Consider the following 72,089-nt stretch of genomic DNA (forward strand, 5'->3'; position numbering starts at 1 on the left):
AAATAGTACATCGATGACGTCGAGGATTTTTAACTTATTTGCACCGAATTGGTGGAGACACATTGATATACATCTTTCAATTGTATAATTAATAATTAACTGTTTTTAAATGATAATAACAAATTAAAAAATATTGCAAGTAGTTTGCTTGATAAATGTGAAGATTCATATAGTACAGATGGAAAAGGAAGAAAATCTTTTTAAAAATGCAGAGAAGAATAATTTAAAGACAACCTAAGTAACTTCTGGCCCACGTTTTTAATCATGTTCTGCTGTTAGAGATCATTGTTATTGAGGTCAACATAGCCAGCCCTAATTTCATTTCATGTTACGAGAAGCCACGATGAAGATACCACCTATGAACGATTCGCCAACAGATAAAATAAAAACACTGACATTACAGTTTTGCCCTTTTCTACAGATAAATTATTAATTTTCTGACTAATTCACCATAGAAGAAGCTGCAACGATTCTTCTCTTTCACATGCCAATACACATGTTTCACGAATTTTATTGATTATAAATGCATGAACATCTAAGTATTGCCAGTGCAAGTTTCTTCTTCTTCTGAGCTTCTGAGAACTAAAGGAAACTTTGTGAAGATGGAAGCAGATTATTTGATAGCTTACCCTGAGAGATGCTGTTTGAGGAAGTTGATTCTGAGTGTAATCTTGCCTCGTGGATTGAAATCTTACTTCACTCAATGTCCAGAGGCAACTAGATTAGAGCTGAAAGAGAACTGGAAAATGAAGGTCTCCCTTATTATGATAAAGATTGTTGGGTATGTTGCAGGACCCTTGAGAGCATTGGGGGCCTTTATAGAATTTCTTCTGAACCTGTTTTCGAATAATGGAGGGCTCTTTAAACTTCCATTCAAGATATTAAATGGTAAATCCTTTTTTCTTTCAGTTGCCTGAATCCCTTTTACTTGTTGAGGCAGATTCAACACCTTGGATGATCAACATAGTTGTACACTTTAACCAAAAATGTTTAGCCACAACCTCTAATTTTATATCTATCTACTTTACTTTCCTTGCTCATTGTCGCGGCCTTGAATAGGCCTTGATTATCTATTATAAGTTGTATTTACGGTTCACACTGAATTATTTTCTTTAATGTTTTTCTAAATATTGGAATGTGAAGTCTAAATTGGATTCTTAGCTAGCAGTGGTTGAGTCATCATGGCTATGGTAAATATGACTCACACAACTGCAGTGGTTGCGTCATCATGGATTGCAAAAATTTTTTAGACTTACTATAAATAGAAAGTTTTGTTAATAAACTTTCTATAAATAGTAATTTCAACATGCGTTTTATGTGCAGTCTATATTTAGTAATTCTGTAATTCCTAGAATCAATATGAAAGACAAAATTTGCCCGTGGTTTTTTACTGGTATATTTTTACCAGGTTTTTCCACGTAAATCTGTGTTATGTGCTATTGTTCTTCTTTGAAAATTTTCTGCACTTGTTATTTTTCTCACACTAAGCAATATCTTGTTTGGTTTGGTTTTACCTTTTTATTGATGTTTTAGATAACATTTGCGATCTATCTTCAAGATGAAGAAATAAGGGAAGAGAATAATTTTTCTTGACTTCATTTATAAAATAGATTAAATATAAGATTTTTCCTTCTTGGACATTGTAGATCACATTTTATAATCCACTAGATAAGATGATCAGACAAGGAAAGGGAAATGACTTATGAAATGCCATTTTTTTTCAATGCAGGAAGCATATTCGAAACAAGATCAGAGACATTTTTAAGTTTTATTGGCCATGTAGTTGGGCGTTCAGATCTATATAAAGGTGGCCCTCCAGACGATATAAGAGCCATGAATCCTGGAGACAGATATTTTGCAGATATTTCAGTTATGGCTTCAACCATAGCCTATGAAAATGAGTTGCTTATAAGGAAGAGGGTCGACCAAAACTGGAAGGTATGGCACTGAGTTATTTATTTTTAAATCTTATTTTACAATCACAACAGTGAGGAATTTATTCATGTTCAAATTAATCTTCGACTTAAAAAATTTTATGAGAAATTTTGCAGATGCATTTTGTGGAGTTCTTCGACTGTTGGAACGGTATGGAAACTAAGAGTATATGTAGTCCAATAAAAAGAAACTGTATATTTTAAGTGGGTAATGGTTTTCTATCTAGTTGCATTTTTCCTTAATACTGATGTTGATATGAATAATTAACCAGATCACATGCAGAAGAATTCTACACAGGCATTTATATTGTGTGATAAGGAGAAAGATGCCGAATTAATAGTGATAGCCTTCAGAGGAACACAGCCATTTGAGAGTGATGATTACGTAACAGATTTAGATTTTTCATGGTATGAATCCTCTCAAATGGGAAAAGTTCATTTTGGATTTCTAGAGGCTTTGGGTCTGGCAAACCGTTCAAATGATAAAAAATTCTCATACCATTTGAGAAAACAAGATCCTGAAAAACATATGGCCTACCATGTGCTACTTAAAAAGCTTAAAGAGCTTCTAGAAGCCCACAAAAATGCAAAATTCATTGTGACAGGTCACAGTCTAGGAGGAGCCTTGTCTGTATTGTTTACAGCAATGTTGTTTGTCAATGAGGAAAAGTTGTTGGAAAAACTGCTGGCTATTTACACATTTGGACAGCCCAGAGTTGGTGATAAAACATTTGCAGATTTCATGAACAGGAAACTGAATCAGAATCAGGATGTAACTAGGTATTTCAGAATCGTGTATTCCAATGACCTTATTCCCAGAGTACCTTTTGAGGATAATCTATTCATGTACAAGCACTTTGGATCATGTCTTTACTTCAACTGTTTCTACTCTCTCAAGGTATTATTTACTATTTACACTAGTGATGTTCTTCAATTTTCTCTAAACCATTTCCATGGATTTGATATATCGTTTTATGTTGTGACAGAATCTTGCAGAGATCCCCAACAGAAATTTCTCACTTGTGTTCTTCGTACCCCTGAGAATAACAGCCCTTTGGGAATTGTTGCAGTGTTTAGTTCTACATTACAGAGAGGGAAAGGACTTCAAAGAAACTAAACTTTCTATTGTTTGCAGAATACTTGGAATTTTGGTTCCGGGGCTTTCAGCTCACAGCCCAGTAAATTATATAAATGCACTAAGGCTGGGTCCTGCATTACTCAACCCTAATTCGGGCATGCTAGAAGATTAATTCACTCGAAGGGCAAAGTACTATTCAGCAAAAATGCATCACTATCTAGTAAAATTGTACAAATGTGTGTTACGAATTTTGAATATTGTTTGTAACTAGTTATAGGAGTTGATGGGCAATTATGGAAAATATTATGCTTAATATATTGTGAGGGATTTGGTTTCATTATGTCTTTTATTTGGAAGAATAATATAATCTTTACTTTTGGGTTTCAATAAATTTTTCTTTGTTATAAAGGTGACGTGATTGTGTTCAACAATGTCATTACAAGATGACTTTATTTTTAAACATAATGTAACTTTGCATAAAATTTAGCTATTTCATTGTAAATTAGATATAAATTTGTGAAATATTTTGTATTAAAATTGCTAGTGATCTGAATTATAGGTCTTAAATCTCTAAGATTAGATAATCTTTAAGACTGTCAAACATAAGAAAAAAAATCACCATTCAAAACTATAACATATCACTTCCAATAGAAATACAACTTACAAAGGACAATATATCAATCATTTAGTTATCAATTAAGCAAACCTGCAGCTTGCTATTTTCAACTAAATAAATTATCATTCAGAAAATAAAATAATAATTAATTAATATTTTAAGGTAGAAGAAATTAATTTTAACATTAAACCACGTGATCATTAAAGAAAAACAATAGCTACATCGTGCTCAACATAGAGATTCCTGACTCTTCGAAGGAGCCTACAAAATTTTATTAGTGACATTAAACACATGGCCGGCATCATCCTCATTTTCTGTTGAAAAAAATGTGTGTATATATATATATATATTTTGATGAATATTTATTTCCAAGCAGAAAAAACTTGATTTGGAAGTTTGCTGCATCATATAAGATTATTAATGGCGTATTAAGGTATCTAGGGAAGTAGATGGTAGAGTATAGATGTAGTCATGACATGCAAAACATTCTTGTGTGCCCTTTCCTATATTTAGAAGCTCACATACACTTGCCCATTCTCTTTTTTTCTCAAAGTTATGTGAACCACGTCGCACTTTTGCAAACTTGTAAGCATTGAGACATTCATAATGTTGATATACTTTACTTTCCCTTGGATTTTGAAAACCATAGCACAACTATTTTTTCCCAAGTTCACAAATTTAGTTAAAAAAAAAGAATTATCATTAAATATGTGAACCTTCAATCTCTTTTAACTTTCATTTATCATGGATGAGAGTTTTGAAGTGACACATAACAAATGTCATATAGGATGACCTTTAACTTTGACAAGAAGTATAAGGGTTCATTTATTGGGAAGTAAAGTTCAAAGGTTGACAAGGAAGAGTACCAAGGCAATGGGGATGGTCGAAAGTTTAAATTCAGAAAATATATAAATGAATTGATTGGGTTTGAGAATTGAGCATAATAGGGAACACGTATCTAGATAGAAAGATGGCCACAACTTCGATTCTAATAGGATACTTAAATTTAAAATACTTAATCATAAGACAAGAGTTGAGGATGACATGGGGATAGAGGACTCTTATTAATCTTTCAAGGAGTGAGAATTAAAGAGCCCATTGTAAAGCTTTGTGAATACTATGGAAATGGTATAAAGGAAAGCATACATTTGAAACTCTAGTGCATAAATTTTTTAAGGAATTGATTCGGGGTTTCAAGGTTCAAATGGATGGTATGCCAATATGGAAGATTATGATGGTCCAAACATGTTACTTAGAACTATTTTACAAGGAAAAGGATTGGTGATGTAGCCAATAAAAACACAAACAATATCATTAAATAAAGCATATAAAATGACACAAGTTTGGATCAATTTTCTTCAATATTATTCTTCTACAAACTACAACCATTCTACCATTACAATGAAAAAAGGGGCCTATTTTAACAACAAACTCAAATTTTCCTTTTTGGGCAGATTTTTACAAAATCTGAAATTTGGCATTTATTGAAACTTTCAAATCTATCCCAAAAATCATGAAATCTTCTAGAAATAAAAAAAAAATTATTTCGGCACAAATTGCCAACTTTCTAAACCCATAAAGATTACAAGCTCAAAAATAACTAAAAATCCAACTTTCTAAAAATGAAAAAAAGAAAAAAAGAAAAAAAAGAAAGAAGAAGCTCTTTTTGAAGCCTGAAACAAAAGAATCCAGCCCGGAAAATTTGATCGATATGAGGTCCAACTGAACAAGATTAAGTCAGGAATCCAAACAACTCACGATACACCTCCATGTTAAATTTAATCCCAAACAGACAACCGAGTCAAAAGTTATGACCCTGCGAAGCCCCTACATCAATTGGGATTTTAGGATTGGGTGGAAAGGGTTGTTGGGAGAATGAAGTATGATAACTTGATAACAAGAAAAGGAAATATGGTGATGGATTAGATGACATATTGGTATGAATTGTTAAAATATGAACCAGTAACTTAAGTGAATAAGCTTTGCAATGGTTTTGATCCTTGCCTCCTTATTCAACTAATTCTTTTCAAAAATTGACTGATGCATTTGTTCAACATTTTAAAATAATATTGGTCCACAAATTACTTTGACTTATTTGGTGGATTGCAAACAAGATGTTAAAGAAAAAGTGATTGGTTTCATCAAGGTAGATATAAACATTTGCATTCACAAATTGCTTATCTAGTGCCCAATGGTGATGTTCAAATAATTTTCAAAAAAACATTAGAGGTAAGCTTTTATTTTCTGATTATACATCTTTCACACAATTGTGCACTTCATAGTTATCAACTTCAAATGAGTCATTGTGAACCTTCTTCATCATTGACTTTGGTTCATAAAAATGAAGATTCTCGTCAAAACATTCAAAACTTAAGAAAATAAAACAATAACTTCATCAAGAACGATACCAAACAATTATTCTAATGACATTGATTGTCAAGTGGTAACCACAACCCATATTGCTGCTCTCTTTTCATCATAATTTAGACACCACAACTTCACTCCTTCTGAATCATTGCATAGCATCATTTTCAAATTGATCAATGCTAATGTGATGAACATTTCTCTTGTTCATCCTATAGATACTTCCAAGCCTTTGTCACCTTCTTTTGATAACAAAGCCTATTACCAATTTCATCATCAAGTTGGTCATCATACTTAGAAGTGATTTAGATTAAAGCATGAAATTCAAGATCTTATTGATTCTAATAATATAGTAGTGGATGGTGTGAATGATAAGGAAAATAAATTTGTTGCAACTCCTAATCAAAAACTTCAAATATTTACCAATCCTTTGTCTTCTCTCTCTACCAATGTTGTTGATCATAATGATTGAATCTCTATATCTGTTGATGATATGAATAGTGAAGACAACAAAAATGTTGTGAACTTGATTAAGCAACCTAAGCCTAAGTGTGACCTTTTCATCAACTTTGACTCAAGATATATCATTAGAGCACTCAATAGACCATTATACATTACTGAAAAGATTAAAGGAAAGCTAGATCATGTGGAGTGCTAATTGATTCAATATGTATGGGAATTTGATTATGAAAGATCATTTTTGTACACAAAAATTTCATCAAGATACATATGTTGTTGTGATTAAGGTGCACAAATGGATTTACTTGTCCCACTATAGGTTCCATTACCCTTCCAATAGGAACTGATACTAAGTGCTTACATGTTACCTTTTTATTTATCACTACCTCTGACCAATTCTATTATAATTTGGGACACCCTTGACTTGATTCCATGAAAGTTATCCCTTCTACCATTCGTAAGTGTTTGATGTTCCCTAGCAATGGGTGTGTTATAATAATCAATCATAGCCTTTATCAACCCTTAGCAAAATATGGAAACTTCACCCTTAATTTATTTTGGCCTACAAAACCTCAAAATTTGCAATTTTGTTAAGATGTGATTTTCCTATCTTGTCAAAATTAAATATCTCAAAGGATATCAACCTTAAGTAAACCTAATGATTCTTCACCTATGGATATGGATATCCTGCCCCCACATCTCAAACGTAGACTTCTTCCCACTCCTCCTATTCCTCACATATATATGTTTTTTTTCCACCTCCAGAATCTTATAAATGTCAAAGAGATAAGTGCCCAACATCTTATATCTCTCATCCTAGTGAGGTTTATTCTATTTTACTTCTACAAAGGAAGAAAAGAAACCTATGTTGAGTGATCCCCAACCTTCATCCATACAAGATTTGAGTTGTAAGAAGACAAATTTAAGTGTGAGATAATATTGACAAAGACATCATGCCAAGGCTCATGAGCTTGCTTTCCAAAGAGTTTCCTCCCCTAAGCAGCCTCAAATATTGACATGGTCCCATTTTCCCAATTTCTGCCTAATATTACGGAGGAGCTTTATCTTGATCATCCTTGCTAAAGATTAAAATTAACAATGCAAAATTCTTCATCTTCTTTGTCTCCTCCATGAATGAGTTCTTTTCTTCTGATTAATTTGGATGACGATGTTGATAATAATGTGCATACTAATAATTATTATGATATGTATGAAATTTTTGGGATTAATAATGAGTTATCTTCAAGAATTTCAAAATATTTTATTGTAGCTCCTAGTGACATACATAGTGATTCATCATTAGAGAATGGTCCTTATTTGGCACTAGCAATATCTCCATCTATCGTACTTGTTGCAGCTCATTTAGCATCTTGTCCAACATCTCTAAATAAAGTTTAAGAAATAATAGGAGATGGAGGATTTTTTATACTAGCTTCACTCGTGCAGTGGATTCTTTTATGTGTTTGCTTGCATGTAATATGTTCCCCATGATGTGATGCTTGGCATGTATTTGTGGTTTTTTAATCTCTCTTTGGATGACCCTTGTTGCTCTATTGGTGCAAGGAAATGAAAGGACCGACCTTGTTGTGAAATTCCTCTATTTCTATCTCAATTCTTTGATATGTTGTATATATATTATGTTGTAAATATCATCTTGTCATAAATGTGCTTTTAAGTTGTCTACTTAGGGATAATGAAAAGCATTGACACCTCTCTTTTAGGTCTCTTCCATGTTGACCCATAAATACTTGTGTTGTTCATCTTATGCGCTCTTCTTCAATTGTGTTTGTATTTCCACTACCTTTGGGGGATGAAGTCAATTCATTACAATCATACTTGATATGCATGATTTATCTAATGCACATACTAACCCCAGCTAATAAATACCTTATGTGGTATCTTTTGTGTTTTGTGAAGAATTGCATTTGATTTGCCTATGCTTGGGGGCATCTCACTATTGTGAAATCTTGTCTTTTGGATGCATGTATGCTACCTAAATAAATTACGCCTAGTAAGATATACACAACTACTTCAATGTGAGGGAAGACACTCATCTCTATGTTACACTTTGTACACACACCACGAGGTTTGGATTCTACACTTTGATCACACACCATGATATGCTTGATGCATGCTCTAGCACCCATTTTGTAATCGATTTTTGTTTAGATTACATTGCAATCCAAGGATATGTTTTGTAATCTTAATTCTTGGTGCATGTTGTAACACTCATTTTGCAATCATTTTTTTATTGGATTATTTAGCGAACCGGGTTTTTTATCTGTAATATCTCTTTATGCTAAAATGTGTTAGAATATTTAATCTTTACTTAGCTTAGGTTTATTTTTATTTAGTTTAGGATATTCCTTTGGAATTCCTATATGTAATTTGTCCTCTAGTACATGTGTGAGGACAAGTCATTTCTTTTATTTTCCTTTATTAAGGAATATTAGATTTCCTCCATAAGAGGATGTGGACACATGGCACACACATTTTATGAATGGTGGCATTCATAGATTTGGGAGTTACTTTGTAACTCCTCTCCTCATCTCTATTTAAGAGATGCCTCCTCTCTCATTTCTTCTTAATGACAATATTGTAAAGAGCTTCTTGCTCTCTCTCTCTCTCTCTCATTTTTAGGCATTGCCTCATTCATAATATCACAAGGGGTTTTTCTTTGCTTTTCCCCTTTCAAAAGTTCTTGTGCCTCCTTCTTCACATTTGGGTGATGCTCCAAAGTTTTTTGCTTTTCTCTTGGTAACAATTACTTCATCATAAACTTTCTTGGATTAATTTTCCTTTCCTTGCTCTTTTATTTCCTTTCATGGTATCAGAGCAGGTTTCTAATCCTTGTTTTAAGTTGACATTGACGAAGGTTACCATTCTGTGGAGTTCACCTTGTTGGAGGCATTCTTGAGAGGAGAAGAAGTTCTTTTCTAATATTTTCTATTGTGCAGGTTTTGGTTTCAGATTTTTAATTTTTTTTCAAACTTGTTAACAAGTTTGCCTGCAGGTTTAATCTCCTATTCTAGTTAGTTTTTTATTAAAAAAAAGGGCTTTGGAAGGCTTGCCGCCAAAGTTCCTCCTTTTTTAGTTTAAATTTGTATCTTTGGAAGGCTTGCCACCAAAGTTTCTATTTTTTTTAGTGTGCATAGTTTGGAAGGTTTACCGCCAAACTTAGTCTCCTTAATTTATTTGGTCGGCTTGCCACCAAAACTAATTTATCATTAAACTTCATTTCTGATTCACTTGCAGATTTTAACCTTTTTCTTGCTTACAACTATTCTGATTCAATATGTTTGAATCTGCCATTCAGTCCTAACATCTTTATTTGCAGGTGTTATTGATAAATAAAAAGGATAATCTTTATTTAAACTTAAATTTGTTGAGGATTAAACTCAAACTTAAATTTGTTCTTCTTGTATGATTGTATCTGTTTTGATTTTCAGTCATTGGACTGTGACTCTATTGTCCCTTTCAACCATACCGTGGTTATCATTTTGAGTTGTTTTAAATATTTTATCATTTATTGTTAAATAAAATAAGTTTATTATTGCTTTTACCAGTGCCGATAAAGATCTGGCAATTTAATTCTTTGTAATTGTTCTCAAACTAATGCATCTGAATACAGAAAGTACACAACATAGCACACTTGATAGCTAGAAATTGTCTTACTTCGGAGACATCTGATAAAAGTAGAACAATACATCATAATTTGTCTGAAGAGAAGAAAAGATTTCTTTTCCAATCACTACCCATACATCATTCTCAGATCAAAATCAAACATAAATAGTTTGATCCCTGGCTTAACATGCTAGAGCTCCAACCTTATACTTGGTATTCAATACTTGGTATGTAAGAGTTATTGAAATGCTCAGTGTAAAATTTACAGAGCGATAAAAAAAAACACTGTCAAGAAGCCTTTGTGCAACCCAGATACTGCGGAGAACCCCAAACACCCGAAATTCATCTTCCAGCTCTTGCTTGGTGGCCCAAGGATCCAATTTGCCAACATATACACGAGACATTGCTGTTGTGTCAAAATATATATCCTGGTTTCGTAGTATCAGAAAACCTTCAAGTAGGAAAGTTCACTGATTGTGCTGAACCACCGCCGGGTCTAATTACAGCTTTCATCACGCTGCCTGGTGCAATCTCTTTTTTCCTTCTCTCACTGGCTTTTGCCATCAGTTTCAATTCCCTCTACGGCTGCCTCAAATTCCAGTGTTGGGTGATGTTAGCTTGCTTCAATAACCAATCATCCAAAGTTCGCAGCATTCGTCTTCCCTCAACTTCCTATTTTGCTCTGCAGGCTAAACAAATACTCTTTCGTGCAGTTTTTATCTGCTTTTCCCTGCGTTTTGTATTAACTCTCAAACTTGCGTTTTGTATTCATTCTTGTCATTCAACTTCTCTGCAAAATAACGTCTCTGTACTGTAGATTCTTTGCAGTCTGTGTATCGTCGCTTCTGTTTGCAGTCTGTTCTCAGTCTGTGTCCCAATCATTCTTTGTAAAACGGTTCTCCATCATTAAATAACATTTCTGCAGGTTCCTTTATCTTATTTGCAGTCTAAGTTTATAACGTTTTTTTTTTTAATATTCATATTCTTTATTGTAATTTCTGCACTATTGTGTAACTTATTGTAATTTAATATTCATATTCATATTCTTTATTGTAATTTTCTGATAACTTATACGTTTCCTGCTCTATATAAGTTTATATTTTGTTTTAAGTGTTAATATATATATCTTTTATAAAAAGTTTTTAATATAAAATTGTTTTATTATTAATATTTAAAGTTTTTTAATATAAAGTTTTTTTAGGATTTGAAAATAATATTTTTTTGTTAAATAGTTTTTTTTTTTTTAAATTGTTATTTTAAACAAAAAACATACTTTTCGATCTATAATATTTTTAAATCAAAATTGGTTATTTTAATTAAGGAGGTTAATTTTTTTATTCAAGTGGTTATTTTTTTAATAAAAGGGGCATTTTTTTATTTCGAATCATTATTTTACTATCATGTCTACATTAATTCCAGAAATTAAATTAAATAGTTCCAATTATCATTCTTGGAAAACACATATCTCGTTTATTTTTCGTTTCAAACACCTTTTGGATGTTGCGACTGATAAAACCTTTGAACCCGCTACATCTACTCCTCAAGCTGACCTAGATAGATGGAAGGCTCAAAATGAGGAAGCACTTGGTTTAATTGGTATTTCAATGGTTCTTGATTTGTATGTTTTAATTGGAAATTGTACAAAAGCGCATGAAGCTTGGGAAATTTTAAAAACAACTTATGATAGCTCAAATGAATCCCGAAAAATTCAACTTCGAGATCAACTTGAAGATCTAAGGTATACGGATTTTAAAACTATGGATGAATTCTTATTAAAGTTTGATTTTGTTAATAGTCAATTAACTGGTTTAGGAGTTACTCTTGCTGATTTACGTTTAATTCATCTTATTCTTAAAAAATGTCTTCCTCGTCAATTTCAACAATTTATTACGAATATTCATGCTCAACTTGCTATTCCTAGCTTAGCTACTCAATTAACATATGATATTTTTCGTAATTTATTAGGTCAAGAGGAAGCTAAATTAATTCAATTTGGTACTCTTAAAAGTAGTGAACATGCTTTTATGTCTAAAAATCAAAATCATAATAATAATTTTAGATCCAATAATAATAAACATAATCATAATCATAATAATAATCATAATAATAATCACAAATCTCCTAATTATCAATCTCATTCTAAATCCTATCATAATAATTCTCATAATAATAATCATAATAATAATCACAATAATCAAAGGAATAATTCTCAAACAAGACCCCATTGCACATATTGTGGGAAAGATGGACATATTACTAATAATTGTTTTAAGAAACAACATGGTAAAAAGCCCATGAATCAAAATAATCAAAATAATCAACATAAACCTCATTATAAGAAGGGTAATAATAATGGTAATTCATCTCGTCATGCATTTACATTTACTTATAATGTTTCTCAACCACTTGAGTGGATTATTGATTCTGGTGCATCTCAACATGTTACTTCTCATAAAGAATGTTTTGAATCTTTGCATCCCGATACTTCTAATATTCCTGTTCAATTAGCTAATAATCATAGTTGTAAAGTTGAAGCTATTGGTGATGTGAATGTTCCTAATGGGAAATTACATGATGTTCTTTATGTTCTTGAATTAAAATCAAATTTGATTTCAGTTCCTAAACTTTGTCAAGATTATAAGATTAACTTTTATAGGGGCATATGTTATATCATTGATCCAAACACTAATCATGTTATTGCTACTGCTAAAATGGATAGTGATAACTTATTCAAGTTCTATGAATTTGCTCCTCCAAAGTATTCTTTGCTTACTACTATTGATTTTACTATATGGCATGAAAGACTTGGCCATCTCAATTCTGATTATATTTCATTGACTGGTAAGATGCATAGGGAACCCTTTCCTCATGGTCAATCTTGGAGGGCATATACTAAATTGCATCTAGTTCATAGTGATCTCTTGGGTCCCATGGAGAATCCCTCCATCCAAGGTTCAAGGTATGCACTTACCTTTGTTGATGATTTTTCCAGGAGAACATGGATATATTTCCTTCATAGTAAGGATCAAGTGCTTGATGTTTTTACTGAATTTCATATGTTTGTAGAAAGGCAATCTGGTTCTAAAATTAAGATTCTTTGTACTGACAATGGAAGAGAATATGTCAATAATGCATTTAATGCTTATTTGAAATCTTTTGGAATTAAACATGAGCTTACCATTCCTTATACACCACAACAAAATGGTGTGGCAGAACGGAAGCATAGGACAATTGTTGAAATGGCTAGATGTTTATTGCATGCTAAAAATATGGATTACAAGTTTTGGGCTGAAGCTATGGCTTGTGCAACATATTTAATTAATAGAACACCTACCAAAGCCTTAAAGGATAAAACTCCTGAAGAAGGTTGGTCTGGTAGAAAGCCTAATTTGCAGAATTTAAGAATTTTTGGTTCCATAGCTTATGTTTACAAACCTAAGGAGAAAAGGAAAAAATTAGATGCTAAATCTTCTCCTTTTATTTTTGTTGGTTATGATGAAAATACTAAAGGTTATAGAGTTTACAATCCTATTACTAACAAGGTAAAAGTTGCAAGAGATGTTTGTATTGCAGAAAAAGGCATTCATGATTGTTCTAAAGTGGAGGATGATGAACTTGGTTAAACCAAAGTTGTGCTTGTGGAGGACCAACCTCCTTCTCTTAACCCTACTCCTAATGCATCTCTTTCTATTCCTTCTAGTGATAGTGATGATGATAATAATAACTCTACTCCTCATGACTCTTCTTCTAGTGATGAATCCATTACTTCTAAAAGAAGACCTAAATGGTTTAACTCTTTAATTCAAGATAGTGATGAATACTTAGCTAGAATGGATAAACTTCAAGCTAGAAGAGTTAATTATTGTAATTATGTTTTAATGACTACTATTATGAATTCTAATGATCCTAAAACATTTGATCAAGCTAAAAATCAACCACATTGGCAAAAAGCAATGAAGGAAGAATATGATACTTTAACTTCTAACCAAACTTGGGATTTAGTTCCCTTGCCTCATGGTAAAAATCTTGTTTCTTGCAAGTGGCTTTATAAAACTAAATTGAATGCTAATAATCAAGTTAGTAAATTTAAAGCTAGATTAGTTGCTAGAGGTTTTTCTCAAATTGAAGGCTTAGATTATACAGAAACTTTTGCTCCTGTTGCTAAAATGCCTACAATTAAACTTGTGCTTGCTTTAGCTTCTAGAATGAATTGGCCTATTCACCAAATGGATGTTAAAAGTGCTTTTCTTAATGGTGATTTACATGAGGAAATTTTTATGTCTCAACCTCCTGGTTTTATTAAAGAAGGTAATGCACACTTAGTTTGTAAATTAAAGAAATCAATTTATGGATTAAAGCAATCTCCTAGGGAGTGGTATTCAAAGATTAATGAATTCTTTCTTTCTCAAGGCTTTATTAGAAGTAAAAATGATCCTAACTTGTATATTAAACATAGTGAAGATGATATTATAATTATTATCTTGTATGTGGATGATTTGATTCTTACTTCAAGTTCCAATACTTTGATTTCTGATATTAAGTTTCAACTTAATCAAAAATTTCAAATGACTGATTTAGGTCTTTTACATTATTTCTTAGGAATGCAAATTTGGCAAACCTCTAAAGGAATTTTCTTATCTCAAAGTAAATATGCTCAAGATCTCATAGATAAGTTTAAAATGAATGATGCTCATCATGTTTCAATTCCTATTGAATTAGGCACTAAGTTAATGCTTGATATGCAAACTCCTCTTGTTGATCCTACTTTGTATAGACAATTAGTTGGAAGTTTAAATTATTTAACTCTTACTAGGCCAGATATTGCTTATAGTGTTGGTTTGGTTTCTAGATTCATGTCTAAACCTCAACAAACACACTTTAAAGTTGCTAAAAGAATTTTAAGATATATTAAAGGAACAATTAATGTAGGTTTGTTTTATGATGCAAATTCTGATTTTACTTTAAAAGGTTTTACTAATTCTGATCTAGGTGGAGATCCCAATGATGGGAAATCTACTTGTGGTTATTGTTTTTTTGTTGGTTCAGGAGCAATTTCTTGGAATAGTAAAAAGCAACAATCTACCTCTCTTGGATCCATTGAAGCTGAGTACAAAGGATGCACTAATGCTTCCAAAGAAGTCTTGTGGCTTAGAAGACTACTTGAAGATTTGGGTCTACCTCAACACGAACCAACTCCATTGTATTGTGACAACCAAAGTGCCATTGCCTTGGCTAAAAATCCAGCTTTCCATGCAAGGGCAAAACACATTGCTCTCCAACACCACTTTATTAGAGAACAAATTGAAGACAAGCAAGTTTCACTCCTCTATTGCAAGGGGGAAGACCAAGTTGCAGATATTTTGACCAAGCCACTTTGTAAAGAAAAATTCCAATTTCATTGTAAAAATCTTGGATTGCAACCCATTGAAGGGTTTGATGTAAGCTCCCCAAGTAAAGCTTAAGGGGGGGTGTTAGAATATTTAATCTTTACTTAGCTTAGGTTTATTTTTATTTAGTTTAGGATATTCCTTTGGAATTCCTATATGTAATTTATCCTCTAGTACATGTGTGAGCACAAGTCATTTCTTTTATTTTCCTTTATTAAGGAATATTAGATTTCCTCCATAAGAGGATGTGGACACATGGCACACACATTTTATGAATGGTGGCATTCATAGATTTGGGAGTTACTTTGTAACTCCTCTCCTCATCTCTATTTAAGAGATGCCTCCTCTCTCATTTCTTCTTAATGACAATATTGTAAAGAGCTTCTTGCTCTCTCTCTCTCTCTCTCATTTTTAGGCATTGCCTCATTCATAATATCACAAGGGGTTTTTCTTTGCTTTTCCCCTTTCAAAAGTTCTTGTGCCTCCTTCTTCACATTTGGGTGATGCTCCAAAGTTTTTTGCTTTTCTCTTGGTAACAATTACTTCATCATAAACTTTCTTGGATTAATTTTCCTTTCCTTGCTCTTTTATTTCCTTTCAAAATGAATCATAGTAAGTAACTCCTTACTAGGCCTAAAAATAATATTCTCTTCTTCTTTCTTGCATTCTCCATATGTTGATCATTATTTCTCTTTTTATGTTTACTTTTAGACCTATAAGATCTCAAGTCCTTGGAGGCTTGATGTTTATTGCTTCTTTAATGTCTTGGTGAAATTCGTTCGATGCTATCCTCTACTTTACCATGAGTATGAGTGTGAGGTAATAATCGCACTAAAGTGAGGGCTAAATGTATAGTCATAAATTGTATCCTTATCAAATTTCATACTCATTTGGGTCTCACCTTAGTGTTTTTCCTTTTTTGTCCTGATTATGCCTGATTCTTCTCAAACTAGTGCCAAATTTGTGGTCTCTTCTTTCTCGCCTTTCTTTCTAACCTTTGTCTAATCCAAAAGTACTATACTAGGGCACCATTTTCGATAGTATGGGCAAAAAGAGCCTAAATTTAAACAATATGATGGTCAAAAAAATGTAAGCACATAAAGATAACCGAAGTTGGCCTTCCTTGTACTTTTAACACATTTTGCTAGATAAGGTATAAAAGAAAGTCTTATCCCCTCATTTGAAACATCTCTCATCAATATATTCACTCCACATCAAGCATTTTAATTGAGAATGAAATCAAAAATCATCAAGGCAATGAAGGAGAGGTCAAACATTTATATTTTCAAGCATTCAAGATGGCATTCATGATGAAATTTATGTGAAGCAATGCATGAGTTTTCAAAAAGAAACATCAATTTTTCATGAAGACTTTAAGACAAGGGAGATTCATGGATGAAGGTATAGCATTTCAATTCAATATTTTCTTTCAAATATATCCTTTGTCATGCAAGGGTAAGCTATATTTTCCATATTTTTATCATTGCAGGGTTAATTCCAAACTCAAGGTTTGACCTAGCCAAACCCCTGTCAACCCAACACTTTTTTTTGTCTCTTTTGTGTGTAGGTCTCAGATATAGAAGAGAAGAAATACAACTTCAAAAAGTGTAGAATGAGATAGAGAGAACTAGATTTTGAAAAAACAAAAAACCCTAGACACTGTACCTTAGCTATAGTGTCCAACACTTTTTCAATGAAATTCGAAGGAAATACTTAGAGTGAAATCCTAGTGGTGAATCTATTTAGGATATCTACATTAGACACCTTAAGGATAGTGACACCTAGGTATAGTGTCTAGCACTTTTGAGCTCAAATTATAGGCATAGGTTCCTCTCTAATTCTAATTTCACTTAGCATATACACATATTTGATTTGTAGCTTACTATTTATTTTAAGATTAATCTCAATTTTGCATCATTAGCCCTAGTTCTAACATTTCATCATTCTATCTTATCCAATTGCATCTACACAGAACAAAGAAAGCAACCAATTCACATGCCCAACTTTTTAAAGGGTTTGTAGTTGGTCCTATTGGTTGTTTTCCCAATGTGAATTAATGTAAATGGGTTTGAATCCTAGTTTGCATGTTTCGATTGGTAAACCCATTCTATCACTTTATATCTTGTCCAATCCTTTTGGACCTTTGATGATTGGCCTTTTACTTTAATCCTCACCAAAAGGTAAAAGGTAAGGTGAAAGCTCAATCCCCACCAAGTCAAAAATTGCCTAACTCCTTCGACTTTCGGCCTAAGATATTCTCCCCATATTTTTCTAGTACATCCAAGTAGATTTGTAAGATGATTTGTGACGCAAGTTAAGAAAAATGGTTCCCAATAAGTATAGGCACCATCTGTAATGTATCATTTTGTGGCTTTATGTATTTTTTATAGATCATCACATATTTTTTTATATGAAATAAAAGAATCAAGAGGGTACCATTTGAGAGGATGAAAAAATACAGAAGTGAATAATTACAAAGCCAAGAAGAACAAACATATTCTAAGGAGCCCTAGGGTTTTATTTTTCAATTCTAGGTAAAATAATTTTCAGGCTATATCGATTTGGGTTTGTGTGAAATATGTAATAGAATCCCTATAATTTTGAATAACAAGTTTAATTATTATATTTGACATTGTTTAAGTGTCTCTAAGAGTCTTCTATGTATTGTCTTTCTGAGCTTTGATTAGGTAGCCAACCAAAAGGGCATTAAATTAATTTAAAGCTTTTGTAATTTATCTTCTCAAGACTAGTAAATAAATATTTCAATTTATTGTTGCATTATTAAGTAGACTAATATAAATTTATGCAACTAGAATTATTTATTCATTTACATGTGTAGAGCCTAGTTTATTTATGCATATGAGAAAATATAGTCTTTGTTTATATCTTCATTAAGGTGTCCCATTTGGTTTATATTTTATATGTTTTGTATAAATTCAATACTTTGTGCCTATTGGATATAGGTGCCACTCCATCAAATCAACAAGTTAAAATAAACTAAATATTATATGATCATTTTTAGTTGTGTTGTTCTTCCCAACTTTTATGTATAAGTGCATAATAAAAGTAGGGGATGTTTATCCATATTTTAAAGACTTTTCTAATAGGCATTTTTCTACTATAAGGTGCATGATCTCAATTTTTAAAACTAGCACATAGATATGTTGTGACAACCCAAAATAGGGGTGCAATATGCATTGAGTATAATTTTTAGATCTATAATCTAACTTAGCACCTTAGAGAAACCCTTTTTTATCATCTACCTTAACACCTTAGAGAAATCCCATTGGGTCTTGTTGAACAAAAAGCGGAGGTCTTGCACACCTCAATAATTGGTTCTTAATTGCCTAACTCGAACATAGATATTTTGATTTTCTTCCTAAGTTTGACATCCTTGACACTTTGGAAATTATCCAATCTAATATTTAGGACCTAAAATTCAGATCACTAACAAATTTAATACAAAATAATTCACAAATTTACACAATTTATGAATTTGGTAGTGTTCTATCTTTCACAACTTATAATATGGTTACTTATAATATGGCTACTAATTGTTATGTAAGATATGAGTTTCACTAAATTAGATGTGAAAAATATTTAAGGTCCTTACTCAAGACATGAAATTTATGACATAGTGAACGTGAAAACTAAAAGCCATCTTGCAATGACATTGTGGAGCACAATCACATCATGTCTACAATGAAATCAAATAAATTTAGTGAAATCAATAAAATAAAGATTAAAGATAATCTACTCTTCCAAATAAAAAACATGTAATAAAATATCACTGAAACCAAATCCCTCACAATCTACCAAAAATAGCTATTTTAAAACAATAATTTTAGTATAAACATTGTATTTTATATAATTACAGTTCCGAACAATATTCAAAATCTGTCATAAAAAAAATTGTTGAAGTCCTACCATTACTAGTTTACCCATCTGAATTGTACGCCCAAATTAGGGTTTAAATTTATGTGTATGAAGAACACAAGTGAGAAATGTCTGTTGGGGATCTCCGCAAGTTTCTGTCACAATAAAAACAATATATCAAATCCATGGAAACAAGTTGCTGTCAAAAGAAAATCACTAATCCAAATTCAGTGATTAATACCTTCAGAGAGTAAAAACTGTTGTAGGAACAGGCATGCTTCAAAGTCTTTGTACATGAATATATCATCCTCAAAAGGTATTCTGGGAATAAGGTCATTGGAATAGATGATTCTGAAGTATCTGGGTACATCCTGATTCTGATTCAATTTTCTGTTCATGAAATCTGCAAATGTTTTATTACCAACTCTCGGCTGTCCAAATGTGTAAATAGCCAGCAGATTTTCCAACTTTTCCTCATTCACAAACAACATTGATGTAAACAATACAGCCAAGGCTCCTCCTAGACTGTGACCTGACACAATGAATTTTGCATTTTTGTGGGCTTCTAAAAGCTCTTTCACCTTTTTACCTAGCACATGGTAAGCTCCTCCTAGACTGTAACCTTGTTTGTCAGGGTCCAAATGGCATGAGAATTTTTTATCATTTGAACGATTTGCCAGGCCCAAAGCCTCTAGAAATCCAAAGTGGACTCATACCATGAAAAATCTACATCTGTTATGTAATCATCACTCTCATATGGCTGTGTTCCTCTGAAAGCTATCACTATTAATTTGGCATCTTTTTCCTTATCACACAATATAAATGCCCCTGTAGATTTCTTCTTCAAGTAGTCTTGTAAGATATTCATATCAACGGATCAGCATTCAGAAAAATGCAACTAGATAGAAACTTTATTACCCAATAGACAGATAAATTTGAATAAATTCCTTACAGTGTCGTGATTGTAAAACAGAGATTTTAAAAGAAATAAATCGGTGCCCTACCTTCCAGTGCTGGTTGACTCTCTCCCTTATAACCAACGAATTTTCATAGACTATTGTTGAAGCCAGAACTGAAATATCTGCAAAGAATCTGTCACCAGGGTTCATGATTTTTTATCCCTTCATGCTATACAGGTCTGAGCGCCCCACCACATGACCAATAAAACTTAAAAATGCCTCTGATTTTCTTCTGGGTATATTACATTTCATTAGTTTTGTTGGTCATAGATCATAGAGTATGATCTAAAACGTTTATAAAGAAAAATGTTTATATAATTTAATTTAAAAGTATTCAATCTAAACAGTTTATTCATCTTGATGATGGATCATAGAATATGATTCAAAATATGAATAGTCCAAAAAAAGGTTTATATGATCTAATTCAAAAATATTCAGGCTAAACAAAAAGTTAAAAACATATATGAACTTTTTCTGGTATATATATGTCTATGATCTAAATTGTTTATGAAGGGAAAAATTTACATAATTGAATCCAAAAATATTTAAGCTATATAAAAATATTGCTCTCTTCTCTTGTTTATCTTGATGATAGATCAAAAATAAAATTTCAAACATCAATGAAAAAAAATCTTAAATTTAAAAAAAAAAAAAAAAAAAATTCAAACTAAACAATTGTTTAATCCTATATTAAAAAATTGCAGGAGCAACAAATAATATAATTCAGTTTGCACCATGCAGAACCCTTGTAATAGACAAACAAGAGGATTATTCAAGGCCTCGATAATAAGCTATATAAGAAAAATAGACGAATATAAAATTGGAGATCATGCCTAAATATTTTTTATTAAAGAGTACAACTCTGTTAAACATTCAAGGAATTGAATCTGCCACAACAAAGAAAGGGATTTATTCAATTCAAAAGAAAAAATTTATCTTATTTTTTCATGGAAGAGTGTGTCAATGGATTTTTTTCTTTTCTTTATGTGTTCTTTCATTTTGATGATGGATCACGGAGTCTGATTTGAAATGTTGATGCAAAAACTATTACAGAATTGAATTCAGAAACAATTACAGTCAACAATACGATTTATAGAAATCTAAATATCATTACTTAATTTTCTATTTTCATCCCAAAGAATCTACACAGTATGATTTGAAACTTTGATGAACTGTTATACAATCTGACCTACAAACAACATTGGCAAAAATGTCTAAACCTTACTAGTAGAAACACAAGAAAAGGTATAATTCAACATATTTACCATTTAATAGCTTGAACGCTGTTCTTAGCAATCCTCCAATATAGTAAAACAGATTGAGAAGAAATTCTATGAGGTTCCCCATTGCTCTCAAGGGTCCTGCAACATACTTGACAGTTTTTATAAACATAAGGGAGAGCTTCATTTTCCAGTTCTCTTCCAGGTGTAATCCAGTTGAATCTGGACATTCAATGACGCAAGATTTGAATACACCAGGGAAGATTACAGTCAGAAACAACTTCAACAAATAGCATGTCTCAGGGCAAGCTATCAAATAATCTGCCTCCATCTTCACAAATTTTCTTTCAGTGGTCAGCCAAAAAAAAATGCACTGCCAATTTTTACATTTTCGAGCATCTATATCCAATAAAATTCATAAAACATATGTATTGGCATGTGAAAAAGAAGATTCGTTGCAGCTTCTTGTATGCTGAATTTGTCAGAATGTTTAGTGATACCTATGTACAAAACCGAAGAATCAGGCAACCTATGATGCAAATGTTTTTATTTTATCTGTTGTCGAATCATTCGTCGTCTTACATTTATTGTAGCTTCTGACAACATGAAAAGAAATTAGGGTTGCCCATGTTGACCTCCAATAACAATAATATCTTTGAACATGTCAGAATGTTTAGTTTTCATCTTCACATCACCCTACACATGGCTTGCATAGTTTTCTAGTTTATTATTATTTAAAAACATTTATTTTTTAATTTTTATTGACCACCAGCTGTCAAGACTTCACGTTATACGATAGGACAAATAAACCCCAAGGTATTCTATTATATGACGAAGGCTACTTCCAAATTTTAAAGGATGGTCAGTCATCAAGCTGGCACAAGGATTCAATTGATTCCTTTGTAATACTCGCAACGTTTCCAATTATTTTTATTTTTACTTTCCTTGTTCTATACGATTGATATTGTTCTCTTACACAAGGACAATGAAGGATGTGAATGATCAATAACATTCTTTAGCAAATCATTGAGAAATGTTATTGTATGATAGAAAAGTATGCCTATGTCTATACTCTTGTTAAGGTCTTAAATTTTCTAGGAAATGAGTCAAGATTACAACCTTTGTGTCACATATGATTGACTAAGAAATATTCATGTAATAAAAGTGTACACGATCTATGAATATGACATGGAGGCTAAAACAACAAATTAAGTTGGTTGGAGATCAAGGTCTACCCAAATTAATTGCTAATACTAATTTGGATATAGACATCATGTAAAGTTTGACCCATCTTTTTCTCCATGTCAATTGAAAGATTGTCCTTGATATACATAAATTATATTTTATTTAGAAAATCAAAGTTGTCCATAAAAAATAGATTACAAGAAAAGAGCATTGAAGCTAGAAGCTTATCCCAGGTTAGTTAATGTGGAGAAATGTTGATGGTGTTCTTTTAAAATGTTTCGATGAGGAGTGGTCAATAAAAGTTGTTCAAAAAGGCCACCAATAATTGTGTTGTGAGAATTTCATGACAAAAATATTTGATAATAAAATTATGAGATGAGATTATTGGTGGCTCAAATTATTTGGAGAGATTGTCAAATTTGTAAAATATTGTGTTCCATGCTATAGATTTTCTAATAAGTTAAAATTTGTATGTTCATTCACTCTCATTGCCATTTCTAATGGGCACATCAGCTTATAAAAGGACTCCCATAGATAGATAGGTTCCATTGAAATTTGAGCTTAACCAATATAAACGATTGGGGAGTCCTCCATTCGTCACCACTATTGCTCAAAATATGGTCAGGATTCATATACGAACATTGTTACTAGCTTTAAGTTGGCCATGTGATCCTTTGGATCATAGCTTCACTAATCATTTATCATGTCAAGGCTCAAGTTTGTTGGTTTCAATGCAAGTGATTAAATTGTTGATTTCATTATCATTGTAATTCCTTCTTTTAAAAAAGGATGGTCATAAATGGTCTTCTTCTTTATCCTAGCCCCAAACTTTAAATCAATGACATCAAGCTATTGGGCCATCTCGACGGTAAGGAATCTATCTATTAACATCTATGGAGTCTTGAATGGATCTTCCTTAAAATTATTTAATGGTTCTTGCTAATTAATTATCTTTGCAATGACTTCCATGAAATCCATTTTGTGTGTCTTTTCTCTTGAAACTATTTTTAGGCAAAAAACCACATCCAATTGGAAGTCATATACACTTGAATCATGTTCAAGCCCAAAGATAAAATCTAACATGGATAATCTTTCATGTCTTGTGCAAAACTAGAATGAACAATAGGAAATGAAGGCATTTTAGTATTTTCTTGTGTCAAGCTAGAATTCCTTATTTAGAAACCTCCATTAATCTTTTCTTGTTTGCCAAATTGTCTATAATTTCACAAAAGAACAAAAATATGCATTAGTGTCTTAAGGGATCCTCAACATCTCCCTTACCACTATAGAATCAATCACAACTTGAATGTGCCTCCTAGTGATAGTTTTGCTACCCAAATTATAACATCATGCATAAACATTTACTAACTGTAGGAATGGATGAACAATGGCACCACATACTAAGCCAAAGTGGAGCTTCAATGAATCTCAAAGATTCATAGTCAATTTTCAACACCTTGTTTAGCATATGCATGTGAGTACCTCCCATTAAATATTTAGCATTATTTGATAGTTTGGTTTCAACAAAAGACTATGCATAATCTAGAACCAAAGATTAGTCTATGTAGTGACCCTTCTTCACATTTCTCACATTCAAGACTTGTGGCTTGGGTTGTGTAAGGCCAAAGGACATGACTTGTTATCTTTGCATTTAGGAGGAAACTCTTAATGCTTTCTGGTAGGTACAATCTTTTGCTTCCTTGGATACTCACTTCCAGAGGCTGATTTTGTAGGCTCAATGATTATTCTTCACTTTAATTAAATTCCTTAACCTATGAAATTCTTAGTCTTGTTGCTAAAATCCCTTTGTGCTTGTCTATAAAATTCTCTCTACTTCTGAAACACTCTCCAATTCTCAAATACATTTGAATGACTCTTTTCATAAACCATGGGAGTATTTAAAAGGGGTGCTCTAAAGACTCCATGAGTATACCATTGAAACTCCTTCTAAAAAGAGTACCTTGCACCAAGGAATAACTCGCTTTGAGTAATCTATAAAACCTTTTCCTTTGCAAAAGGAGTTGGTTGGAAATCGGTTTGTTTCCAGGAAATGTATATGATTGGTTACACAAGAGTTTTCTTCTTCATTTTGGTTCACTAGAACCACATTTGATGTGTCTTTGACCTATGTTGGGATATTTATAACTTGTGAAAAGTACTCACAAATCCGTTTATCTCAAATCACATTGGTTGGTCTAACCTTAATTTCATAGTTTAGGATCTTAGTGATGCAATTGGCTTTTTTTCTCAATTATTTGTCCCTCCATTATGTATTCCCTCACACTAGAGCACGACCTTATTCTCGACCACCAAATGCATTAATTTATTAAGACCTTTCATAATTGCAAGGCCCTATTTTTCAACAAAGTTGTACATAGTTTTATATACTCACGGAGTCCTTGAAAACAAGGCGATTGGGTGCTCATTGTTTCTCCCTAGAATCATTGGAATCAAAGAGGTTGTCCCTGGAGTTATGAGCCCATTAGGAAGCTTTCTTTTTCTTATCTCAATTATTTGATCTTTATAAGAATACTTTATCTTGGATTGTAATTGATTTACAAATTTTATTGAATGTTATAGAGATAAGGTGATATGAGATTTTCTCTCAAAGACTTATCTACCATCTAATGGTGAATACACATCACTGCCAACAACTTCAACTGAACCATGATACCAAGTCACCCATGGCATCACGACAACCATAGAGCCTAAGTGAAGATCATGTAGGTCTACACACACAACTAAAATGAAAATAACATAAAGTGTAACCATGATCTCCAAGCCAAGAAGATACATACAATTGCCAACAAATCACCAATCTTAAATTGATCTTACACCAACATAACATCATTGTCAAAAGCTCCCATTGAAAAGTGTAGCCAATGAATGACCAAGCTATCATGACATCATGATAACACAACATGCTAAAAGTCCCAACTCCAAATATTTAGCTATAATTAATATCATCCATCCTTTAATCTCAAAATAAATATACCAATGTACTAATGACCATAGACAAGACCAACTAACAAGATATGCAACAAAAATAAATTAACCCTAGTAGATATAGATAGTCTTATGAGATTTTGCCAAGATCAAGAGGCAATGGAAAGCACAAATAAGAGAGACAAAATATATGATAGAAATAAACTGTATTCTATCAAGATGAAAATATTGATCAACTAGATCATCAATCGTTCGTTATTTATACAATGAATATGAGCCTGCTTATATAGGCAAGGCTATATGGATATGTGAGCACACAAACATGACATGTGGCTCAATAAGAAACAAGGGTAGGTAGGAAATAGGTGTGGGTAGGTAGGAGGAACAATATAATATTCCACATGAGGTGGATCACCCACTGAATGTGGAGTGTAACAACAAGATCACACCATAAAAAGTGGAAATTCTCCTACACACACTATCCCAATGTGGCACAAACACCCAAGTGTCTCATACCCAAACTACTATGAAATGTATGTACCTAAGTAAACTTAAGTAAGGTGTAATAATTTCCAAGATGGATAATTATTTACACCAACACCCCCCTTAAGTGCAACTTAGGGGAATGCACTAAAGTCTACAATGCAACTAAGCAATGCAAGATGAGTCCCAGCTACGAGGCCATGTTAGGTACCCATGTACAAATACAAATGCATGAAAACCAATGCAAGGAAATCTCTCACAAAGCGGGGAAAGAGAGAAAAACCCAATGGGAAAAAACCCTCCCCCAAAAGAGAGATGAAAACTAGATACAAAGAACTCTCATAGAAGTATGTGAAGGACAAAACCCCATGTGAGGAAAAAGTCCCCCCCATATGAGAGAAGAAGAAGAGAGACTAGGAAGCCCCCCCTTAATCTAGAATCTACACCAATGATAGAAGGTCGAAGATGAATGAAGAAACTGCTCCATGAACGTCGAACAACATTCCTCCCCTTAGGAAGAAACAAAACCAAAGGTGTATCCATGAAGTCTCCCCAACCATGAAGGGAAAATGAAGAAAAAATACTCATGATGAAACAAATCTCTGAAAACTACTCAAGTGTCCCCATGTCGATGCTGAAAGGTACCCCCTCCAAAGGTGGTAAACTGTGCCACACTACTGAAAAAGGCACTCTAAGATCTAGTGGAGATGAATGTAGAACAATATCCAAAGACACATATGTCTCCTCAAAAGATAAAGAGACCTCCTCCAAGTTTTGTACAAAAGTATCCACAATCATGTCAACCTCTAAAGATTGATCACGTAGAGAATGCACAAGAGGGTTAGAGTTATCCCTCACAACAATCGAAGAAGGATCATCTTCATCAAAGACAAGATGAATGCCATCAATGATGTCTCCCAAATCTGCAATGTAGGACTCCACAAACAAACCTGCAATGTCTGTCAAGTAGGCATCCCAATCAACTGAAGTTGGAAGACATATAATATCCTGCTGCACTGAATCATAAGAAGGCAAAATTGTCACACTAGTTGCATCATTAGGTGCAATAGGTGGTGTGATATCAATAGAAGGAGATGAAATGCAAGGCTCAAGAACGGGATCACATGTGAGAATCCCCAAGTTCAAATGCCCAAATTTCTCCTCAAAATCTGAATCATCAACATAGGAAGAACCAACCTTATCAATAGGACCAAAATCTGAAAAAGAGTACAACCGAGATGCATGATCAACCACCCTACTTGCAATGATAGCTCCACTCTCCAAGTCTCTAATGATAACTGAATTAGTTGTGAACTCCACAGTTTTCCTAGTTGCCCTGGATGTGTGATTTGATAGATGGAAAGAAGATTATTTGTCAAGTGGGGTACACACAACACATCATTGAAGGAGTTATCCCCAATGGAAATAGATCCTTTCCCAATCACATCCATGTATGTATGATTGCCCATCAAAATCTGCGAGATGTGGCAAGGCTTAAATGTAGTAAACATAAACTGTGAAGATGCCATATGATCAGAAGCCCCTGAATCTAGAAGCCATTTCCCTGAATCATGACTTGTAGTAGCACAAAGAGCTTGTCCCTTTCCTTTATCTGTCCCAAAAGAGTGATCCTTTCCTTTATCCTTGGAAGAAGAAGCCGATGTAGACATTCTAGAAGGTAGGTTGATTCTATTCTTCTCAAGAAGATTCTTCAACTCATCAATATCCTTCTTATAACAATGATGTTCATCATGTCCTGACTTCTTGCAATATCCACAAAAAAAATTGTCCTTATATGATTTCCTCTTAGGTGAGAATGGTGAATCACCTTGTTGTGGAGAGGAAGAGTGTGCTTCATCTTGTTGTGGTTTAGACTTAGGTTGCTTTTGATTCTTGCCTTTTCCTTGATTACTTTGATTCCCTTTGTTAGCCACCAAAGCTTGTGACTTTGAAGATTTGAGAATCCCCATCGTGGTCAACTTAGATTGCTCAAGTATCAACATCTCCGTGAATGAATCAAATGAGGGAGAAGTGTATGAGGAACCTTGAGGTAACCTATGCGTGTGAAAGCTAGATACAAAGGCTGCATACTCTGAAAGAAGCTTGTCCAACAAGTTATAAACCAATTGAGCATCCTTTTTGTCAATTCCACAATCCTTTAGCTTTGTTCTTAATTCAGTTGCTTTTGTGACATAATCTTGGATTGTATCAAAATCCTTGGGATCCAAAGTTGTGAGTTCATTATCAAGCTTGTAGCCCTTAATCTCATCAACTTGACCATACAATTTCTTAAAAATATCCCAAGCCTCTTTAATTGTTGTACACTTATCAATGTAAAAAATGAGGTCATCTGATACATACTTTCTAAGAGTTCCAAGTTCCATAGCATTCTTAGTAAGCCATTCAATTTGAGCATTAGGATCACCCTTAGGATCAAGTGGTGTTGTAATAGTTTTATTTACATAATGAATGAGTCCTTTTTCCATTAGTTTACTCCATGCTTTAATCTTCCATGATGCATAATTATGAGGAGTTAAAAGTAGAAATTTAGGAGAACCCATAGCACCAAAATGAAAAAAACACAAGATAGAGAGAGGCACAATCACACAAGACACCCCCCAAAAATACTCAATCAAGAAATCCCCCCAAAATGGTGATTTTGGCACTTTATACTTAGTGCGTCAAAGTGGACTTCTGATTTCAATTTACAACTTCTCAAAATGAGATCTAAGAGACTTCAACAAATACTGCTAGAGATCTAAACTGAGATCCAAGCAAAATGCAAATACCAAATATGCCAAAAATGGCCAAATATTGAAAGTACAATTTCTACTTAAAATTACTACAAACAAATGGCATATTATGAAATTAGATGAAAAAATATGTACTTTCAAAAAAAACGGCACTTGAAAAGGAGTCCATATGAGCCCAAACGAAACCTCCAAAGTTGTAAAATTAGGATTTCATGATTTCTGAAAAACCTATATCCAAAAATCAGAAAACTCCTACACCATTGTACAGATCACAAAATTCTACCCCAAAACAAAAAAAATTGCTCGAAAAAACGAGTCCAGATGAGTGAGATATCACTATTTAGAAATTGTTTGCAAAATTATAATTTCTGGAAAATTTCCGTCGCAGCGTCAAACTTCAAATGCCTCTAGATTTGGCCTCCGAAGTCTAATTTTGATGAAGCAAAAGGCAAAAATGACTTTCTTGGTCCTCCTCAATCCAATGGTAACCTCAGATTTGACCCATCAATCTTCAATAATAACCTGCAATAAAAACTCCAAAATACACGACCCCAAATAACATCAAATTTCTCTCAATTAGCAAACCAATGACACTCTAATGGCTCTGATACCATGTGATATTTTGCCAAGATCAAGAGGCAATGGAAAGCACAAATAAGAGAGACAAGATATATGATAGAAATAAACTATATTCTATCAAGATGAAAATATTGATCAACTAGATCATCAATCATTCATTATTTATACAATGAATATGAGCCTTCTTATATAGGTAAGGCTATATGGATATGTGAGAACACAAACATGACATGTGGCTCAATAAGAAACAAGGGTAGGTAGGAAATAGGTGTGGGTAGGTAGGAGGAACAATATAATATTCCACATGAGGTGGATCACCCACTGAATGTGGAGTGTAACAATAAGATCACACCATAAAAGGTGGAAATTCTCCTACACACACTATCCCAATGTGGCACAAACACCCAAGTGTCTCATACCCAAACTACTATGAAATGCATGTACCTAAGTAAACTTAAGTAAGGTGTAATAATATCCAAGATGAATAATTATTTACACCAACAAGTCCACATCCATGTCATCTCACTGCAATTAATAAATTGCACATACCTACCAATCACATAACTCATAAATTCAATCAATGAATAAGAAAACTCATCATCATATTAGTAAACTACAAAATGAGATATCAAAGAAAATCATCCTATAGACCAAATGACTGAAACACCAAATTAACATCTAATCTAATTTTTCAAACATGTCCACACTCAAGTACCATAGTTAAGGAACCAAATAAGAATCAAGGAGATAAAAAGAACCTCGTAGCATCAAACTAAACCACTAACAAATCACCACAAACATGATCATGTTATGTCAATGCATAAAGTACTTGCATAACCATGACACCATAATCACCACCAAACATTGTACATACATCCTATTATCACCCTCACAAGACTCCTAGTCTCAAATCATGTTCTCAAACCGGGAACAGCCTATGTACCTATCACCATCGAAGTTCAACTCTAAAAAACACATGTAAACCTATACAAGCAACACAAAATATGATAATCAGAAATAGAATCATAAATATTTGATCTAAAAACATGTAATCCCTTAAGGTTTCTCTTCTTGACTCTTTCAGATGCACACACAATCACCTACAAGTGAACAACAAAGTAAACACCTCTCCATACTCATCAAACTAAAAGTATAACAACACTACTATGTATCCAAATGAACATTCTCTCCAACACCTATTTGAAATTGACAATCCAATTCTATATGCAAAATTTATAACCAAAATTATTTAAAGGAGAACATTTGTCTTCCAAGCTCCAAAACTATGTCAAAATAAAAAAACTCAGGGAATTAAACCTATACCATAGTTTAGTTCTTAGAACCAACTTTCCAACGAGTATAAGAAGTCAAAAAATGGACTTCACGGATGAAAATTATGCCCATTTGAAAAAAAATATCTAATTTCTCTAGATGGGTAATAAAATTGTGGATTTAGTCGAACCCATTGAACTTAGTAAACCCAAAAGGCATTTTATATTTTGCATCACACTACAAATATTGAAAAACATTTATTAAAAAAAATACAATTTTAAAAAAAAATCATAAGCAATTTTAATTGTTTATCGCATCGCATAAAAATTTAATTGTGGCGGTTTATAAAAGTTTTAGGTAGGTTCTGTAATGTTTGGACTAGTGGAAATCCCAATTGGTGAACAAGTTGCATCCCCTGATCGATACCACTAGTGGCATTTGTGGTACCGACGGGGTATCACAACCTTTGTCAAATGAAGTAGTAGTGGGGGTGTAGTTACATCTACCCCCACTAGACATTAAATATTTTTTTTCATTTTAATTCAAAACCCCCCTCCCCAACCCAACATACCATCAATTTATTTTCATTTTTAATTTTATTATAGGTATAAAAATATGATCCGATGGGATAAATGTATTTTTTATTTTGCAAACTTTGAGTCTAATTTGATAGTTATAGGGCCACCAAACAAAAAAAACGTGCAATTTTTCCAACTGTAGGCAAAATAGGACAAAATTTATATCAAAATTCATCACTCATCCAACCTAGATCCAATGGTGAGGTTCATTTTTTACCAAGAGGTCATTTCTATAGACTCCCCCCAAAACTCTCATTTAAATGCATATCCATTTAGGAAATCCATTTGACCCAATATTTGCCAAACCTCAAATCTACAAAAAAACCATCATAACATAAAACTCAAATGCCATAGATCTGCAACAAATCAACCTAAAAATGTGTTCCATACCTTGTAATAGCTCAATCCTTTCATGCATAGCCATGGCCTTCAACTTTGCACCTCTTCCACTCAAGCAACGGTTATAACTCCAAATCAACCATGAAATCTTTTATACTGCTTGTTAGAAAATAATCATCTTGTACCTAGTTTTATTTACACCATTTCCTACATAACCCATGAAATAAAAGCATGCATACAAGTTTATAGAATCATTATTGTGAAAATATGAAATAGATAAGCCACAAGATAGCACAATCTATATACCTTGAGAAAACCCTCATAAGGGAAAACCCCAGCCTCCAAAAGCATCCATATTCTATTGCATTAATCAACCATAAAACACTACAAAGCACTTACAAAGTTACAATGAATACCCTGGAACCATTAAGCCCTCCAATGCATTTCCATGTATCCAAGCATGATTCCACAAATCCCATACCATTCTCCAAAAATTCTAATCCTCCAAAGAACACAATAGAATAACAACCTAAAACCACCAACTAGTCATAACCACTAAATTGTGTTTGATTTTATAGACAAACTCAAACAAATACAACTAGTGGTAAACTAAAACCATGTGCTAACTAACCCCTTGACTCCACATTTAATATTGAGTACTAAATTTTCTCTTTTTTAATATCTTTCCCAAATATTAAATAATTACAATATAATATTAAAATGTTACAATACAACATTAGAGTGTCCTTGAGAATATTCCAAAGTAATCTCTAGTACATGTTATATATCCATGTGCAACATTACATAATAAATAAAATATTACAATAATTATTATTATTATGCAATTTATACAATACCTATTTCTCAACAAGTGTTTGCTTATATCTTCATTAAGATATCCCATTTGGTTTTATATGTTATGTGTTCTACATAAATTCAATACTTTGTGCCTATTAGGTTTAGGCACAAGTTTATAGTTTGTTCCCTATTCTATCATCTCAATATGTTAAAATAAACTAAGTATTATATAATCTTTTAGCTATGTTTCTCTTCCCAAGTTTTATGTATAAATGCTTAATAAAAGTAGAGAATATTTATACATATTTTAAACGCTTTTCCTAGCAATCATTTTTCTACTATAAAGGTGCATAATCTCATTTTTTTTTAAACTAGCACATAGGTATATTGTGATAATCAACATAGGGGTGCAATATCCATTGAGTATGGTTTATAGATATAATCAAACTTAGCACCTTAGAGAAACCATGTGATATCATCTAACTTAACACCTTAGAGAAACCCCCTTGGCTCTTGCTAAACGAAATGTGTAGGAGGTCTCACACACCTCAATAATTGGTCCTTAATTGCCCAACTTAAACATAGATTTTTTGTTTTTCTTTTCAAATTTGACATTGTGGACACTTCAAATATTATCCAAACTTAAGTATTTAGGACCTACAATTCAGATCACCAATAAATTTAATACAAAGTAAATCACAAATTTACTCAATTTGTGAATTTGATAGTATTTTTTCTTTCATAATTTACAATGTAATGGCTAAATATTATGTAAGGTATAAGTTCCACTAAATTAGTTGTGAAAAATATTTAAAGTCCTTGTGATACTCACTCAAGTCATAAAATTTATGAAATTATAAACACATAAATTAAAAGACACCTTGTAATGAAATAATTATGGAATTCAATCATATCATCTCTATAATGAAAACAAACAAATTTATTGAAATCTAGAATATAAATAACAAAAAATCATATTACTTTTTCAAATAGAAACATGTAATAACATAACAAAGAAACCAAATTCCCTAAAATAACTATTATTAAACAATAGTTTTATAATAAACATTATATTTTATATAATTATCAAACCCCTAAAATTGAAAAGAGTTCAAACTTGGAGGCATACAGCCTAATTACGAACAATATTCAAAATCTGAAGTCCTAGCATAACTAGTAATTTGCCCTTCGAGTGAATTAATCTTCTAGTATGCCCAAATTAGGGTTGAGTATTGCAGGGCCCAGCCGTACTGCATGTATATAATTTACTGGACTGTGGGCTGCAAGCCCCGGAATCAAGATTCCCGGACTCAAAACTCCAAGTACTCTACAGAAAATAGAAACTTTAGTTTCTTTGAATTCCTTTCCCTCTCTGTAATGTAGAACTAAACACTGCAACAATTCTCAAAGAGCAATTATTTTTATGTCTATGAAGAACACAGGTGAGAAATTTCTGTTGGGGGCCTCAGCAAGATTCTGTCACAACATAAAACAATATATCAAATCTATGAAAATGATCTTGAGAAATGTGAAGAGTATCACTAACCTAAACAGTAATTAATACCTTCTCAGAGTAGAAACTGTCGTAGTAAAGGCATGTTCCAAAGTGCTTGTACATGAATCGATCATCGTCATAAGGTATTCTGGGAATAAGGTCATTGGAATAGACGATTCTGAAATATCTGGGTACAGGACTTTTACTCAGTTTCCAGTTCATGAAATCTCCAAATCTTTCATCACCAACTCTGGGCTGTCCAAATGTGTAAATAACCAGCAGTTTTTCCATCAACTTTTCCTCTTCCACAAACAACATTGCGGTAAACAATACAGCCAAGGCTCATCATAGACTGTGACCTGTCACAATGAATTTTGCATTTTTGTGGGCTTCTAAAAGCTCTTTCAGCTTCTTGTGTAGCACATGGTAGGCTCCTCCTAGACTGTGACCTTGTTGGTCAGGTTCTTTACAGCATGAGAATTGTTTACCATCTGATTGATTTGAACGGTTTTTCAGACCCAAAGCCTCTAGAAATCCAAAGTGGACCTTTCCCATTTGAGGATGCTTATACCAAGACAAATCTACGTCTGTTATGTAATCATCACTCTCAAATGGTTGTGTTCCTCTGAAAGCTATCACTATTAATTGGGCATCTTCTTCCTTATCACACAATATAAATGCCTGTGTAGATTTCGTGTTCAAGTAATCTGGTATATTATTCATATCAATATATCAGTACTCATAAAATAATGCAACTAGATAGAAAATTATTACCCACTTAAAATATACAGATTCGTTTTATTGGAGTACACAGACTCTGCTTTTCCATACCGTTCCAACAGTCGAAGAAGTTCACAAAATGCATCTGCAAAATTTGGCATTAAAATTTAAAGTCACAGATGAATTTGAATAGATTCTTCACTTTTGTGATTGTAAAACTAAGATTTATATATAAATAAATTGGTGCCCTACCTTCCAGTATTGGTTGACCCTCTCTTCTATAACCGACGGGTTTTCATAGACTAGGGTTGAAGCCAGAACTGAAATTTCTGCAAAGAGTCTGTCCCCAGGGTTCATGGGTTCTGAACCATTCATGCTTAGATTTTGATTTTGAAGGCTACTATTATACAGGCCTGAGCGCCCGACCACATGACCAATAAAACTTAAAAATGACTCCGATCTTTCGGGTATATGTATGCTTCCTGCATAAAATGTATGCTTCGTAAGTGATTTTTTTTTTCTTTAGTTTGTTTATTTTGATCATGTGTAATCTAAAAGGTTTATAAAGAAAAAAGTTTACATAATCTAATTCAGAATTATTTAACATGTTATTCTCTACCTTAATTTGTTTATCTTGATGATAAACTATGAAATATGATGCAAGACCCAGATGAAAGCAAAGCTTACATTAGTATATCTATATTTAAAAAATATATGTAAAATATGATGAGAGATATCTTATAATAGAAAAGAATCATTTGTAAAATAAATGTTATTCTAAAATACTAAACACCAAGAATACAAATCCATTAAAATTCTACATGCAAAAAGTTGTGAATCTAATTGAAAACAAGTGGGGGGTTCTATTTTATTTGGAGTAATAAATATTTCATGCATTTACCTATCATTTACATATCAAAAATTTTTGTTTACGAATGCCATTGTAGATGCCTCTCCCTATAGCTTGTTGGGTATATGAAGCCCAACAGTCACATGGCTGTTTGTCTTCCCCAGAAGACTTTTCATTTTATATTTGATATGTTTATATAAATGGCTGTGTGCAGCCCATACAAAGTGTACTGTGTAATTGGAAATTGGTTAATAACAATCCTCCCTGCGTTTCTGGTGGACGTAGCCACTTAGTGGTGAACCACGTTAATCTTGTGTCTTGAATTCTTTGTTGTGTCTATTATTATTTCTACTGTTTTCTGTTCACTATTATGTGTTTTCTCTGCTCGTTTTTAAACTAACATAGCTGAGCATAATAAACTAAATCAAAAATATTCAGACGTAAAAAATGTCTGTGATCTTCTTCGGCTATATTATGTCTATGATCTAAAATTATTATGAATCTAATCCAGAATTAATAAAAAACTTACGTAATACACAACAAAATTTCAAGCTAAAGATGTATTTGTTTAATCCTGTATTAGAAAATAATTCAGTGTGCACCGTGCAGACAACTTGTCATAGACAAACAAGAGGATTATTCAAGTCCTGGACAATGAGCTATGAAAGAAAAGTAGACAAATATAAAATTGGAGATCGTGCATAAAGATTTTTGGTTAAAGAGTACAAATCTGGTGATCATCCATGTAGATGAATCTGCCTCACGAAGAGAAAGGTATTTACCCAACTGTAAGAAAAATGTTTAATATTAATCGTAGAAACACAGGAAAAGAACAATTGAATACAGTTACCATTTAATAGCTTTAACAGGGTTCTCAGCAATCCTCCATTATGGTAAAACAGGTTCAGAAGAAATTCTATGAAGATCCCCAATGCTCTCAAGGGTCCTGCAACATACCCAACAATCTTTATCATAATAAGGGAGACCTTCATTTTCCAGTTCCCTTCCAGGTGTAATCCAATTGATTCTGGGCAATCAATGACGCAAGATTTGAATACACCAGGGAAGATTACACTCAGAAAAAACTTCCACAAACAGCATTTCTCAGGGCAAACTATCCAATAATGATCTTCCTCCATCTTCACAAATTTTCTTTCAGTGGTCAGCAAAACAATGCACTGCCAATTTTTACATGTTCAAGCATTTATATCCAATAAAACTCATGAAAGAGAAGATTCGTTGCAGCTTCTTCTATAGAGAATCAGTCAGAATATTAACTTATTAATATAGTTATAATATATTTTACTTATTAATGGATATTAAATGTTATTTACATTTAATTAAATATTATATCATAATTCATATAATAATAAATAAGTATTAATTATTATATAATTATATTACATTTACATAATTAGACAATAAAAGCTACAAAATGATGGATTAGCTTTGTCAGTCAATAATAGGCATAAGCAGCACAATAGAGTTCATGTATCATATAGAAAGACTTTATATTCGTGTCAAGCTATCAACAAAGTCATCTGTATTCTTAATGAGTTTGGTTTGAAATATAAAAAGAAACTAATAGTAGTGGTAAGAGGTGTAATTAAATGAGCAGCAAATATATTTTGGTCACGTTGAGTGAGCCTCCTAATTTTGTTGAGCAAAATTTGAACTCGTCAATATTTAATGATCTAATGGGATGTGTACATGTACTTCAAGCTCTACCAAATGTACTTTATTGAATTTGTAGCTTCACATTAACTATTAATTACTATTATATTTGATTGTGTGATTTTTTTATCTTCAGGTTTTGGATGAAACTGCATGATTCATATTGAAAAGTAGAAAGCGAGAGAAGAGAAATGATATAAAAGAAAAATTCACCCAATCAAATCTAAAAGTAATACATATTACTATTTAAAAATTCTTCTAATCATAGCACCTATCAATAGATAATTACTAAATCTAAAGTTCCCTTACATGGGACCATATTTTAGAGGTTCTATCCAAGTTTCAAGGCCTTTGATTTTTTTTATACTTGTTAAAGTTTTAAGACATTATTCCCTCCACATTTTAGATCAAACTCTATGATCCATCATACATAAAGTATGAGAAGAGAAATGATAGATCACCAAATTTGATCCCAAACCTCTAGGGAAAAACTCACTTAATTAAATCCAGAAATAATATCTAATTTTACTAAAAAATGCTTCTAATAATAGAATCTATTACTCCATAATTATTAATCTAAAGTTCCCTACATGGAATTACTTTTAAGGGAAATGCTTAAGTTTCAAGGTCTTAATTAATTTTTCTTGTTTAAAATTTTAAGGCATTTTTCCCTTCAAATTTTGGTCGAACATGATGATCCAACATTATATATAAAAAAAAGAAGAGAAATTATAGATCATGAATTTTTTTTTCCAAAAATTGAAAAAAAAAACCAAGAGTCAAACATCTCTCTCTCTCTCTCTCTCTCTCTCTCTCTCTCTCTCTCTCTCTCTCTCTCTCTCTCTCTCTCTCTCTCTCTCTCTCTCTCTCTCTCTACTTATCCCACTATATCTATCTCTCTATCTTTCCCTCTTCATTTCTCCCTCTTTCTATCTTTATCACTCCCTCATATACACACACTCCCTAAATTTCTTCGTCTTCATCTATATCTTCCTCCCTCTCTATCTCTCCCCTCTCTCTACCCAACTTCATCAAATGTTGTCTCTCTCTCTCTCTCTCTCTCTCTCTCTCTCTCTCTCTCTCTCTCTCTCTCTCTCTCTCTCTCTCTCTCTCTCTCTCTCTCTCTCTCTCACCTTATATCTCTATCTCTCTATTTCTATTCATAAGTATAACTATATCTCTATCTATCTCCCTATCCATCCTCCTATCCCTCTTTATCTCTTTATATCTCCCTCTATCTATATCACTCTTCTCCTTCTTTGTCTATTGAGCTATCTCTCCCTCCCTCTCCCTTCTCATCTCTATTTCACTCTCTACCTATCCCTCTCCCACTATCTCTTTGTATTTAAATTATCATTCACTCCATCTCTCCTAATCATATCTTTATCTCTCTATTTGCCTCTTAACCATCTCTCTATCTCCTTTTATACATATATTTGTTTAATTCTATCCTCTCCATCTCTCTATCATTCTACCTATATCTAAATCCCCCTCCCTCTTCCTCTTCCTCTCTCTATATATACAACCCTTTATATGTATTTATTCCTCCCACTCACCCTCTCTATGTGCTGACCTATATCTCCCTTCTTCTTCTTCTTCTTCTATCTCTCACACACCTATATCTATCCCTCTCTCCCCCTTTTCTCTCTCTCCCTCCTCTACCTATATTTCTCCCTTCATCTCTCTCCTCCTCTCTATCTCTCTGCATCTCTCCCTCCTCCACTCCTCCCCATCCCCTATCTATCTCTTTATCTCTTCTTATGTCTCTCTAACCCTATATATTCCCTTTTTATAAATTTATCTATACCTCTCTCAATATATCACTTTCTATCTCTCCCTCTCTCATTATCTTCTTCTCTCTCATCTATGTATTTAACTCTTCCATCTCTATCCATCCCTTTCCTCTCTTTCTTTATCTCCCCCTCCAATCTACATATCCCTTTCCTTCTCCATCTCTATATATAACTCCTATCTCTATCTCCTTCACCCCCCCTGTATCTCTCTCTTCCTATCCCTATCTTGCCCTCTCTCCATATCTCCCTATTGTAATGATGCTTTATTATCTTATTTATTTAGAAGTTTTATTTCAATTGTATTTGGATCACTTTAATTAGATGCATACTTGATTTGGAACTATCACATATCCATTGACACCTTTGTTGCACAAGCAACAACATCTTCTAAATGACCTACTAATTGGCCTTATTTACTACACAAATGTATTAAAAAAATAAACCAATTTTTCCCTAATTTACTTCCATACCTCTTTAGTGCACTTATTGCACACCAAGGTGTGATTGGTATTTACATAAAAGAAAAATGTATGTCAATATGGATGCAAAAATTTGGTTTGAATAAGTTAAATATCCTCATGCTCATCACTAAATCATTTTCAAAATTTTGAACGGCATTCACATCACTATGAATATCTGTATCTATTTTAATTTGATTTACGATTATGGTATTAATGTAGAAGCATCCATAGGTGTAGGGCAATACTAAATCATCCAAAAATATTGCTATTTTAATTCTCTATTAAGGTTAGCTAATTAAAAATAAATGAAAACATATTTAGGTCTCCATGCACCTATGAAAGTCTCCAAGAGGACATAGGGATTAAGTTATTTAATATTTGTAGCCTATGTTTAAAGGCAATTGTATATTTCAAAGAAATGACACATTTTCTTATTATTCTTAATGTAAAATCAAGAAATTCCCCATATTGACGTGGAAAAGAGGAAGAGGAAGATTCATGAATTCACTTGTCTTGGTGGGTGTAAAGAAGAATTGGAAAAGACACTTATTTTGGCGCTGCCTTTGAAGATTTTAAAATACACCTCTTTAGGCACCCTCCTAGGAAATTTGAAAGGTCGGCTATTGCCTATGTGTTGATTTTCTTGATATCCATGTGTTTTTCATCAAAAGAGAGAGTGGGATTTCTAAGGGACACAAGAATTATAAAAAAGGGAGGATTGGTCTTGTGTTTAGCCATCTAGAGTTTAGTAGATCATCCAGAGTGGAGTTGATCATTCAAAGACAATGACCATTTGAAGTTTATAAAAATTATCCTTAATTTGAGAGCCTAGTAGTAGTTGTATTGGTAAATTTCATGAGGATAAGCGTTGTAATATCTAAATATTTATGTTTCATTATATTGATACAATAGAAAATCAGTTATTTATATTCTTAAAATTCTTATGCAATTTTCTTTGTTATGCTATGCATGAATCTTGGGTGGAGTAACCATCATATAGTGTTAAAGCACGTGTATTTTCAATGTGTTAGGGGAGTCCCCATCATCATGTATGTTTTTGGTTAGGTCATTCACTGGGATCCAATTTTAAGAAGGCATGATTGGATCACGTTCAACCGCTAGATGATATTGAAAAATCCCATTCTTGTATCTATCTTGATAAGAAAAAAAACAATTTAAAATGTATATATGTACGCATTATCGACTAATTAAAAAATTAAAATACCCTCATTCATATAATTCAATTTTTTAATCAAAATAAATATAAATAAAAATTTCAAATACTCCATTTCTAAATATATCATTTAAACTCAACACACCAATCTACAACATTTGTTAAATTTTGATATCTTGAATTGATATTCTCTATATTCAAATAAATGGATTCAATGATCCTTATATAGATATCATATATGGATAGATGTATCTCTTAATAATACATGATTATGCATGACAACTATGATCAAATACAATTTATATTTTTAATGTCCTCTTATAAACCTTTATTTTATCACACTAATTGACTAGATAAGGGTGCCACTTATAACAAATAGCCTTATTAGCTACCCTTGTACAAACAAATAATATTAAATATCAATGTCTTCTTCACAGTAAGCTTATTTTTGTGTTGAATAGACTTGATTAATTTGTTTATCATAGTAAGATGATCTTCATATTTATATTAGTAAAAGAAGTGAAGCATTCCTAGCAATATTTCTAATCAAAACCTTAACATAGTTAGTAGTTATGATCTCTACAATCAATGCTTAACTTCAATAATTTTTTCAACCACATCTATAAAATTTTAGGTTTAACAATGACCTTTGCTATCAAAATTACAACTATTAAACAATTATCTTTGTGATCAAAATAAAAACTTTTTAGGTTTAACAATGATCTTTGCAATCAACATTACAACCATTTAGTAATGATCTTTGCAATCTACACTATAACTTTTTAGGTTCAATAAATATTTGTGATCAATATTATAACCATTTAGTAATGATCTCTATGATCAAAACTACAACATTTTAGTTTCAAGAATGACTTTTGTGATCAACATTATAACCATTTATAATGGTCTTTGTAATAAATGTAACATGTTTGACAATGATCTCAATTATCAACATTGTAACTTTTAGGTTCAAGAATGTTTTTTGCAAACAAGACTACAACTATTCAATAATTATATTTATGGTCAACACTAGTATGATTGTTATTTTTTCTAACATGATAATATTTATGCTTGGATAAAATTTTAAAAAAATTGTGACCTTTCTCCAATTATATACACTAATCTATTCATAATTTGAATCTATATACTATCTTTTAGAGGTTGGTTCTTCTCTTTCTAGTCCAACTCGATTTCTAAGAATATTTCTCCAATCCACAAATAGTATAAGGATGAAGATCCCAATATGTTATCATTTTATTTCCTTGCTTATGACAATGAAAACACTACATACATTACATTATTTAAGCTAATTTATTTGAATTTGTAATACCTACAACATCAATTTTATTATTTTCACCACTAACATATCCAAGGCCTTAATTCTTTGCCCTCACTCTTGGTTCAATTGGCCCTATTCCTTGTCCATACTTTTCCAAAAATTCCCCTTTATATTTCATTATTTTCATTATCTTAAAGCCAACATTTGTTGAAAATCATCCTTTGTCATTGTCCTCAAAACTAGCAAGAGATAGAAATTTAAATATATTGTTAGCTCCAACCATACACTTTTGATCAAGTGAACCTTTAGCTATGTCACACACTTCAACAATTGAATAAAATAAATTGTTCATATCATATAACACATTGTGTAGTATAGGCTTAGACTTTAGACACTTATTTTCATTTGCATATGCATCAAGCAATTGATTGAAAAAATTATTTTCTTCTCACAATTTTGACATGCCTTCTTTTTGTGAACTACTTTCCTTTTCTAATTCTTCATTTTTTTTTCAATTTTTTTCCAACTCTCCTTCCAAAATATTCTTTGTACAAATCAAGTTTTATTTTATTTCTTTTCTCTTTTACCAAGATTTCCCATTAAATAAAATATTTTTTATACAATTAAATTTTAACAACAAAATAATCACTTTTTTTATACTTGATGGTGATTAATTTTGGTGGCTTTGCCACCTTCACTCTTCTATGATTTGAGATGATCTATTATTGGCTTTATATATCTTTAAAATTAGTTTTTAACAAATACTATAAGCTTCATCAAATGTTGTAAAAATCATAATGACATTTCTTCTTTGATTAAATTTCAATAATAACTACAAATAGGATGTCATTTGTTACATGTAATTTTCTTCCAAACTTACAACTTTTTTACAAACTTCAACCTCTTCAAAAATACAATCCTTGACAACTATTTTCTTTATCCTCTTTTTTTTTAATATAAAAGGTAATAGCTTGAACTCTATTTAAATATTTGAGATAGGTATATATAATTGAAAGAAACAAAAGGTGGAAGAGATTGAGGCAAAGAGTGATATGAGGTGTCAAATCATGCAAGCTCGACATAGTTAGATTACAACCCTAAGGGAACAATTGCAGAGGAGCCTACTTATTAAGAAAAGTGTTGGGAATGTGAAGTCCAATGGTCACATGATCTTTTGGCTTCTCCCAACTCTTAATTTCATATATGCATGTGATTTTATAAATGGATGTGTACACTATATGTATTGGTGTATTGGTGTATTGGTGTATTGATGTAAGTTTATATAAGAGAGTTCCCTGCTTTCCTATAAATGTAGCCTTTAATGGCGAACCATGTAATTTGTTGTTAGAGTGTTTGTCCCTAATTTCTTTCTATTGTTTTGTGTTATTTATATGTTTTCTTTTCTCATTTAAAATTAACAATTGATATCAGATCTTGGTCAGAATAAGAAGAAATGGAAGAAGCTGAAGTTTGGGAGCTGGATAATGGTTTTATGTTTCTTGCCTCTCCATACTTCAAGTATGGTTTAATGGGTCAAAATGATTTAAAAATTTTAAATGATAAAATTGATTCAATCATTGAAGAATTTCATAGTACTAAAAAAATAGACTCAGCAGACAATGATGTTGTGCAATTGAAAGCTGAAACAAAATATCATGTACATTGATGCGATGAAGTTAAAGTGGCCCATGCAAAAGTTAATATAAAAAATGATGAGGAAGCAATAAAGAAACTAGAAGCTCCAATGGAGGAGGATGCTGGGTTTGTTTCTTTCTCCACTCTTGATGCAATTGTGGCATGTATTGGGCAAACTTTTGATGGCTGGGAAAGTGATGTTGACCCTGCGACAAAGATTGAACACCGTGATATCTCAATTGGGATTGACTTGGATGGTCCTTGTTTAGAGTTTGAAATTTCTTGGAAGAAAGATTTTGAAAAAAAAGTTGCTATTGAAAAGAAGCATCGAAAAGAGGAGGGACTCAAAAAATTGTGGGAGGAAGAGTGGGTGCCATCAGAGACCTATAGCAATGTGGTTTAAAGAGAAATTTTGTGGGTACCAAGTAGTGGAAAGGGAAATGTACTTGAAAGTGAAAATTTTAGAGGTAGTGAGTGGAGCAAACATGTTGGTGCATGCTAGTATTTAGACGTTGAAAAGAGTCATGGTGTTGAGGATTCAATACACGAAGAAGTCGTTGGATGCAGAGTTAAAGCTAGTCAAAGAGTATGGGCTCTTAATCAAGGAGCTATGGTTAGGTCTAGACTGGAGGAATTTGGTAATGAATTCAATAGTGAATTTACAATATGCATATTATAATTGTTCTCCACTATATTCAAATTGGTTGACAAAGAAATAGCTTGTGAAGAAGGATTAAATCCTTGCACATGAAATTCTACATGCAATGGCAGGGAATTATGCTTCTGATTTTCTTATGACTGGGATGTATTAAGTGAAAGTTGTGTGGTCTACTTGTCTTGATGTTGTGGCAATAGTATCTGTTTAGAGGACTGTGTAAGTTGGAGGGGATAGCTTGATGAGCTAGAGAGAGAGCAATTCTTTAGGTTCAAGAAGATTTAGGGGTATAAGAAGAGGGTTGCAAAGTGTATTGTTTCTAACTTTGAATTGATGTATAAGATTGTGTCTAAAAAGATAGTATTCGAAAATGTTTTTGACAAGAGAATTATTAATTCTAATTTGACATAGAGAAGGTTAATTCACAATGTCCTTAAAAGAATCTTTGGCAAAGTTAAAATTTTCAATGGGTCTAGTTGCAATGTGATGTTTAGAAGCAGAAATGCAAGGAATGTCACAATGTATGGCTGTGTCGGTTGGACTTCAACTGGGAGATTGTTGGGAATGTGAAGTCTAATGGTCACATGATCTTCTGGCTTCTCCCGACTCTTCATTCTGTAGCTGCATATGGTTGTACAAATGGATGTTTATAGTCCATATACTGGTGTATTGATGTAAGGTTAATATAAGAGAGTTCCCTGCTTTCATTTGAATGTAGTATTTAATAATGAACCACATAATTCATTGTGTACTGTGTTTGTCTCTAATTTCTTTCTGTTATTTTAAAATTAAAAAATAAGATTACAATTTCGACAACTTATAGAAACTTCAGCTTCAACCAGTTTTGTGACAAAATTTACATTGTGAATAGCATGGCAACTCTTCTCTTCAACAATTTACAATATCTTTTAAATAAATTCTTTTAATCTTCCAACTATTATCTTCATCATATAGCTTTGTGAAATACTTCATATTTCTAAAATCCTCAATCAAAAATTAGATTAAATTTTAAATTGATTTCACTCGTTACTTTGCGATTGATTGGGTATGAACACCATTGCCGACATTCCAATCTTCCAAACCAAGAAGAATAAACGTACGAGGCTCACGTTTTCTCTCTTTCCAACATTTCTTTTAAAATCTGAAAATACTCGCACAGAATGTTTCCCTCCTTTTACTTTACTTGATGCCATTCCAATCTTCTTTTCTTCTAACGTGCACTAGCATTAAAGATTTCTACTTCTTTTCGACCAACTTAATAAAAGCTCGATTCCTAATGTACAGGATTACTTTTAATGAATTAGAAATATGTGGCTTGTATCCAAATAAACGAATCCAATGATCTTTAAAAAGATAACATGTATGAACAGATAGTTTTCTTGTATAAAGCATGACTATACATCACAATTGTGATTAAGCAGAGTATATTTTTAACATCAATATATCACAACAAATCTAGACATCATTGCCCAATTATGATTATCACAGACTATATATAAATTTCAAATTTCTAACTTCTAAAATCCTCAATCAAAAATAAAATAAAATTTCAAATTGCCGACACTCCAAACTTCCATCAAGAAGAATAAACATTTTCTCTCTTTCAAACATTTCTGTCAATATCAGAAAATACTCATACGGAATGTTTCCCTCCTTTAACTTTACTTAATGCCATTTCAGTCACATGCCTTATCATTAAAGATTTTTAATTTTTGCTTCTTTATGACCAACTAGATAAAAGTTGAAACGAATCCTCATGTACAGGAATTACTTTTAATAATTTTGAAATTTCTGGCTTCACTTCAAAGTGTTTTTTTATATTAAAAAATAAGGGGATCACCAGTTACATTGAGATGTACAAATAACCGAGGCCTAGCTTCACAACAAGAGAATCACGAAATTCACATTTCAAGAAACCTGAGCAAAGAAACAAAAAGAACACTAAAAGACTAATGTAAGATATCATCATGGGTGTCCACCCAAGCAGTCCACCCCATAGCTCCCTCCATCCACACAATGTTTTTATTCTCCTATATCTGAGCAAGCACGAGGATTTGGTCCTTTTTGGAGTTTTTGTTTTCCTTAACCTCCTGGCTAATCATCTTGAGAGTCTTCTCGAACATCTGCAGGTTATCCATGTTCTTCCTCCATTCATAGCAATCTGTCATCTCAAAAATAGCATATCCCTCCTTCATGAACCTTTTGAGCTTTTCCTTATTAATCAGCATTGTGGTATGAAACTGCAAGAAGATTTTAAAATATGTGAGTTTTCGAAAAAACTCAGTAAGAACTCTGGGGTTGTTTTGATACCTTTCCTCATTTCTACATTTCCAGATCTGCCATAAGATGTTAGAAGAGAGAATGTTCCAAAACAGATTAGTATCTTTTTTTAGCCCCTTAATATACCCAGTAATAATTTCAAGAAAATTAATATTCATAGGATAAGAGATACCAGACATATTCCAAATTTCCTTAGCAAAAATACAGTCAAAGAGAATGTGTCTTCCAGTTTCAGGAAGCCTGCATAAATTACAGTAATCGGCTGAAGAGGTGTCTTTTCTAATTGGGAGTCTGTCAAGAAGCAGAAGCCATTTAAAGCATTTTATTTTAGGTTCAACAGAGCCTTTCCATAATATACTAAAATATTTCTTCCAAGAGAAAATGCCAAGAGAGGAGTACCAAACAGAATTGACATAGTCAATGATGGCATCATTATATCCAATCACTTTGTAAATGTTCTTAGCTTTGATTTTGGATAAAATGTTCCCATCTGGCCATTTACAGTTTAAGTATCTATGCGAATCCACATGACAGGTAGTAGGCAAGTCCTTGATAGCTTTAAGAATCATATTATAAGTTTTCTTCTAGGAGGCCGGGATATCAAAATTGCTTCTAAGATCATTCCAGCTGATTAACTTGTCATGCTCAAAGAGGTCAGTCAACTAAGAAATGCCCATACTGGACCAATATCTAGCAGAGCAGCCTTGGGAGAGGGCGAGGGGTTTGCCAGATAAGTGCAAGTTCCACCAAATGGACCTTTCACCATATAGCTGATTATCATCATGAAAATCCTTGATAGTAATATATTTCTTGATATAACTCTAGGCCATATGAACCTAAAGACAGCAGATCCTTGAACAACAATAGGAAAGTTGCCTATAATCAAATCATTAAAAGGCAGATTCTTCCAAGATTTTGCATTTTTGGGGAATCCTCTTTCTATATTGTTCCTAACAAGGATCTTCCATGGATCATTACCATCCATAGAGTGGAAAATCCATTTGGCAGCAAGGGAAATCCCTTGAAGTTTAAGATCCTTCAATCCCAAGCCCCCAAGGAGCTTATCAGAGTGGCACCAATCCCACTTAACAGCGTGCATCTTTCTATTTCCTTTACCATCAGACCATAGGAAGTTTCTGACAGCCTTTTGGATTTCCAAGATTTGGTAATTACTGAACATCCAGGCTAAGGAATAGTAGATATTGTAGGAAGAGAGAATTTTTTGGCAGACTTGAACTCTGCTCGCCAAGGATAAAGATCTGTTATGCCACTTATCTAGCTTCTTAGTGATTTTATCTTTAACCCATGACCACATATCCTTTAAGGAGGGTTCAATAGAAAATGGGATGCCCAGATATCTCACAATTTTATGAGGACCTCCCCATTGAAAATCATAATTTCTAAACCAGTCAGGGGGCTGAACATCCCATCCAAGACATATAGATTTGGAGTGGGATAAACTAGCACCAGAGATAGTGCAAAAGAAACTGAGTTTGTTCTGCAGAGCTTCAAAATTGTCAGCACCAGCTTCAAAGAAGATAGCAGTATCATCGGCAAAATGGAAATTTACAAGGTCATCATCATTAGGGAGAGATGCCCTTAACCGCAGGGCAGATAGAGTTATCCCTAAGAATGTAGTACAGAGCATCAGAGGCGATAACAAAGAGGGTAGGGGCCAAGGGGCAACCTTGCCTGATGGATCTACCAAGGGGGAAGGATTCAGAGAGAGAGCCATTAACATCAATCTGGGAAAAGGAATCATTGAGCAACATATTAACAGAGTTGCAGAAAACTCTAGGAAATCCAAAAGCCACAAGCATCATGAAGATAAATCTCCATTCCACTCTATCATAGGCCTTCTCGAAGTCCAGAAGAAACATGGCAGAATTTTGGTGGGAGTAATTGGCCCAATTCATGGCTTCCCAACTGGTAATAAGATTCTCAAGAATATATCTTCCTTTAATGAATCTAGTTTGAGTACAAAAAACAAATTTGGGTAGGATATTCTCAAGTCTAAGAGCCAGAATTTTGGCAAAAATTTTATAGGAGACATTAAGAAGAGTGATAGGTCTCCAATTTTTTATGAAAGCCTTGTCCCCATCCTTAGGAATCAATTTGATAATACCCTTGTTGATAGAGCTACCCAGGGAACCTCTAGATAAGGCTTTTGAGTAAATATCTTGAAGATCTTTACATATCCAACTAATGTTAGCTTTGTAAAACTCCACAGGTAGGCCATCAGGCCCAAGGGCTTTGTCATTATTAAGGGATTTGATGGCTTTTCCAATATCTTCCAAGGAGATATCTTTGGACAGCAGGTCAGCATCAATATTGGATATCCTATTCGAGATAAGAGATCTGCACTAATTTCTAAGGGAAGTAGCCTCCTCCGAATCCTCAGAAGTGAAAAGTTTTTGGTAAAATTCAGCAAAGGGCTCTTTGATGTTGTCAAGGTCAGTAATTTCTTGATATCAACAATAATTCTCTCTATCTTTTCATTGGATTGTTTATGCTTTATGAGGTTAAAGAAAAACTTAGAACCACGATCACCAAACTGAAGCCAGTGGGCACGGGATCTAATTTTGGCACCTCTAGTTTTAACCTGCTGGTGCTATCTAAGGGCTTCCTTAGCATTGAGCACTTGAGAGACGAGATTATAGTCCGAGGGGTTGGCTTGAATGTCATTTTCAGCTCTCTGAAGGTCAGAGGAGAGATTTCTTTTAGTGAATCTAAAGTCTTTGGCTCTTTATTGGCCAATGGTTTTTAACAAATTCTGCCAGGCGAGAATGTTCATGTTCCATCTATCAGTATGGGAGCTTGAGGGAAAGTTATACCTATTAATGAGTCTAATGATATGAATGGCAACAAGAACATCTTCATCTTTAAGAAGGCTAGTATTCAAGATAAACTTAGGATTGGAGCCTTTTCTAAGCACAGGGAAATTATAAAATCTAATACAAGAAGAGATAGGATGATGATCGAAGAGGGAAGTGGAGGTGATGAGGATAGAGTTGCCTAGGTTATTAGGCAAGACAGAGAAGAAATTTTTATTAACATAGAAACGGTCTAATTTGGAATAGATTCTAGAGGGCCCTTGTTGGAAATTACACCATGTATGCCATAAGCCTTGATTAGTGTCTTTATTTCCAGCCAAGGGGTCAAAGAGAAGTTTAGCATTTTTTACTCTATTCCAGTGGATTTTTTCTAGGTCTTTCCAAGCAAACGGAAGACCACCCACTTTGTCCTCTTGGGATTCAACCATATTGAAATCCCCACCCACAAGCCATGGGATATTAGGGAGAGCAACCAGCCAGTCCCAGAGGTATGCTCTCTCCCTAAAATCATTCGAGGCATAAATAGAGCAAATGCCAAAGGTATTGATGTTGTAGTTAATAGTAATCCACACAACTTTGTTACAAGGGGAGATCCCATTACTAGTGATATAATTCCCCCATCTTGGGTTAACCATAAGTGCAACTCCACCCCTGCCCCTAGGGTGGTTAGTGCAGAATTTGATAGCATCTTTCCAAAGGAAGTTAAGATCGGTTTCAAGCACGAAACCAATAGCTTTAATCTCCTATAACATCAAGAAGTCCATGGACTTACAAGTATCTAAATAACACTTAATAATAAATTTCTTGTCAGGGGATTCAAGCCCCCTTATGTTCCAGGAGATGGAATTCATGAGGAAACATGGGGGGGAGGAGAACATTGGTCTGTTGAACCCACAAATGGGGTCATAGCAACAAAGGGGGTGTCTTCGTGCTTTTTACTGGAGGAGTTCTTATTCTTGGAACCCAAAGGCCTCCCCCATTGTTTCGATGTGGGGAAAACACCCTTGAATTCATCATCATTAACTAAGACAACAGGGGACAAGATATCCACCTCCATGGACTTCTTGGAGTGGAGATTAGCAGAATCTGAGTAATGTTTACCAGCAAGGATGACCTCAAGCACACAGTCATTGCTTAGCTCTTTGAAAATCTTATGAGGGAAGTTCTGGGGAGGGTCTGAGTCAGTGCAAAATACAGAGGGGTCCTTGTTGAGAAAACTAGTTGGGGGGGGGAACTACTTTGGGTTTCTTGAGAGACAACTAGGACAAGGTTGTCTGCGCTTGAGGCTAGAAGAGGACTTAAGTACTGGGAGCCCACAGTGGAGGTGTTCGTCTGCTTATTGGTCCTACACCTACGTTTATTAGACTTGTTTGCCATAGTTTGGAAATCATCAATTTGATTCTCATTTTCAATAGACACGGAGTGAGTCGAGATTATGACAGGGGAAGGAGTAGCAAGGAGGGGATTAGAGTGTTCACCCGCATGAGGGGTTTTGATCACAGAGGATTCCACATTAGGGTTAGCAGTATTGGTGGGTTTTTGGAGGGGTGAGGGCTTAGCCGGCGGAGGTTTTTTTTTAGGATGGGGCAGTCCTTCCTCAAATGCCCTTCCCTTCTACATAAAAAGAAAGCGTTAAGACCTCCAAGAGCTTCAATAGGGCAAGAATAATTATCATCAGTAATGTTAATGTTGGTTTCATCTAGAATCTCTTTACTAGGATTTAATGAAATAAGTATCCTGGCATCCATATGCGGAACCAATCTCACCATGTCATCCATTCGGATGACTTTACCGAGTGGTTCAAGAAATTGCGAAAGGAAACGCCATAGAAAAGGAGGGATTTTTTTAACCAAGATCCACCGAGGGGCTAAGAGGGCAAGAACTTCCTCATGAATGGCCTCGGGGGACCAAGCCAGGGCACAAAAGGAGGTATAACCCACGGTCCAATACTATTTTTTAAGCACTTCGGCCTGGGATTCGTGATTAGCAAAGAAAATCACATATAATCCTTTTTTAATATGTCTGCAAAATGAAATATGAAAGCCAAGCTTCAAGTTCCAGTAGTTATGGAACCAATCATCTAAAAATTTTCTGGGAGGGCATTTGTCTACTTCAACAGCAAAGAAAAAAATAGCAGAATTCCTTAACCTATTTTTTCCTTCACAATTTTAACAAGCATTTCTGGATTCAGAGAAATAGAGAAAGGTAAAGCAGCATTAGCAGCCCCATTGCTCATACCGGTTTTAGAGGCTCCAAGAGCACTCACCAGATCAAATCTTGCGCTTGTGTCAATGGCATTTCCAGAGTTAGCAACTGCCTCGGAGAATGATTTGGGTCTTGCAGGCAAAGAGTTGATGGTTTTGGTGGGACTAAGCAAGTTTGATTATCAGAGGCCATTGATGCCCTAGGCGTAGCTGAGGGAGAGATATGAGGTAAGGCCTCTTCCAAATAGCAAAGGGAAGAGGGAGAGTTTTCACTCATATTAATTGAAATAAAAACATGGAACAAACACACCTGTTAGCTCGTTGTTGCCGCCATTCTCCTCTCTAAATCAATTTCCAGCCTTCAGGCCCACTGATGACGCACAGAGCAGAACCCTTCATCATTTTCACTTCAAAGTGTTTTGTTTATATATATATATATATATATATTGTTAGTGAACAGATTGTCCTCTTACTTAATTTCTCTTAACTTACTCTATGCCCAATGTTATGAAGAGAACAGAATCTTTCACTACAATTGAGAAAGTATTAGTTTCACTTTAACTTCCTCTCTGAATTTTTCTAAAGGTACAGCTCCCTTATCTGATTTACAATGAATTCAGTTTTTGTTTTTTTAACAATCACACTTTTTCCTGAAAGTGCATAAGGTTCTCTCAACTACTCCTAGGTAATGAGGTAATTACAAAATACAGATCGCAGATAGAAAAATTCACACACATATAATCAACAAAATCTATTTCAAAGAATGGATTTTCTGCTAGATTTTCCACATATATCTAAACAAGAAAAAGATGAACTTACAACTAACCAACAGCAATAAGGAGATTTTAAATTGCTGAATTATCTCCATAAAGTGATAACAATTCAACACTCAGAACGCAAAGTTTCAAAGTATAACTCAAAATCTTTCATATATGTATATCCAACTTCAATGCACAAAGTCTTTGAAAGCTAAAACATGCATACACTATCCTTCCTCACTGTTCTTCCAAAAAATCTATATATAAAAAAAAAAAAAAAAAACTCTCTTTTAACTTCCTATCCCTTACTATTCTATATGCTAAAAATCCCCTAAAACAGTTTAATGCCCCAGCATTTATAGTTACTTTTGAAATCTCGATAGGGCCTCCCGTAAAACTCAGCCCTATCGGATTAATACAAGAAACCATTATAAAACTAAAAAGCAATTAACAAAAAGATAGAACGCCAGCAGGTGACGATTCAATTTCCGCTATATTCGTCGGCTTCTTCTTCATTTCCGACGGTCTGACGTACCAGCTTCCAGCTCTGGAAAGAAGACATGAATTCTTGCGTGGCCTGTGAGTGCGGGTTCTTTAAACTCATCAGTCGGGCTCTACATGCATCCTTCTGCCACCTGTATTCCTTCATCTTTAGGCTCTGACATGGCATCAGTTTCTCATTGAGGCGCAGCATGGATTCTATACCTGCCAATGAAGTGAAATCATCGACCTTGGGCGTTTCTTTGTCCCTAATCCGCTCGACTGCTTCGGTGAAATTTTAAGTTAACACTTCAATGTCCATGTTGCCTTCATCCAATTGTAGGATGCCTGTGGGGTTGACAGTCTTCATGTCCTTAACCAGTTCCTTATGTATGTCTGTGATTTGATTCTTGATGCCCTGGACTTCTTTGATGGCTTCTTGGTAGATGGACTCCTTCCAGTTCATATTACTTTTTAGGATAAATAAGGTGCACGGGTCCACGGCCTTCATGGAGTTTTCACCTAAGAATTTGAGAACTCCAAACTTTTCAACCTCAATTACCCGGGAAACTATGGTTTGACACCGTGACAATTCTGTCTCCCATACTGGTATTAAAGTTTGAATCTCCTCGAGAAATGCTTCACCCTCGGAATAGATACTAGTAATCTCTGAAATAAACTTGCTTCCTTGCTCTAATATGTTATTTACCCAACTAACCACAGCGTCAGACAACAATTTTCCCCTCTGCGTTTGTTTCATCAATTTCTGGCTTTCGGCAGAATTTGGGTCGAATGGCTGAGGCAGCTGAATTATTGAGTTAGGCCCTAAATTAGTCAGCGAATTGATATATGTGGCCATCGTCACCACCATTGTTTTCAATTCTTTCTTCTCCTTAGAATCTTTTTCTGATTGAGTGAGCATGTGGTCAGCAGAAAACTTAAAGAAATTATTGCCAGTATTCCTGTTAAGGGTACCTAGTTCAATAGAAGTGACTTTGAATCCTTCCTCATCAATTTCCCCTGACTCCCTTTTCTGCTTATAAGTAGCCACTTCCGCTGTGATTTTCCCCGTCACCGGATCCTTAGTGAGACAAGCATCCGTTTTCATTTTCTTTGCTTTAGACCCTCTAGCCGCGTACCTAGTGACAATGTCCTTTACTGGCGAGGCCACTGGTTGTAAACTCCGTTTCTTATTGATTGAATTTGACAACCATAAAGGAACAGTGGGGGTGGTTGATACCATCTGAGTGTCTTTAGTCGGAGTCAAAAACTTGGGTTGATCTGCCTTTGGTGTTTCAATGAACTGAACTTCATCGTCAGCTTCATCTCGAAAAGGAGACTTGTCACTTGAATCCCGCTCTGGTGATGTCATTTTCTGCTTCTGGGAACTAGGCTGCTTCAAAGCTTTGTTCCTAGAATGGGATCTCGTTCTAGGAGCCGTGACTTGGGAAGGGAACTTTATTTTCTTATCTGAGGCCAATGAATCACCTGCAACATGAGAAAGTGGAATGTCAGATTGAAGCGGTTCCGAGAGAGAAATCACCTTAGTAGAGGACTCAGTGATGTTTCCAGCCTTTTTCCTCTACAGCCAATCATCCGTATAAGTTAATATGGACCTGGCTCTCCAATTAATATCATCATCTTCCTCCTTGCTCCAATCAACTGTCAAGAATTTTGTTTCATTTGATTCTTCCCATTCGGGTTCAACTAGACATGAACCATCCTCGACGATCCCTTGTGTTTTGAACTTCAAATTGAAAGAATTAATTTGCTGCAGGGTGAGTCTAGAATGGTCCTTTTTCAAGACTTCTTCTTCATTTTCACAATCTTCCCATAAATCTTCTAGCTGGGGAGCAACTGTTGAGTTGATTTCAAGGCCGAGGGTTAGAGTTGCATATCCTTTACTATCGAAGTTTCTCCTGCTGCGGTAGAAACCAAGATTGAATCCCAGCAAATTGCTTCCGATGATAGAAGCGTCATTCATGTTATTACACACCAGAGACTGCAGTTTAATAGGGAAAACCGTTTCCCATTTATCCTGAGGGAGGTTATCCTTAATAACAGCAGAAAGTTGCCTGCACAATTCAGCTAAAATGAAACAATCAAGGGCATATCGTGGCAACTTCACAGGTTCTTCCTCAAACCCTCCGACTCTCAAATATGTGAATCTGAGGAACTGAATAAAAGAACTCCCATAATGTTGAACTAGCTTCAGCGATTCAAAAGAGAGCCGTGGCATTTGAACACCTTCTAGAGCCAAATAAATGTTTTCAAAGAATATATCGTGCACTTTACGGAAATCCTCCAGGACTCTGTCTTTTTGCAACAACGGGCAATATTGGAAAATGGTTATTTCCTCATTCCATACCTCATGTGGAAGAGCGGCTAGATCACAGGTGCAGGCAATACAATAAGTCAAATATGAGGCCATACGGAAATCCTCTCTAGATTCTTTGGCGCGTTTGAGCTGGCTTCTCAGGGAAGTGGCAATAATCTCCGCCCAATCTATCCATTGTTCACCTTTTAGGATAATTTCAATGTACCTATACATCCATTCTTCGAACAAACATACATCAGCTGAACCTTTCACCCTGTGTAATAATACCACCAGGTCGTGTATGTGGGGTTTCATGTGGCTTCTAGTAATGACCTTGGGAAGTCTGGACCCACCTCCATAGTTAACCTTGGTCCATTTCCTGGCAAGAGTGTTTCGGTACACACTAGGGTTTTCCCGATACTCAGCTTCAGCTTGGATGGGTGAGAAAGCGGCAAAGGTACTTGTTGTTAATTTCAAAACAGAAGAAATTGTTTCTCTGGAGACAGAAAGTATGACATTACCATTTTTGCTTACTATGCTCTTACTTCTTACATCATAATGGTCAATGCAGAGTTGTAAGAGTTCAGGGTGTACGAAGGCAGGGGGAAACGCAGCGGCTTCAATTAACCCGCTCGTTAATATTTCCATACATCCCTTAACCTCTTCCGTATTCGCCAGAAAACTTGCTTGAAGATTTTCCACATTTACCCCTTCTAAATTGATATCACAAATCACTGGTCTTTTACATTCAAGGCTAGAAATATTACCGAGAAAATGCATAATCGACTTCATTCTTAACTTAAACAAGCAAGACCTCTTTTAGACAAACCTTTGAAAATAACAGTTTTGCAGAACAGAACAAAGGTTACCAAACTCTCACCTGTTTTCCATTGAAAAGCAAATAATCTCCTCTAGCTTCCCTAACTGCTCCTTCTCTCCGAAATCGGACCCCCTCTTCTTTATCCTTTTTCTTTGTTTTCGGATAACTTACCAGGCAACTAAATGAAAATTTATCACAGGGGAAATTTATACATGGGAAGGTCAGATAATGATAGTTTATCAGTTCACATCAGGATTGACATGCTCGAGGCGTTGATGCATAAATGCCTCGATTAATGATTTACCCTTCCGCATGAGTTAATGATAATTTATTTCGTGCGATATCCAGTCTTGCATGAAACGAAGGTCTACTCACACTCATAACAATGATGCCCTTTTCCTTGAAAAAGAAATAAAATCTTTTGATTTGACATGCCGACGGGATCATTGATTGTTCTGAGAGAAAGGCGGCGCAACGTACTCCAAAAATAAATTCCTGACGTCGGTACTTGCCAAAAACTACTTTGAATAGGTTTGAACCAAGCTTCAAAACGGTTCAAAGTATTTCAAAAGGGGCCGCCGTGATAAAGATACTTCCTGCCAAAGAAAGAGTGTTAGTATGAAAAATTTGGTCGAATCACTTTGAACTACTTCGAACCGAGGTTCGAAATGATTCAAAGTGATTCAAAGGGAGGGGAGCAAATGACCGTGGAAACTTGCGACCTTTACCGACTTATCCAAAAGACGATAGACACTTAGATGATAAAGAGGAGACCTCGAATAAGATAGGTGGGGGGACCTTTGAAATAATATGGTGACTCTAAACACAACTTACAGGGGCTCTGACTGGGGGCTATGTATGCGGAATACACAGAGAACTCAGAAACAAGAGATGGAACACAAAACAGCAGACAAGAAAGAAAACAACAAGAACGAGAAAACTAGGCACAACAAAATACTATGTACACAGCAGGGGACATCAAAACTTAGAATTTGACCGGCTTCAAATCCTGCCCGTTGTATGTAAAAGGCAGAATTGTTCCATCTGGGTACTTCAAACGGAAAGTGTTAGGACCAACCACTTCTGAAATGAAGAACGGACCTTTCCAAAGAGATTCAAATTTTCCGTGTGTTCCTTTCGGTTCTTTCCTCTTATCCCACAGGAGCACTTCATCATTCTTAAGGAAATTTCTTGGTCGAGCTTTCCTGTCAAAAATGCGCTTTACATTCATCTGGTGTTCCTTGATGTGATCGACTAATCTGTTCCTCTCATTTTCCAGCTTGTGCAGGTACATGACTCTCTTCTCCAATGAATTTTTAAAGAATTGATCCTCGATGACTGATTGCAATTTAGCTGCCGATAACTCCAGGGGTAAAGATACCTGAGCTCCAATCCCATACACTAATTCAAACGGAGCCATCCCAATAGCTCTTTTTGGTGTGATCCGATCTGCCCACAATGCTTCATAGAGCCTTTTGTGCCAATCTCGGGAATTATCAGATACCAATTTTTTCATGATGGCCACTAGATTCTTATTGCTAGACTCTGCCTGTCCATTTCCCTGTGGGAAATAATCTGATGAATGTGCTAATGATACCCCATGCTCATAACAGAAAAGTGATATTTCCTCTGATGAGAAATAAGTGGCATTATCTGAAACCACTTTCTGAGGTACACCGAATCTAACGAAAATTTGCTCCATCAGAAATTCACATACCACTTGAGAGTTAGATTTCTTCGTTGGGATCGCCTCCACCCATTTAGTGAAATAATCTGTTGCTGTTAGAATGTAGATATGTCCAGCGCTTGATGGAGGATTTATAGGCCCAATAAAGTCAATGCCCCATTGTTGACAAGGTTCATCAATTACTACAGGTCTGAGAGGTAATGCTGCTAATTGAGGACGTCCAGTAAAAAGTTGACATTTTTCACAGTTTTTCACAAACTTATAAGCATCTTTGAACATACCTGGCCAGTAAAAACAACTCCTGAGAATTTTAAAGGCAGTAACAGTGGATGAAAAGTGCCCTCCGCAAGCCTCAGAATGGTACGCCTTTAACAATTTTCCTTGTTGCTCTGTGTCCACGCACCTTAAGAATGTTCCATCAATTCCCCTCTTATATAGAACACCATCTGAAATTACATATTTGGCGGCTTTCAGCCTGAGATTCCGTCTTTCTTTATAATTCATATTCGATGGGCATTCACCGTATGAAAGAAAATATGCAATGTCAGAGAACCAAGGATCTATTAGACTGACCAGCAAAACCGTATGAGCTTCATCGGATTTACCAGGAGATACATCTCTATTCTCAGCTATCATTTTGCACAAACCACGCCCCCTTACCAGAGAAGTAGGTTTGATTGTTAAATCATATTCTTGCACTTTAGCTACCCAAGTCGCTCGTTTATTCATTCCTACTTCTTGCTGAGTCAAGATACTTTTGACTGCGGTCTCGGGCACATATACAACAGAGTGAGAGTGTAGTATGTAATACCTGAATTGTTTCAATGCCCTCACTACAGCAAAGGCATGTTTTTCTATTGGACTATAATTTAATTCATGCTTCTTTAATGGAACACTCATGAAGGCGATTGGAGCTTCTTTTCCTTCATCATTGGGTTGGGTTAAAATACTAGATAGAGAATGCTCAGAAGCGTAACAATAAATAATGAAGTCTCTCTCAAAATTAGGGCTTACCAGCATTGGAGCACTTGCAATAGCTGTTTTGATGTCTTCAAAAGCTTTCTTACCCTCCTCTTGCCATCTGAAAGGACGTTTCTCGCTCATCATGTCTAGCATGTATCTCTCTTTTTCAGAAAATTCAGGTACAAAACTTCTCAGGAAATTGATCTGACCAAAGAAAGATTTCAAATCACTTCTATTTGTAGGCAGAACCAGCTTCTGTATTGCTTTTACCCTCTCTGGATCGATTTTTACACCTTCTTTAGAGACAATATGCCCGAGCAATTTACCTTCTTCAACGAAGAAAATAGACTTCTTCGGATTCAAAGATATACCATGTTGTCTACATCTTTCCAGCACTTTCTCTAAGTCCTTCAAATGATGTTTCCTTCTTTTAGAATAGACAGTTAAATCATCAAGATATATAACAATTATCTTATCCCGCAGGTCTTTGAAAGAGGAATTCATCGCTCGCTAGAAAGTAGCTCTAGCATTAATCAGACCGAAAGGCATCTGGTTGTAAGCAAAAGTACCCCAGGGAGTGGTGAAGGCTGTTTTATGCTGGTCTTCTAGGGCGACACTAATCTGATTATATCCTGAGTAACCATCTAGCATTGACATTACTTCAGATCCAGCTACTGACTGCAAGACATGATCCATAGTAGGAAGTGCATAGTTATCTTTAAGGCTTGCTTGATTCAGATTCCTAAAGTCTACACAAATCCTTATTTCGCCGTTCTTTTTCCTCACCGAAACGATATTTGCCACCCATTTTGAATGATGTATTGGGTAAATTATACGAGCCTTCAACATCTTTTCCACCTCTCTAAAAATGGCTTCTGAGACTTTAGGGTTATAATTTCTAAGCTTTTGTCTGAAGGTGGTAGCCCCTGGTTTCAATGGTATGTGATGCACGAATTCACCATTTCTGAAATTTTTTAAGTCGCCATAACCCCATGCAAAAACATCTCGATATTGGATTAAAATCTCGGATAAGTTCTTCTTTTCCCTTGCAGAACAAGTTTTGCCTATAGAGATCAGCTTAGGATCCTCTTCGCTTCCAATGTTGATCTTCTCATGTTCCCCTTTATTTTCATTAGAACCAACATCTTTCCTTAAAATACTGTCATCTTTTCTACCAAAAAGATGTTCCAAAGAAACCAGGCCTTTGGGAATCCTATTTCCTTGAAGTTGAATCACTTCCCCTGTTTCCGTTGATTCTTCACCGATTGGCTTTCCCCCATGTTCAGATCCTTCAAAAAGGATTTCAGCGAAATCTCCCGCGCAAGCCATGAATTCTTTTAATTGTTCATCATCATTAAAGACCTGCCAATGATTAATATTATCTGGGACTCTCGGTCTATATAACACCTCAATCCTGTAAGCATTGTTTTTGAATTTGGGATGGGGCAATAATAAAGATGCAGAGACAGCTAAAGAATCAGCTTTGGCATTTTGAGCGCGAGGGATGAATTCAATAGAAAAGGCTTCAAATGACTCAATTTCATCCCAAACCAGATTTCTATAATGCCTCAGTCGATCATTTTTTACAGAGAATTGTTTTCTTACCTACTTAACAATGAGTTCAGCATCCCCCTTTGCTTTTAGCTGCCGTATTCCCTTTTCCCTTGCTTCTTGTAAACCTAGAAGTAACACTTCGTATTCTGCTGTATTATTTGTATTATGGAAATCCAGCTTGAAAGAGAAAGGGAAAATTTCTCCAGAAGGTGATATGAGTACTATACCAGCACCTGAGCCTGAGTTCGAGCAGCTTCCATCAAATTCTAAAGTCCACAAGGTTTCTTCAGCACTTACCGTGTTCTCTTCACATGACTTCTCGGGTAAGATGATATAATTCCCGAATTGACACTCCTCATATAATATCTGTGCTTTGGGATTGTCAGAAGGTACCACAGTATATTTGTTTTTCAGCTCAGGTTCTAACTTTATTTTCTTCTTTCCCATGGGAATATATGCTTCGGACCAGTCCATTTTAATTTCTCCACCTATATCCTTGCAAAAAGTTCTGCTAAGTAGCATCCCATAGCTAGCTGGAATATCAGCCACCAGAATAGTAAGCTTCACTCTCTTTTCAGGACAAGTGTAAAGGACCGCTTGTACATCTTTTACTTGGCCAACCAGGGGTACCTGCTTCCCATCCATAGCATAGCAACACCCAAAAGTTTTTGTGAGCTCCAAACCAAGGGCTTTTGCAACTGGCTGTGGCATAATATTGTCTGATGCTCCGGAATCGATAATACAATTACTAAGCCTTTGACCGTTTAACAACAAAGATATATAAAACGGATTGGGATTTTTCTCCTCCGTTTCTTTCTGAACTGAATTAGCAGTGGCTTCAATATTCTTTGAGCATCTCTCGGATACGAAAGTGAGTTTATCAGCAGTTCCTACATCCTCAAAAACATTATCCGTAGCATGTGCGCTAGTGACTGAACTTCCCTTCACGTATTGAACCAACTTATCTAACTCCTTAGGATTAAGCTTTAAATATTCAGCTGGTGAAATGGATATGGAAAAAGTTTTACAGAATTCTACAATATCAAAAGCTGAGGCACTAGCTTTCGTTTCAGCCCTGAACAAAATCTTAGGTTCCATGGTATCAGCCTGAACATGCTCCTTACCTTTAGAATTTGATACGTTTGGGGTGTTTCCAGGATAGAATTTTTGATTCCTTTGGCCTCTAGTCATGACTGTGTAGGCAAGTTCTTGAAGTGTTGTAAAAACATCACCTCCTCTCTCTAAATCAGATTCATATTCTAGGAAGTAACTACTGGACTCATCTTTTTCTATATCCTTTTTTTCAATTATCGCTTCTGCCATAAGAGCGTTCTTTGCTAGCTGAACACAATTTAGCCAGTCAGGACATTCTCGTTCATCATGATCTGAAGTCATGTGGAAAGAACACATTGTTTCTTTAGGGGCTTCTTCGATTTGTAGTCTCGGCTGAGGAGCAGTTAATAGGGGAGTTCTCCCAAAATTTTGAGACTGCTGCCATCTTTGAATGTCTTGATAAGGGGGAGGATACTGATTATGTGTTTTATTCTACTGCCTCTTCATCATTGCTATGTCATTCATCAGTTTTTGTAAGACTGGGTTTGTGGGGGTAGCAGATGAAACAGTCCCGGGAGTATGTACCTCTCTTTTCCATTTACCGGCATTAATGAATGCATCCTCCAGTTGAATGGCCAACCTCTGAGCAGCGCCTAAATCAGCACAAGCATCTTTAATAAGATGAAAACTTATATCTGCTGGAACGGCATTAATAAAAAATGATTTCTGATTTTCTTCACTAGGTCTTGACGTTGTGGGAATTCTTTGAACCAGTCTATTGAACTTGGCCACAAACTCTCTCATAGGTTCATGCATATCTTTCTTCATTTGACTGAGTTGGGCAAATAGAGAACATTCATTTTCAGGGGTTTTAAATCTATTCTCAAAGGCATTTTTCATATCATCCCAACTAGTAATAGAAAGATGGGGCAAATGATTGAACCAATCAGCAGCAGCATCAGTCAAGGTCCGTACAAACAACCTCACAGCAACTTCCTGTGTAGGGACGCTTATAACAGCACAGGCAGAATGAAAAGCACTTAAGTGGTCATCTGTTGAGACTTTGCCATCTCCACTAAACTTGGGTAAAACCTCAGTAGCTCCTTTAGGAAGTGGTGCAGGATTCACGCCTAAATTCAGTGGACCTATGTTATGTCCCCAAGGTTGATTAACAGCCATGTTGGGTGGTACAACTTGCAAGGGTGAAACTGATATACAGGCTGGAACAAGGGCACTCAATGGAAGCAAGGATTGAACCAGAGGTGAGAAGGGGGAAGGCTTTGGTGGTGAGTTTGGCCTGCTTTGGGATTTGATGTGCTTCTTTTTAGGGTTGCTAAAATCTGGCAAAAGTTTTAGGTTTTCTAACAACTCAAAGTTTTCATCAAGAATTCCCTTTTTTCTTTCCCCTCTTGTGTATCTACGAGTAGCCAGTTTCTAAACTACTGATGTGTTCAAGGTCTGGTAGGTGCCTGGGCTAGTCTATTCACAACAGCCGCCTCCTGAACTTCCAGCACTCCTCTCAAGAACTCGGCTCTTTCTTCCTCTATTTCCAGGACCACTAATATTTGCTGATAGTGTTGACCACTTCTACGTTCTCGCCAAGCAGTTGCCGCTAGGTCTGAAATTATGTCTTCTTGAGTATCTTCAAATCGAAGATTGGGTTGCAATACAGGAAAGATCTCGTTATGTTGAAGGACCATGGTTATACATTACATTAAAGATTAAGTTTCCTTCAAAGGACTCAATTTTTTCTCCAGCAGAGTCGCCAAAAATCTGTTAGTGAACAGATTGTCCTCTTACTTAATTTCTCTTAACTTACTCTATGCCCAATGTTATGAAGAGAACAGAATCTTTCACTACAGTTGAGAAAGTATTAGTTTCACTTTAACTTCCTCTCTGAATTTTTCTAAAGGTACAGCTCCCTTATCTGATTTACAATGAATTCAGTTTTTGTTTTTTTAACAACCACACTTTTTCCTGAAAGTGCATAAGGTTCTCTCAACTACTCCTAGGTAATGAGGTAATTACAAAATACAGATCGCAGATAGAAAAATTCACACACATATAATCAACAAAATCTATTTCAAAGAATGGATTTTCTGCTAGATTTTCCACATATATCTAAACAAGAAAAAGATGAACTTACAACTAACCAACAGCAATAAGGAGATTTCAAATTGCTGAATTATCTCCACAAAGTGATAACAATTCAACACTCAGAACGCAAAGTTTCAAAGTATAACTCGAAATCTTTCATATATGTATATCCAACTTCAATGCACAAAGTCTTTGAAAGCTAAAACATGCATACACTATCCTTCCTCACTGTTCTTCCGAAAAATCTATATATAAAAAAAAAAAAAAAAAACTCTCTTTTAACTTCCTATCCCTTACTATTCTATATGCTAAAAATCCCCTAAAACAGTTTAATGCCCCAGCATTTATAGTTACTTTTGAAATCTCGATAGGGCCTCCCGTAAAACTCAGCCCTATCGGATTAATACAAGAAACCGTTATAAAACTAAAAAGCAGTTAACAAAAAGATAGAACACCAGCAGGTGACGATTCAATTTCCGCTATATTCGCCGGCTTCTTCTTCATTTCCGACGGTCTGACGTACCAGCTTCCAGATCTGGAAAGAAGACATGAATTCTTGCGTGGCCTGTGAGTTCAGGTTCTTTAAACTCATCAGCCGGGCTCTACATGCATCCTTCTGCCACCTGTATTCCTTCATCTTTAGGCTCTGACATGGCATCAGTTTCTCATTGAGGCGCAGCATGGATTCTATACCTGCCAATGAAGTGAAATCATCAACCTCGGGCGTTTCTTTGTCCCTAATCCGCTCGACTGCTTCAGTGAAATTTTTAGTTAACACTTCAATGTCCATGTTGCCTTCATCCAATTGTAGGATGCCTGTGGGGTTGATAGTCTTCATGTCCTTAACCAGTTCCTTATGTATGTCTATGATTTGATTCTTGATGCCCTGGACTTCTTTGATGGCTTCTTGGTAGATGGACTCCTTCCAGTTCATATTACTTTTCAGGATAAATAAGGTGCACGGGTCCACGGCCTTCATGGAGTTTTCACCTAAGAATTTGAGAACTCCAAACTTTTCAACCTCAATTACCTGGGAAACTATGGTTTGACACCGTGACAATTCTGTCTCCCATACTGGTATTAAAGTTTGAATCTCCTCGAGCAATGCTTCACCCTCGGAATAGATACTAGTAATCTCTAAAATAAACTTGCTTCCTTTCTCTAATATGTTATTTACCCAACTAACCACAGCTTTAGATAGCAATTTTCCCCTCTGCGTTTGTTTCATCAATTTCTGGCTTTCGGCAGAATTTGGGTCGAATGGCTGAGGCAGCTGAATTATTGAGTTAGGCCCTAAATTAGTCAGCGAATTGATATATGTGGCCATCGTCACCACCATTGTTTTCAATTCTTTCTTCTCCTTAGAATCTTTTTCTGATTGAGTGAGCATGTGGTCAGCAGAAAACTTAAAGAAATTATTGCCAGTATTCCTGTTAAGGGTACCTAGTTCAATAGAAGTGACTTTGAATCCTTCCTCATCAATTTCCCCTGACTCCCTTTTCTGCTTATAAGTAGCCACTTCCGCTGTGATTTTCCCCGTCACCGGATCCTTAGTGAGACAAGCATCTGTTTTCATTTTCTTTGCTTTAGACCCTCTAGCCGCGTACCTAGTGACAATGTCCTTTACTGGCGAGGCCACTGGTTGTAAACTCCGTTTCTTATTGATTGAATTTGACAACCATAAAGGAACAGTGGGGGTGGTTGATACCATCTGAGTGTCTTTAGTCGGAGTCAAAAACTTGGGTTGATCTACCTTTGGTGTTTCAATGAACTGAACTTCATCGTCAGCTTCATCTCGAAAAGGAGACTTGTCACTTGAATCTCGCTCTGGTGATGTCATTTTCTGCTTCTAGGAACTAGGCTGCTTCAAAGCTTTGTTCCTGGAATGGGATCTCGTTCTAGGAGCCGTGATTTGGGAAGGGAACTTTATTTTCTTATCTGAGGCCAATGAATCACCTGCAACATGAGAAAGTGGAATGTCATATTGAAGTGGTTCCGAGAGAGAAATCACCTTAGTAGAGGACTCAGTGATGTTTCCAGCCTTTTTCCTCTATAGCCAATCATCCGTATAAGTTAATATGGACCTGGCTCTCCAATTAATATCATCATCTTCCTCCTTGCTCCAATCAACTGTCAAGAATTTTGTTTCATTTGATTCTTCCCATTCGGGTTCAACTAGACATGAACCATCCTCGACGATCCCTTGTGTTTTGAACTTCAAATTGAAAGAATTAATTTGCTGCAGGGTGAGTCTAGAATGGTCCTTTTTCAAGACTTCTTCTTCATTTTCACAATCTTCCCATAAATCTTCTAGCTAGGGAGCAACTGTTGAGTTGATTTCAAGGTCGAGGGTTAGAGTTGCATATCCTTTACTATCGAAGTTTCTCCTGCTGCGGTAGAAACCAAGATTGAATCCCAGCAAATTGCTTCCGATGATAGAAGCGTCATTCATGTTATTACACACCAGAGACTGCAACTTAATAGGGAAGACCGTTTCCCATTTATCCTGAGGGAGGTTATCCTTAATAACAGCAGAAAGTTGCCTGCACAATTCAGCTAAAATGAAACAATCAAGGGCATATCGTGGCAAATTCATAGGTTCTTCCTCAAACCCTCCGACTCTCAAATATGTGAATCTGGGGAACTGAATAAAAGAACTCCCATAATGTTGAACCAGCTTCAGCGATTCAGAAGAGAGCTGTGGCATTTGAACACCTTCTAGAGCCAAATAAATGTTTTCAAACAATATATCGTGCACTTTACGGAAATCCTCCAAGACTCTGTCTTTTTGCAACAACGGGCAATATTGGAAAATGGTCATTTCCTCATTCCATACCTCATGTGGAAGAGCGGCTAGATCACAGGTGCAGGCAATACAATAAGTCAAATATGAGGCCATACGGAAATCCTCTCTAGATTCTTTGGCGCGTTTGAGCTAGCTTCTCAGGGAAGTGGCAATAATCTCCGCCCAATCTATCCATTGTTCACCTTTTAGGATAATTTCAATGTACCTATACATCCATTCTTCGAACAAACATACATCAGCTGAACCTTTCACCCTGTGTAATAATACCACCAGGTCGTGTATGTGGGGTTTCATGTGGCTTCTAGTAATGACCTTGGGAAGTCTGGACCCACCTCCATAGTTAACCTTGGTCCATTTCCTGGCAAGAGTGTTTCGGTACACACTAGGGTTTTCCCGATACTCAGCTTCAGCTTGGATGGGTGAGAAAGTGGCAAAGGTACTTGTTGTTAATTTCAAAATAGAAGAAATGGTTTCTCTGGAGACAGAAAGTATGACATTACCATTTTTGCTTACTATGCTCTTACTTCTTACATCATAATGGTCAATGCAGAGTTGTAAGAGTTCAGGGTGTATGAAGGCAGGGGGAAACACAGCGGCTTCAATTAACCCGCTCGTTAATATTTCCATACATCCCTTAACCTCTTCCGTATTCGCCAGAAAACTTGCTTGAAGATTTTCCACATTTACCCCTTCTAAATTGATATCACAAATCACTGGTCTTTTACATTCAAGGCTAGAAATATTACCGAGAAAATGCATAACCGACTTCATTCTTAACTTAAACAAGCAAGACCTCTTTTAGACAAACCTTTGAAAATAACAGTTTTGCAGAACAGAACAAAGGTTACCAAACTCTCACCTGTTTTCCATTGAAAAGCAAATAATCTCCTCTAGCTTCCCTAACTGCTCCTTCTCTCCGAAATCGGACCCCCTCTTCTTTATCCTTTTTCTTTGTTTTCGGATAACTTACCAGGCAACTAAATGAAAATTTATCACAGGGGAAATTTATACATGGGAAGGTCAGATAATGATAGTTTACCAGTTCACATCAGGATTGACATGCTCGAGGCGTTGATGCATAAATGCCTCGATTAATGATTTACCCTTCCGCATGAGTTAATGATAATTTATTTCGTGCGATATCCAGTCTTGCATGAAACGAAGGTCTACTCACACTCATAACAATGATGCCCTTTTCCTTGAAAAAGAAATAAAATCTTTTGATTTGACATGCCGACGGGATCATTGATTGTTCTGAGAGAAAGGCGGCGCAACGTACTCCAAAAATAAATTCTTGACGTCGGTACTTGCCAAAAACTACTTTGAATAGGTTTGAACCAAGCTTCAAAACGGTTCAAAGTATTTCAAAAGGGGCCGCCATGATAAAGATACTTCCTGCCAAAGAAAGAGTGTTAGTATGAAAAATTTGGTCAAATCACTTTGAACTACTTCGAACCGAGGTTCGAAATGATTCAAAGCGATTCAAAGGGAGGGGAGCAAATGACCGTGGAAACTTGTAACCTTTACCGACTTATCCAAAAGACAATAGACACTTAGATGATAAAGAGGAGACCTCGAATAAGATAGGTGGGGGGACCTTTGAAATAATATGGCGACTCTAAACACAACTTACATATATATATATATAAGAATTATGTTTTTATTGAATATTATATATAAGATAGATGTTAGTGTAGAATATTCTTTTAAATAAGTTTGTTAGTTGTTAAAGGTGGGATTATGATTTCTTCAGTGTGCAATCTTGCATGGATTTTTCCAATCTTGCATAAAGCTAAAAGCCTATTTTCTAGTTGTTCCTAAATCAATCAAGCAGTTTATTCACAATTTTTACTTCTTTCCAATTTATGCAATTATGTAATTTGCAGCTCTATCAGTATTCCTGGCTTTCACAGGTTTAGCAAATAATTTTACATGGTATCAGAGCCTTGTCTGGTATGAGTGCAAATTCGTTTGTATATTGTGCAAAGGTGTGATCTTCTTTTTATTTCAATTTGTCTTTTGCAAGCTCATTCTTCTCTATATTTGCAAGCAAATTTTGTGCAGATTATCAGCACCATGGAGGCAGATGTGAACCTTTGTTTCTAGATACATGCATGTTCCTCCCCTAATTTTTTGCATGCTTCTTTCTTTCTTCCTATATCGGTTCTTTAAAAATTGTACGTGCTTTATGAGCACTGCATGATAAAGATCTGAGAAAATTAAGGGCTTTGTAAAATTGAATATGGGGGTTTCTGCTTAAAGCATCTAGTATAGGTTTCTTTTAATAAGCTTCCTCAAATAAACAAACTATGAAAGTTGCTAATCAACCATCAACCTCTACACTCTTCCTCCAATCGACAGCAAAATGTTTTCTTTTGTTCTAAATTCCCATCTACATGAGATTCCAATGTTGCAACTTTGTTTGCTCCTAGAGATTCTTTCTAGTAGGGTTCCTGACTACATGAGATTCTAGAGTCATATCCCCGAGTGCTTCTAGACTTTCTTTCTAGTGGGACAATATTGAGCATTGGATTAACAACAGCTTCATTCCAACCAAAGGAGATTTATGGAGTTTTTTAGTTTCGGGAATATTTCTATAAAATCATATCTTCATGTCTTCAAACGATCAATTTTATATATTTAGAGACAATGTACCTGTATGTCCATCCATTTGAGCAGTCCAGAATATGTACAACTGCATCTCATGCATTGGTTTCTATGATTCTGATGTAATCTTGTTGCAGTGTAGACTCATTTGTAGTTCTTCATTAGCAGTTGCAACTTTTTTTTAGTTTGAATAAATGGTTAGGAGTTTTTCTCTCTTGGGATTTCTCCATTCTTGTGTAATTGGGTTCTTGATCATGGTTCTTTTGCCAAGACCCATATATTTTTATTCATCTAGCTTCACTTAAGGGGGGTGTTAGTGTAGATTTTTTTGCATAGAATATTCCTTTAAATAAGTTTGTTGTTGTTAAAAAATGGGATTATAATTTTTTAGTTATGCAATCTTGCATGGATTTTTCCAATCTTGCGTAAAGCTAAAATCATATTTTCTAGTTGGTTGTTGTTATTCTAGATGGCTCTTCTTATGTTTTATATATTGTACACATTCCTAAATCAATCAAGCAGTTTATTCACAATTTTTACGTCTTTCCAATTTATGCAATTATGTAATTTGCAGCTCTACCAGTATTCATGGTTTTCACGAGTTTAGCAAATAATTTTACAATAGATAGATAAATAGATTGATAGATCAGAATTATGTTTTTGAATTGATTTGTTATCTAATGGAAAGGAAGGAGGGTCTGGAGGAGGAGAGTCATTTTGTGTACATGTAAGGAATATTTAGGAGGAGAAGGGATTTATTTTAGGGGAAGGTGGGGACTTCTTAAGAAATTAAGAAAATGGGAGTTTCACTCTATGTAGCCTAATCTTTCTTAAGTATTACATTTTTTATTTTTCTTCACCAAGTCTTTATCATCACCTACTTCTTGTTCTTGGTCTTTCATATTTATGATATTATTAATAGTCACTTCTAAAATTGGAACTCTAGAAGTAGAAGCCTCTTGGTTATGCATAGGGATACTTCAATCATTTTCTTTCACATTTTTGGTGGCTCATGTTTATCCTTTATTTTCCTAATAGCTCATATTTGTCCTTCATCTATTTAAATAGCTATTCTTTACTCTTCATTAGTTCTTTCATCTTTGATCTTATCCATTAGAGACCTCTATCGATAAAAATCTAAGTTGTATCCTAGTCCAAGTTAAATTCCACCATAAAACAATCAAAGGGACAAATTAATCTATTAAACATCTATTTATCTTGATAATGGGGTCTAACACTTTACCATTACTAAATAATCCATTTGTTATATAATAATTTTAAAAGATCTAATCTAAAATATCATGAGTCTATAATAGTCTCTTCTTTATACTTCATACCCATCATTAGAGTCAACCCAAAAGTATTCTAGACTTCGCATATGCGTGAATTTTATCTTGCATGTTTTTCGTTAATCTGTTTAGGATCATATGAAATTATATACTTGATGGGATGAATTTCCATAGAAACTATCTGCACCTAAATAAAAAATTTCAAGGCTAAATGTGTTGGGCACATATAACCTCCAATTAACAATGAGAATTGGTTATGTTATTTTTTCCAAATATGACTCTTTGAACTATAGATAGCTATCAATATAGATTAAATAAGACCACTTTACCATTGACATATCTTAAAATTTAGTATGGATCACTAGTCAATCTTTTCAATCTAATGTATGAGAAGGTAGTGAATTAAATAAACCAATTTACCCACATGGGAACAATTATCATTGCTTCAATCAATATACACTTCTTAATAGCATTTTCTTACATCTTAATTTTTTTATGGCTACATATGTTAAGCATGTATAATCTTCAATTATGAGAATTGGATACAATAGTGTCATAAATTGTACTCCTTAAGCCCAATTTCACACTTATCCTGGCACTTAGTTTAGTTTCAATTTCCCTAAACCTTTCTAGGACCACTTTTAGATTTGAATTTACCCCCCTAATCAAGGAGATGTTTTCTCTTTTATTTTAAATCTTAATTATTTAAAATTCATATTTAATCATCATCAAAAATCAAAATTAGGATTGGATCTAACATCACGAGCCTAAATTCTTGCACCTCCCTTTTAGAGTTTCTATTTAGGTCGGAACTAGGTGCCCAGGTCCTACTAAAATATTTTAAAATTTTGTATATTTTGAGTGTTGGACTCAACATTACAAGTCTAGTCTTAATTATTTTATGAATATTTTATGCCAAATTTTTATCAAAAATCAACCTTGTGACTCAAATAAAAAATATTAGCTTTTATCATTTTAACTAATGATGAAAATGATAGTGAAGCTCTACCAAACTGATCACACAAGTTTATAAATCTAGTGTATAATATGCAACATTAAATTTTAAACATTGTTAATTCATCATTATTGCAAGATGATTGAATATTCAAGGAAAGTTGGAGAATCTTTAGGATTAATAACTTACAATCAATAACTCTCCCTAAGGGTTTGGTGTGATCTTATGTTGTTCACACATTTATGAGTTTTAATCTTTAGATCTAATATTAATTAATTATTTGTTGGTATCTACATATTTATGCACTCTTGATTTGGTTTCTACACCACCTTTGATTTATTCATCTATGGCTCCACCCCAATACATTTTAGTAGGTTTCCTTTTATGTTTGTATGTATCATTACTTGACACAATCTTAGAGACACTTGAGGTTTAGAGAACACACTTAATTTTAGATCCAATTCGTCTATTTGTGGAGGTAGAAACACTTAAACGAGAGCTTGTCTAAGGAAAGATCCTATATGGCCACAACATTTTTCCTCTCTTTCTACTTGTGTAGGTACAAATTCAAAGTTTGAAGGTACATGGAGACTAAGTTCATGGTTTGATAAAAAAGACCTAGACATTGGCACTTAGTGTCCTAGTCATTTCTATTTTGGCTAGATTTTTTAAGGATAGATATTTTTGAATTTGTTGATCCTAGGTTTGAATAGTTTTTGTAGTCTAGACAACTCTAGAATAGTTTCTCATATAATTACTATGACATAGGAATTCTTTTCTTTCAATCATAGGTGCATCTATATATCTTTGTTCCATTTTTGTAGCTTTCAATAGTTCTATGTGACTACAATTCTTTTTTTACAAGTTTATATTATCATTTATGCATACTTTTAGGGATAATTAGACAACATCTAAATCAATCAATCCATCTTCTATAAAACAAAGGAGCATAACCCAAGTTGTTTGACTATCTTTAGAGTTAGTCAAACTAAATACCTTTAGTTCATTTAAGTTCCAATGTTTTATGGAAGAGAGGTTGGTTCTAGTTAAATCACTAGCTAGATTAGGCCATCTCTTTTCTATATCAATCATCTTGGTGAACTCGACATGTTTGACATACCTTTTGATTCTAAAAAGCATTAAATATAATTTACATTTATTGTTTATGTCTTTTATGGTGTTTGTTTAAAATTTATTAA

At 34.5% G+C, this 72,089-nt stretch overlaps 2 protein-coding genes across 2 annotated transcripts; one reads left to right on the forward strand and one right to left on the reverse strand.

The window, feature by feature from the left end:
- Window positions 1-602: 602 nt before the first annotated feature.
- LOC131070007 (triacylglycerol lipase OBL1-like) lies at window positions 603-10,892 on the forward strand. The gene is made up of 6 exons (XM_058005562.2): window positions 603-888; window positions 1,730-1,938; window positions 2,052-2,085; window positions 2,207-2,832; window positions 2,921-3,112; window positions 10,344-10,892. Exons 1-6 carry the CDS (start codon window positions 603-605, stop codon window positions 10,890-10,892), a joined length of 1,896 nt encoding a protein of 631 aa, XP_057861545.2.
- A 22,755-nt stretch (window positions 10,893-33,647) lies between these two features.
- Window positions 33,648-35,040, reverse strand: LOC131070018 (triacylglycerol lipase OBL1-like). The gene is given in 4 exon segments (XM_059221877.1): window positions 33,648-33,842; window positions 34,015-34,652; window positions 34,735-34,810; window positions 34,918-35,040. Coding segments are annotated over 4 exon segments (1,032 nt in total).
- Between the last annotated feature and the right edge of the window lie 37,049 nt (window positions 35,041-72,089).

The sequence above is a fragment of the Cryptomeria japonica genome, chromosome 6, assembly GCF_030272615.1.
Source record: "Cryptomeria japonica chromosome 6, Sugi_1.0, whole genome shotgun sequence".
NCBI classification, from domain to species: Eukaryota; Viridiplantae; Streptophyta; class Pinopsida; order Cupressales; family Cupressaceae; genus Cryptomeria; species Cryptomeria japonica.

Excerpts from the sequence above, each read along its gene's own strand:
- LOC131070007 (XM_058005562.2), top strand. The coding sequence starts at position 603 with ATGGAAGCAGATTATTTGATAGCTTACCCTGAGAGATGCTGTTTGAGG. Across the intron at positions 2,086-2,206 it reads GTTCTTCGACTGTTGGAACG|ATCACATGCAGAAGAATTCT; the intron begins GTATGGAAACTA and ends ATAATTAACCAG. Across the intron at positions 3,113-10,343 it reads GGCTTTCAGCTCACAGCCCA|AGCGATAAAAAAAAACACTG; the intron begins GTAAATTATATA and ends TAAAATTTACAG.